A 68,730-nucleotide genomic window follows, 5' to 3' on the forward strand; every position below is an offset into this window, starting at 1 on the left:
AGGAATACTGTAAACAAATATTTATGTAATTCATTAAAAAAATGATTCAAGGAATACAACTATCTAATATATAAGAACAAAGAATAAACACAGTATGAAAGGATATTTGTAGATCAAGTTTAGTTTATTACAGTTCTTTGCTACTCAAGACACCACAAAAATAGTTTACTAATCTATGTGTATGTACAGCAGAAGAATTATAACCAGCTTAAATCCTGCACATCTGTTGCTTTATTTCCCAGTATCTAAAGGACATGAGCTTAAACTTTGCCACACAATCACAATATCCCCCTAGTTAGATTTTCCTTTATACATTATGTGTTGCTATTTTGTCAATAGCCAGAGCGCTGCATCTGGTCTAGGAAAATGGAACAGATAAAATCTCCTGTCACCTGCAGCTGAAAAGATTGGCAAAGGGATGTAGCGGGCCAGCATGTCCCACACTGTGGGCTGTGCTATCCCACAATTCTGTCACCCCAGCTCCTTCTATCAGCATGCCTAATAATTAAATACATAACATGCTTGTCACGTTATAGGTCATCCAAGCTGTAGCAATCAAATTTCCTGTTTGAAAAACCGAAACCATCATAATGCAACCTAAGGCCCTTCTCTACAATCACAGCACAAGCTGTCGTTCCACAGTGCTCAGATCCTGACCTCTGAGACTTCAGGCAGAGCTGACCGGCCACTGACAAGTTTGAAAATACGATGTGACAGTTTCAACCATAAACATACAACAAATAACCCTCCTGGTTTTATTACTTGTCATCTACTACACATATAAAAAAAAATAATATCCTAAGCAAATCTCTGGGAGGATTTGAAGAGCTGTGATTTAACAGACATTTCTCTACTTTCAGAAAAGAGAGGTATCTATGCTCTGCATCCCTTTATCCCATGCCAAAAGGGAGAACAAAGACAGCAGCTACTATTTCATGGTTTCAAGCAATACTTTATAACTGTTCCCCACAGAAAAACAGCTATCACTTCATCAGCAAAAAATTGATATGAAAAGCCAGGTTTCTACTCCTAATGAAGTCCATGAAAGTTTTAGTATAGCATTCAGTAGGTTCTAAATTGACTCCCATTGGGATACAAATCATTTTTGAAAGATCTTTTCCTTTAAAAAAAAAAAAGCAATATAACTATGTATGCATTTTTGAAATATTAATTATTATCAGCCACTGTCAATTACAACAGAACCTTGCTACTTCATAATAATGACAGAGATGTCCTTGGAGGATTATTGAATTCTGCAAATTAACAACTGACTGCAAAACACAATAAAAAAAGCAACTCTAATTTAATTTGTTTATGCCACCTCAGAACATAATAGTCAATGTGCTACGTTATACCCTAGTACTTCTTAGGACTTCTTAGAACCACAGAATCATCATCATACAATCATAGAATCCTTTGAGTTGGAAGGGATCTTTAAAGGTCATCTAGCCCAACTCCCCTGTAGTGCACACAGACACCTACAGCTTCATCAGGTTGCTCAGAGCCTGGTCAAACCTGACCTTGAATGTCTCCAAGGACGGGGCATCCACTACCTCTCTGGGCAATCTGTTCCAATGTTTCACCACCGTGACTGCAAAAAATGTTTTCCTTATGCCCAGTCTAAATCTCCCCTCTTTTAGTTTGAAACTATTTCCCTTTGCCCTATCACAACAGACCCTGATAAAGAGTCTGTCCCCTTCTTTCTTATACCCCCCTTCAGATACTGAAAGGCCACTATAAGATCCCCCTGGAGCCTTCTCTTCTCTAGGCTGAAGAGCCCCAGCTCTCTCAGCCTGTCCTCCTAGGAGAGGTGTTCCATCCCTTGAAGCATTTTTGAGGCTCTCCTCTGGACACGTTCCAACAGGTCCATGTCTCTCTTCTTCAGAACCTTCACCAACATTTCTATATGTATTAAATATCCTCCACTGTGGAATGGCAGGATAGCTGCAAAGGATGGCATACCAACCTCCTGAACTCAGTCATAACGTTTCTATTTCTTGTCTAAATCCAAATATTCATATTTCACTTCAGTCTCATTTTGCATTCAAGAAGAAACAAGCCTGAAGCACTCAAGGCTGAAACATAAGCTAAACTTTCACAAATGGAGACTGAGTTCAGATTTTCTAAATTTTAAGTATTATGACTCTACTCTGAAATATGATTAATTTTACTGTGTTTTTCACAATAATTTCTATAAGTTTAATACCACATAAAAATATGACATGAAAGTATTACATCTGAAATAGATCTGTGAGCATTATATCCCTTGCATTTACTTCTGGCGTTTACAGCGATTTGTATTTAAAGCCTCCAGTACTTTTCATTTTTATTTTCTGTATTCGCACACTTGTTTATATGCATTTGGATGGAACTTCCAAGTTGCTAAAGGCGACTGAGAAAAAAAAAAATTATGGTAACAAAACTCATAATATTTTTTTAAATTAGCAAAAAACTACATGGGAAGATATTATACCTATGACTCTTTCAGCTTACTTTTTTTTTTAAATACATTCTTTTTCATGCTGAATGTTTCTGTAAATCTAGACCATTTTAATCAAAAATACACTGATATCTGATTTCTTTAATTATGTAGAATGCTTTTCCCTCATTCTCACAATTCTTAGGAAGTCATTTACCAGCTTTGCAAATGCAAACAGACAGAAACTAAATGCCAGAATATGAGTACCTCTGTCATTGGTATACATTTAGACAGTCTGAAACTTTTTACCTTACTTTATTCAACACACAAGATGGATGTAGCTCACTTCATGTCATACCTGGTACTAAAAGTCTCCTCCATATCCTCAGCTTTTCTTTTCACCTAAGCTCCGCAGTGCCAGTCCATTCCTTCTCCCCCAGTGTCCTTTTCTCTTGACAGCCAGTCTTGCTCTGCATCAAAGCAGAGGTTCCTCCTTCACAGCAGAGAGAAATCTCCAACACCATACAGTAATCTGCAGGACATCAGTACCAGAAACATCTCTGATCCACATCAGACCAGAACTTAGAGAAACGTCAGTTCAGTTCTGCCCTGGGAAGGCACATTCCAAGCTGTAACAACACTTGAATGAGAATATTTGAATTGCAATTTTTCAGAGGTTTGGTCAACTGAACAAAGTTATAGTGAAAAACACTCCTTAGTATAGATACCTTGTTAAATGAAGTTCCTGATTCAAAACATGCAAAAATGACAGCTTTTCAAAGGAAAGGTCGACAAAATTACTTCTTTTTTAATGGGCAAAAGGATAGCAGTATTTTCTTCTATTCTCAAAACCAGCTAGGCAAGTTTAATTTTCTGTGAAAAATCAGTCTGAGATAAACCCAGAAAAAGTATTATTATTATTATTATTATTAGCCTCTGGTCAGGAGCTGGTCAAAGCTGGAAGCTGGAAATATGATCCCAAAAGGCAGTGCCCGCTTCAACAACAGCACTATCAACTTCTCTGTAAAACTTCTATCTTTTTAACAAGAATAACTCAAACATCTTGTTGGTAATTTTGACTGCATGACATCATAAAAGATTAGATAGATGTAAAATACTCTAAATTCTCCACAACTGAATGGAAAAATTGCAAAAACTTTTATAATTCTTTCCAGCTAATTGTAATTGACATAAATACGTATTTTCAAATAATGAGAAATGACAAAAATCCCTAACAGATGGAACGTGGTGTACACCAAACCAACAGCAACAGAAAACCATTTCCTAAAGACAGCTAACAAATGAAAGTCAAATTGTATCTCACACTTAACAGCCCATGACGCAAGCAGATGGCTTTAATCCCACTGCGGAAGATTTTCTTCTCCACTGAGAACACAGAGGTGACACGGCCATCCACTCTCATCAAAGTCCTCCATTCCATTAGGAAATCCACATCTCTGGGGCTATATGCACACAGAGGAAGATACAGGCTTGAGGAAAAACATATGCATTAGTAGACTTGCACTGAGAGGATTCCCACCCTGCCTAAACAAAACAAGATCCTTGAGATCACTGGCAATCTCCGCCAGTATCTACAGTGCACTGCACTTCCTTAGACCTAAAAGCAGAGCAATTCATTGCATAAAATAACAATTTCCCACTGCACCAAATCATCCAGCAATACTGTTATTAATCTGCTTGTAATGAAACTAATGTAAACTTAGCGCTTCCTAGATCCCATGCCTAATTAGTAGCAAGAGCTCAGCTTCAAGTGGGATGCTTTGCTGTTTGCCAATACCTCTAATCAACATTACTTAGTTTCCACTGACATTTTGCTCTTGTGTATTCAGTTCAGTTATTAACTCCATAGTTACTAGGTGTAAGCAGATAAACAGAAGAAAATAAAGCCAACCTTGTAACTACTCACTTTGAAAAAGCCCCAGAACTTACACTGGAGGGAGAAATAAAGGTCAGAATTTTGACGCAAGCTTATGCTCACAAGTATTGTGTACCACAGGTATCCACTTCGTCAATGGGGTTTTTGCTTTAGCAGCACATTCAACTTTATACATCAAAACTTTACCTAGAATTCAATTCAAATTCCAGTATTCTGCCTTCCCCTTGAAGAACTCCTATGATTCACAATTCCCAGTCCCCTTCCTCATTTCAGAAACAGTAAAGACTCCGTGGAGAGACTGCACCAATTCTTCATCGCATGGTAGTGAGAATTTAACTAATCTTTCTGCATTTATCTGTAAAGAAATTATTGAGGCATTGTGAATGTTCTGCTTTCAATTTTCAGGTCGAGTTCAAACTTCAGTACATAAACTCTCACACAAGAAAACCTGCATTTCATATAAACTAATAATTTTGTACTTTTGTACATGTGCTTGTTTAAAATCCCTGCAGCTCCTAACTAGCTTTTAAGCAAAATGAAACAGAACAACAAAAGCTTTGGGAAGGCGGCGGGCTGCAGAGTGAATTCCCCTCACCCTGGCTTTGAGGTAGACTCTGACAGTCCCTGTAGGTCTCTGGCTAGCAGAGATAACAGGCACTGTCAGAACAGGTTTCCTATAGCAGATTGCCGAACTATCTAGGAAGGGCAGAATCCAAGGGTTTCCCAAGGAGAACATTTTCACATCCAATCAGTCTTTCAGCTCTGCCCAGACTGCCCATAAAAGGGCTCATACTGAAGGCCAAGACTTGATGGGGGATTGAAGAAAATCAGTCTAGTAGAAATTAGATGAAGTCCAAATTTTTTTTGTAGTTTACTGAAGAAGAAATCTTATCATTAACCTCCCTTATCTTGTGTAACTTCCTATGTTTTTTTAATGATTGATGGGATACAGTTATATTACGATGGATATCATAAATAAATTAGGAGGTATTAGCATATGCCTCAATCAAAGGGGATGTGTTTGATTTCAAAACACAATAAAAATCATGAATGTTCAATCCAACCTACAGATATAATATTCAACCCCAAAGACAATGGGACTTGATACAACAATCTTCAAGCATCAAAGTCTGTCTCTACTGGCCAGATTCAAAAGATTGAAGTAAAACATATCATGAAGTTATATTTCAGCCAAACAACTTCTGGAAATCATGTAAATATTTTTTATAAAATCATTTCTGTGTCAAATATGTACCATAATTTAAATATTTACATATTTCTAATTTCAATACAAGGATGCTTCCACCTCTGCACTAACTGCTAATGACGAAATGTTTAACAGGACCAAATCAAGAAATTGGCAGACTTAGCTGACAAAGTTCTAATAAATACTGAAAAGAAATATATTCCATATGCTTTGAGATATCTTATAGTGGAATCTTCCATTATGGATGTGCTTGAATAACAAGATGACGGACTAAGTCTGGATAAATATCAGGCTTTTTTTATCTTTGGTAGGCAAATGAATAAGATTCATTCGCAGCAGTTCAAGGAGTAGGGCTAAATGAAGAAAAGAAATAGAATCAAATAAGGAAGTAAGTGAGGTTATATTTCATATTCAATATTACTCATTTTGAAATAAAGTAAAACTCTACAAAAAAAAAAGGCAGGTAAAGGAATATAATCCATTGTTATACATTACAAGAAAGCAAAAAGATACACTATTACAAGCAGCCTCTTTTCCTCAGTTTGTCACTACTGCATTGCTTCCATAAAATACAAAGAATTATAGCTACAAAATGTGAATCTAAAAAAAAAAAAAACCTCTGGAAATTAAAATTTATGGCTCTCCTAGCAACTGTATTTCACACACTTGCATACAGGCAGCATTCTGTATGGTGTTTGGTGTGGGCTTTTGTGCCTTCACAGCAGTGAGGTTGAATTATGGTTGCTGTGGGAACTGTATCTCTGAATTTCTTGACTTGTGCCATCATCTCAACTAAAATGTTACATTAACATACCTTAAGTATGTGCTGGGTATTTTTCCAGAAAAAGGAACCTACATGGATGGATACATATTTAACTGTTCTTACCAAAGAAAGAACACATGGCTGTGTCTGTCAAAGTAGAGCGCTCTAATGGTTCTCACACTGCATATACAAGAAGTAAAACAGGGCCACATAAAACCCATGAGTCAAATGCAGGAGGGTACCTACAGAAATAGCAGAAACACAATGATGTCACTGAAAACTTGTTTTTGCCATCTTCTTTTATTTGTTCCACTTTTTAATTTCAAGGTTTCAGTACATGCCTCCTTTCAGGGTTCTATGAGAGGGTAAGTACAATTGCCATCTTCTTCGCAAGTGAGTGCGCTTTCTGCGTGTGACAGGGCTGTCATAGCCAGTATTGCCTGGCCTCAGTCAGCAAGAGCATTACCCTGAGTACACTGTGAACATAGAGTAAACGGAAGTGATTTCTGCCATAAGAGTATTGAGGATAGACATTTGTCATGCAGTATAGGTCACAAGCTGCTACAGAGACACTTATCAGTGCAGGAGAGAGGCACAGCCTCTTGCTGCTGCTGGAGATGTTCTTTAGCTGACACTGATTTGTCTCATGGCTGAAACAAAAAATCCAAACTTCGAGGTCAGTTTCTTTGACCCCAAATACGCATTTTGCTCTTCCCCACTACTACATCTTGTCTTTTGGCATAATCAGGAAAAGGGAGGGGGTTTTCAACAAACTTCTGTATTTTGGAACCATCACTGAACAATTATGCCTCTAAAATCATCAGATTAGAAATCTTCAATACCAAGTTGATATTACAGAATTTTAAAATTAAAATAAAATCTGTTGCACAGTTGCTATGACCAAAAAAAAAGTCAACATAGATCTCACTTTTTTTAAGTGAGATTTTTAATTACTGTTGAGGAGCTTAGGGAGAAGGGGAAATCAAAAAGCAAGACAATGTCACAAAGTTGCTGAGACACAGTGGAACATTTCTGAAGAACACACAACAATGCACAGCTAGTCTGACCATGCACTTGGGACTAATTAGCTTCCATTTACAATAGAAAAGGTGGGTGTTCCACTAGGGCAAGTGGGATCAAAACCTCTATTAAATACAGAAAAAAAATAGCCAAAAGTAAAATACAACTGTGCTGTCCTGTCTCAGAATAGAGCAGACAGCATACTCGAAAATAATATCCTACCAAGCCTAAGAAATGAAGTTATCTGTTCACTTGAAAAACCTCAAGTTAAAAATAAATAAATAAATCAAGTTTTGAATTTTTCAACCTGTAAATGCATGAAAAATAAGAATTAAGCTTAAAATGTGAGCTCATAAGTATTTAAAACTGATTCTATCTACTTTGCATATCATTATGAAGGACTCCAAGTTAGAATCATAGAATAATCTACGGTGGAAAAAACCCTTAAGATCATCAAGCCCAACCATCGCCTCACACTAGCAAAGCCACCACTAAACTATGTCCTTAAGTGCCACATCAACACGCCTCTTAAATACCCTCAGTACGTTGACTCCAGCTCCTCCCTGGGCAGTCTGTTCCAATGCCTAACCATACGTAATGTAAATAAACTTTTCCTAATGTCCAAAACATAACTTGAGGCCATTGCCTCACAGCCTACCACTTGTCACCTTTTGTTCTAGTTCCTTCACCAGCTTCCTGCACTTCTCTGAACGCACTTGAGCAACTCAGTAAGAGTTAGGGCTTCTTTCGAACCAAATCCAAAGCACAAGGTATTTCCAGAGCAAGCACTCAATTTCAAAGCAGAGTTTATAGTATTAATGCAAGAGTTCATCAGAGAACCTTCTAAACTAAGAGTCACCTGATCAACAGAAACAGCCTTCATGTTAAAGCTTTCAGAGATCTAGAAGGTTACTCAGTAAGACAAACCTAAAAAGAAACCATTAAGTCTTGTAAGAATAACACTTCTACTATTAGACACGCATCTTTAAAGATGAAGCTATTTGAGCCTAGTTAAAAGAAATTATTCTGCATATAAAAAGAATGAAGATTACTACACTTTGTACCTGACAAAGAAATTGTGGATAATTTTAGTTTCAGGGTTCTGAGAAAATTCTATTAAATACAGCAATTACTTAAGATAGATCTTTGAAATGGAGAGGCACATCACTGACAAAGAAAATGTGCTAAATAACAATACACGTCTCTTTTGAATGACACATGCCTCCTCTGTAACTAAAAACTCAAGTCACTGGACCCTGTTAGTTTCTAGACTTAATTGTCTTTAAACTGAGTACACCATCTTTAACTGCAATATCATAATGATTCCAACTAAAATAATGGAACTGTCTCCTGCATCATACTTCTGAATATTTTCTGAAAATTACTTAACACGAAAGGTGGAGAAAGATTTATGAGGTTAAAGCTTTACATATTCCTGCAATCTTCCCAACTGTCAATGCTATTCATTGTGACATGAGCCTCTATAAAATGTGCTTGTAAATAAACATAGCCAAAACATCTGGGGAATATCCGTGTTCTGAAACAAAACTGTGTTTTATGAAAGACCTAAAAACACATAAATAGGTTGTTAGTTTTAAGAAAATAAAAACAGGTCAGTTTTTTTCATATTGTTGAATATTTCACATTTGAACTATTATAGCCATGTGTCACATGTAAAATGTTATATATTTAAAATAAATAGTATTTATTCTAAAAACTCCTGAAAGAGGAAAGAGTCAAATACATATTCATTGGTCTAATTTAACATTCTTTGATTTTTGTATAACTGTTGTATGAACATAAGAAAAAAGTATGCATGTGTGTGCATTTGCTGACATGTGTACATGCAAAAAAAGAAATTCAAAAGTGTTTTACAAGACAGCTAAAAATAAGCAAAAGAATTCTCCATTTTGGTACATTTAAATTTTAGAATGCTGTACACTAATACTTAATATAATGTCTAAACACCGTGGAGGAGCAGTCTGCATACATAACCTGAAGGGCATATGACAATACCACACAGGTTTGAATGGAATCCAGTGGGACTCACCATGAAGGCAGTCATATTTGAAGATTTTCTAAAAGCAAACCCAAAGTTAGTCAACAGTAGGATGTTACTGAATGCAATAACAAAAGAAATACTTCATTCTCACCATTCAGCGGCACTATGAGGACTTCTACTATGCTGTATTTATCTCCAGCAAAAGAAGGTTCCAGTGGGATTTCAAAATTCCCATGAAATTTATCAAGGTAACTGCCCACAAAGAAATATGAAGCACAGTGCTGTATCCACTCCTCTTGATGAAAAACAAAGACAAGTTTCAAAATACTAAGAGCATCCTCCTTTGCTCTCCAACACAGGGAACACAGCATTCAGTTGGAAGAAGACTCATCTGTTTCCCAGTACTCTAATTAACTTAAGAAATGAAGTCACAACACTGGATCAGTTCTTAACAGAAAATGACCACCAATGAACCTAGAGGTACGACAGCTTTGACAAATCTTGTCATTATTGCACGCAACAGCCTAGTGCTCCACCAACAAATACTGGGACCTTGGCAAGTCATGCACTTTAGAATATGTCTGGAAAAGTCAGTCCTAACCAGCACCGGAAGTGCATACTAAAATGCTTCTTCCTGGTACCTCAGTAGTCTTTTATAGCTCGTAAATGGCATATTTACTCACTATAACCAAGTTGCACTGCAGTTTAAAATAAAATTTGGGAAAAAAAAAAAAGTACATGGTAGCATGCATTAGTTTTGCTATTTTAGTTATAAATGCTGCTTTCAAAATACTATCTGTATCTTCTTTCTGAGACGAACAGAAGAAATGCTCTTCACACAGAAAACAAACCCTAGTACAGTGCCCCATAAGCAACATCCATCTCACATGGACCACCAAGTTCATCCTGCACACTGCAGAAAATCCTGTAAACATCCACGGCATCCTAGTCAGGAAACCTATGCTTAGAAAGAACTCATCACATTAAATACAAGAAACTGCAATAAGTATATCAATCAAAGGTTTTATGGAGCTCTACAAACGCTACATTTGAAGATGAACACAGTGACAGTTGAAAATTGAAGGAAATTAAAGTCTATAAGAAAAAATATATATACCTGCAAGTCTAGAACAAAAATCCTTAGAAATCAGCAAACTATGAACTGAGTGACAAAAAGGCATCACAAGAAGTTTCTGGATTCAGTCTTCCACCCTCCGCCCGACCCCAATAGAAAAGACCCAGGAGGGTTAAGAGACTTTGTTACGTTTAAAGCTGTTGGAAATTTATGAAGTAGCTCCCTCTTCTGGTCTAGAAAACAATTACAATTCATCTTCAATGGCAAGATGCAGAATTTGGCCAGTAAACAATAACTTTCGTTCTTTTGGGTTCTGTCCCATACCATCTAGAGATCACACAGAAACTTAGAGAAACGTGAGCTACATACCATGGTTTTGAATAAGGAGTCCATAGTTCAGGACAGAAAAGTTCTGTTTAGACATATGCTGGGACAGAAAGATGGTTGAATTCCCTGACAGCTCAGCAAAGATCTTTGGGTTTGTATTTGTAGAACTTAAACTTCTGGGTTGAAATTCTTCAAACAAAACAATCTTATTTTTTTGGAATTTCCTTCACGTTTAACAGCTTCATACAGATCAGCAAAAACTGCACAATGGTTTCTGACCTGACTGATAACATTAGAGGAGGATTTGTGAAGACTTGGCGATTTGTCTGCATCCTAGCCGGACCAACAGGCAATTCTATACCAATTTATATTCATGCTGAATGATAATATTTAATTTAAATATAAAAATTAGTTTAAATGGCAAAATTGTGGCACCACTGAAATCAGTTTCCTTCATCAGTGTTGTTATTTATAACAAAATCATGGCATAAATTAAATGATTGCGTATTTAATGAGAAAGAGGGAGCATAAAAGATGTTCCTGTTAAATTCTGGACCAGATAACTTGAAAGCATGATGTTTGACTTGCTAATACCTGCATAATCAGGCACACAACAGTGCGATTTCATCTTTCATGATGTGTATACCAAGCGCATCTTAGAGGATGCAGCCAACTGAAACACCCAAGGAAATTTTGATCATTCAACCACAAATAAACCTGAAATTGCCAGGAATTACTTGGATGGAACTGAAAAGATCCTATAAAATGGTAAGCCTTGGAGACCTGGAAATAGTGAGAGACAGAGGGAAAAGAGCTAAGATTTGCTGTGCAAGCACCTGCTGCAAATGGCAGACTTCCAGAGGCACAGAGGGGAGACCCCTTTGCCAGACTCTGCCACAGTCAGTGGACTGAGACCCCCCCATAACCAGCTTGGCAGAGAGAAGAGTTAAAGGGACAAAGAGAAAGTAAAACAAAACCAACTGAGACTAGAAAAAAAAAAGACTGACTATGTAAGTAAAGCTATTACAATGGGGCAGACTGGAAGGAAAGAAAAAGGATCAATAGGAGATTAGAGAGGAAAATGCGGCTGAAGACCACATCCTAGACACTGGGATTGTGAAGGCTACAACTTCAGACATCAAAGACACAGAGGATTACATAAACAAATACAGTATGTTAGAGGGAGTGAGTCCTTGAAAAGAACAGGAAAAAAAAATCTGAAAACATAGCAAAAAAATTTAAATAGCTTAGTATGTTTTTCAAGGTTCACCCAAACAGCAATAACACTTCAGATTACTGAAAAGGAGCTAAAATTTTCAGTCAGATATTTAAAGAAGAAAATAATTAACAAAGTGTTAACAAAATATTTTTCTTGGTCAAATGATACTTAATGATTCTTAGGAGAAAACATACTCTAGCACCCGTATGAAGTTCCAACAGAAACACCGTGGAAACAAAGACTTTACAAATCAGTCTGGTTCAATCTTCTCCATGTACTTCGTTGAATTAATTTATTCCATAAAAATTAAACCAACTTTGATTCAAAACACAAGATTAGGAAACAATAAACAAGAGGTCTAAAAAAGCCATTCACCTTTACGTTTTTGTAACAACTATATATTAGTATATTCAAGTATTTTGTTGTCACTCAAGAAGCATTTTGCATAGCAATCTACAGAAACATTTGAATGAAAGACTTTTACAAAACACAAGTCATACATATACGAAGACAAAAACTATACATAACCATATCGACAGTTATAATCTATTTTGTGGTAAGAATGATTAGAAGTAAGGCCATCCGATGAATTAACATAGTCTCAGTATACCTTAGTTTATAGTAACACAGAGCTTTTCATATTGAAAGTACACATCAGATTCTGCAGCAACAAATTGAAAACCCGTATTTTCTTGTGTAGAATCACCTGTTGGCTCTAATCTTCCGCAGCCACTCAAACCATCATAATGAGAGCAGTATGATGATAGCACTTTTCAGAGATCTTTTCCTCCACTGCAGCAGCTCCCAGACATCAGTGATAGTTAACCAACCAAACACCAACATAAGAGACTGTACAATGAAGAGAGATGAAAAACAAGGAGTTACTGAATGTATAATCACGGATGTATGAAATAGGATTGGAGTAATAATATCATCCACACAAATGGTATCAGGAGGTATATTAGGGTGCAGACAAGCCATGTGATGCACCTTGCAGTGCTGTACGCAACCTAATAGTATTCTCAGTGTACACTGGGGTGAGGCAATGGGTATACCAGTACCTCCCCGAACTGTGGGGCTCAGAAGAGGCATGGTTCATTTCAGTCTAACTCCAATTTGGACAACTGGAAGACCAGAAATGTGAAGCATGTCCCTTCAACTAAGGCCTCACAGAAATATATCCATTCATGGTGATCATACCTCAAAAGAAATGCCGACAAACTGCTAAGAGCTGCTACTATGTCTTTTTGTAAGAAACAAAGGACAATCAGTTGTTTGGTTCAGCCAAAAGAGGACTGAAGTGTCAACACATCTACAGATGGAGACTTCCTATTTAATTACACACGAGTAATGAAGACGTGGCCCACAAGGACGTCACTTCAGCTGGAAGCTTGTGCAATCAAATTGCTTTCCATGGAATTCATGTAATACTGGAAAAGACAGTACTGAACCAAAAGCAGACTTAGTGTCCCTAAAAACTACAGTAAGCAATAAACTATTGCACATAAACCTTACAATGATTGAATTCAAAATCATCAGTTCCCAAGTCTTCTGGCTCCTTCAAATAGTACATTCTTCAAATGTGTATTTACAATAAAAGCAGTGTTTGATCCGCCTTACCTACTCAATGACTCACTTTTCAAATTGCTCAGGAAGAAAAGAGAATGGTAGAGCAGTGCAAAGCAAGTATCAGGAAAGTTTACGTCACGTGATTCACAAGGCACTACTGTTGTGTTTTTCAGTCACTCAACAGCATAAATTTACAAAGTGGATGAAAATTTAAACTGTAAACCAATTTCAACTCATCAGTTTCTGAGGAGTTATCAAGACTGAAAACTAGCAATATGAATTTTGACTCAATCTTCTCTTAAGCATACAGTCATTAGTGAATGTAATCCTATTTATGTTCTGTACAAGATCTAACAGTTTTGAATTTACCTCTCAGAATATCTAAAACATAATTTTAAACTTGCACAACATTTACAAGAAGTAAATATGATTTGTAACTTAAAGCAAAGGGTCTTGTACAAGCAGTCCTGCTCACAGTTCACTAGACGTTTCTGGCAAATAGCATGAGATCTGACTTTTTGTAAGTTCAAAGTACTAACTGCTCAGACATTTAGCTCCTATATCTGCACCCAGGCCTGGGGCCCCCAGCACAAGAAAGACGCGGAGCTCTTGAAACGAGTGCAGAGGAGGGCCACCAAGATGATCAGAGGGCTGGAGCACCTCTCTTATGAAGAAAGGTTGAGGGAACTGGGCTTGTTTAGTTTGGAGAAGAGAAGGCTCCGGGGAGACCTCATTGTGGCCTTCAAATACTTGAAGGGAATGTACAAACAGGAGGGGGAACGATTGTTCACAAAGGTAGATAGTGATAGGACAAGAAGGAATGGTTTTAAACTGAGACGGGGAGATGTAGGTTAGATGTTAGGAGGAAGTTTTTCACTCAGAGGGTGATGACACACTGGAACACATTGCCCAAGGAGGTTGTGGATGCCCCGTCCCCAGAGGTATTCAAGGCCAAACTGGACGTGGCTCTGGGCAGCCTGGTCTAGTGGTAGGCGACCCTGCACTCAGCAGGGGGGTTGAAACTCGATGATCTTTGAGGTCCTTTTCAACCCACGCCATTCTATGATTCTATGATTCTATGATTCTATGATTCTATGATTCTATGATTCTATGATTCTATGATATGATTCTTCCAAGAAAAAAAAAAATCACATCCTTCTATATTTCATCTTGCTAGATCGTAGATGGGTACTCTAATAACATTCCTCATGCAGCTTTTGTGAGGCTGCACTTAATGTGAGCAAAGTGCTTTGAAATCTTTAGCATGAATAAAATATATTTTGCACTTAGACGTTAATTATAGAAGTAGAAATATTTTAAATAGGGTTTTGTTTCAAGAAAGCAAGACTAAATCAAACATGATTATCTAGGCTTTGATTGTTATGTTTCACTTACTATGCTCTATTTTTCTTTGCATTTGAAATATGCAGTTTTGCTTTTGTGTTATGTAAATGAATGTTTTTCATCTAACATGCCTATTTTTGGAAAAAGAATAATTTTCTTTCCTAGTCTAAAACAGAAATGTTGCTGAACACAGCTCTGAAGTCCTACTGACAGAGTACTGTAAGACCACTGCACACATTCAGTAACAAAAGCTGCGAGAGGTGCCCAGAAGAATCAGTGAATTTGAAATATTAGTATATAAATGGTTATCTACATAGATACATATATATACACAAACATAAAATTATATCTAATGTATATTAATTTGTTCTTCTGTTCACTGATTGGGTAGCCCCAACCAATGCATCTATAATCACAGTTGTTATGGCCTTTCTTGAAAGTAAAAGGATCTTGGATAAGAATGGAAGAAAAAATCTGCATTGAATGTCCTAGAAACAATCAATTTTAAACTAAAGGTTCTATTTGGTTCTGTGTAATTTAATTTTCAGAGGAAAACTTCAGAAAATAAGAAGTTTGGACTTTGTCCAAACCACTATCATGCAAGAGGTCAAGCCACCTGTTATTCTAGTACTTCCTTTTAAATGTTGTTCTTTACTTCTGCAAAGTGTGCTGGTTACATTGCTGTACGTGTCCCTAGATATCAGTGGCATTTAGTAGACAACATTTATTCTGGAAAACGGTAAAGAAGAAGGACAAAGTGCATGTCAGATACATAAGCCTATTAACCAAAATCGGGCGTACTGCCTGCAGATTATGATGATTCTATAGTCTGTGTGGTCAAATTATGGTTCTTCAGCCTGTTTTCAGTCCTCCGAAATTCACATATTGCCATGCTGAGTAAGAAAGAGAAAACATACAAGATTTCCATTTATGTTATGGTGTAAAATTGGGCATCCAGAAATTATCAGTGTTAAAGAAAACTGACATCAGGGTTAGCAAACTAATTTTAAAAGTCATGGTTGATTCTGTCACGTGACAAAAGATGTCCCAATAAATCAAAGGAACACAACACTTGCTTCGAGGAAAACATAATATTATCCAAGCAGTGCTGAAACACTGGTAGTTACCCATACAAGTAAGGTTAAGAAGCATATCCCACTCATCCAAATCTTCAAATAAAATTAAATGCCAACTTAAAGCTTGTTTTCAACTTTCTATGATGCTTGAGAAATGCTGTCACTCACTCATTACACTCCCTCACACGGATGTAATTTCCACCCCCAACTATCGTCATCACATCTGGTTTGGTATGCAGTTACACACAAAAAATAGAAAAAAAAGAAAGAACAAAATATTGCCTAGGCACCACATCACAGCACATTATAAGGAATTCTTTGGTATGCATGTGAGTGTAATTATGCACACTATTAAGTAAACCTTCAAATAGAAACCACCATGGAATAGTTTGAGGAAAAAATAAACTTAGCCCAAAGCCTTGATTGAGCTGTAGCTTACTATCAGTACTCTGGGGTTTAAATCACCGCTCCAAATAGAAAAACACAAGACATAGACATAACAGAAAACCTGGCTTCCCACAGAATCACACATAATAAAGCTGAAAGAGACCGCAAATCATTAATCCATCCACCTGCCCCATGGCAGGATCTGCAGCTTTCTCACTTCAACCTACATTTGCAAATCAAACTTTAAATATCTCAAGTGAGTGAGATTTCACTGTTTACCCACCTCATCTGCTCTAGGGCTTCAGCACTGGAAAGCTTTTCCTGATGTCTAACCTGAATCCAGTCTAGCACAGTATTTCACCTTCCTCACTACCAGAAAGTTTTTCAGTCTGGCCTGAACTTGTCATGTGTTTACCACCCAAACAGCAACACACTCTCCTCAGTAATACACATAACAACAGACACCTTCTAGATGAGGTCCTAGCTCCACTTAACCTACTGGAAACAAAATCAGCAGAGACACGGAAATACACTTGCTGACACTCACAACTCTACATGTAGGACGTATTGGAAAATAAACATTAACACTTAGGTTGAAATACAGTGCACATTCAAAAGCATACATGGTTCAGAAGCAGAGGGACTTCCTTGCCCGGGCACCAGGAGGCTGTTCCTTTTTTTGGAATATTCAAAAATGAGACTCTCCAGGTTACAACTCTCATCAAAGTTAAGAAAACACAACAAAGGCACAAGAACTCTCCACACACACTGCACAGCCTTACAAGCAACAGAAGTGCCAAGCCGCCAAGGGGACCGATGCCACCTAGGCCCATAGCACAAAAGCCAACACCTCCTCACAAAAGCCAACCAGCTGAGGTTCTCACATGAGGCCCCTGTGCAGAAGGGGCACACAGCCTCTCAGCAGTCCCGCCACGAGCCCCTCTCCCCTTCTGCCCTGGGCACAGCCAACCTCTCCACCACCCAAAGCCATCCCCACTAGGCCAAATGAGCTGCCACGTTTCGAGGTCATGGGCCTACAGCCAGCAAGCTGCCCACAGGACAGCAGGACGTGGCAATGGCCACCGGGCTGCACCCCACCTCGGCACCCGTTACTCACCTTCGGAGACCTCGAACTCGGCCGCTCCATTGAGCTGGTAGAGGCACCAGTCAACCGCGCTCTCGCCTGGGGGGGCGCCAACTGGAGGAGGAGGAAAGGCACCGTCAGTCGGGGGCACCCGGAGGGGAGAGGGAGCGGTGGAGGAGAGAGGATGAACCGCAGCCCTGGGGAGGAGGGCGAGGAGAGACGAAGGGGGCAGAGAAGGGAACGGAGGGATGCGAGAGGACTACAGAGAACCGGGAGAAAGGAGAGCATTTCCAAATACCCTGCTTTTGGGACATGTGTGCAGCCCTGCGAAAGGTGCCCCGCGCTCTGAACTGTGATTTGCTCTGCTCCCAGCGCCGCTAGCTCGGGCCGCCTCCTCCTTCTCCCAGCGGAGCGGGCGGCGCAGCAGCCGCGCCGCCTCGGGGCGCTGAGGGAGCCGGGGGAGGGCGGACGGGAAGGAGGGGCGGCTCCACCCGGAGCTCTCGGCGGAGGCGGCGCAGCCTCGGCTGGACGCGCCGGGACCCGCAGCGGCCACAACAGGTGCGAGGGGGAGCGGAGCGGGCCCGGTGCGACGCGGCGGTACCGCCTGCCCTTCCTCCCTGCGGGGCCCTGCGAGAGCTCGGCAACCTTTCGTGCTCTTGTTTCAACTGCAAGGCTAGAGAGTGTTTCTTGTCCTCGAGCCTGCGGATCTGCGAACTGTCCTCGTAGCTCTGTGATAGGTAGCTAAGAATGCAAACCTGTTGCAAAGCGAGCTTACATGCTGCGAGTAATGACCTTTGTCTTCACTGGAAATTTTTAAATTTTAGAGAACGAGAACAGTCAGCAAGAGCAAACTTAGTTATAAATGTATTTATTCTTACAGATGTCCACCCCAAAAGCACCACAGGAGGAAATCTGCAGGTATGTTTATTGCTCGGTGTACCACGTGGCTTTCTTGGCTCAACATAAAGATGTGGCTTTGTAGCTCACAGCCAGCAGTGCCATGCCCACCTCATCTGTCTTTTTGAGGTGACAGTGGCAGAGGCCCACACATACCATAGCTCACATCAGAGGAAGCAAACACCCTTTTCATGGGCAAATGAGGAAAGCTGAATTAGTACAGGAGGACTATAATCAAGCCACGCTGAGAGATCAGGAGAACAAGAATGAAATGTCAATATAGGCAGCTGTCATGGCACAATTGCACCGGATCTGCCATCTAGCTTCTTGCTATTTTTAAGCAGCATGTAAGCAGTGGGGAAACATTATCTTTGGCAGAAATTCTGTTTGATGTGCTGACATTCATTCCTCTTCATGGCAAGTGAAGGCCCTCCTGATGCCTTCAGATTCATTGTGCGCTTTCATAAACTGCTGGTGATTTGGTTCAGTTTTTACTAATGGAAGTATTCTGCTCAAATGTTTATGTTTTTATCTACTCCACACGAAACAGTGTAACACTGTATCCTTTGTGAAACAGTAAGGAGGACAATTGCATGTTCTGATGAAAATAGGTTTAAAATGGGAATAACATTCTCAGCTACTTTAGGAACAAAGCAAAATGCCAACACTTAAGCTTTCCTGGAAACTTCACCTAAATTACAAAGACCATAATGCCTTCTGAGGTAAAAGAACATCACTTCATTTAGACTGTGTGTGTATATATATATCTAAGCCATATGTTTGCTGGATGTGCAATAGCTTTCTTGGAACTGAAAAGGTTTAAGCTGGTGATTTGGGGGAAAACATGGTTTCATAGAGCTCTTTTAGTAAAGCTTCAACCAGCTGTTTACAGAGATAATAACTCCCTCTACAAAGTACCTACGGACCTTCACTGCTCTTCACAAAGCATTATTTTAAATAAAATTAACCCTAGGATTCCAGTTTTGCCTCTTAATTTTAGAGAAAATTATATTCTCCCATATCAATAAGTGAACAGGGGCTCTACTGTGGGAGAGTCCATTCATATTAGGCTTATTTTTTATGAAATACAGGAATCACATCTTCAAATCAATATTAGTGATTTATGTAGTATTTCTCATCTTGGACTTCAAGGATTTACAAACTTTGTGTCTTAAAAGAAAAAATACCCAGATTGGCATGTAATGCAGCAGTTATTTTTTTTCTGTCTAAAATGCAGGTCTTAAAGTTTGATCTGTTTCTACAGGTGTCTTGAATATTTAAATAGGTTAATTTGCAAGTTCTGTATGAATTATTCTTCTTATTGGTGTAAATCTGTAGAGGCACAATCATAAACTATTTGTTATTGTTTCCTTCAGAGATAATTGCTTCAACTAAAACTAGTTAAACTAGTAGTGCTAAATCAATAGACAAACTTGATGGTGGGAGCAAATATCAGTTTCAGCTGATCTCCTTTTGCACGGCTGAAAATAAAGAGTATGATACTTTTTATCATTGCAGGACTGTACGATTGTTAGAAGCATGTAATTTACTGACACTAGAATGTCAGTAAAGTAGTCAAACTATACTACTGTCTGTGGAAAGAGTTATCAGAGAAAGAACTGTTTTTGCCCAATATATCAGCGTCAACAGCCAAAACAGGTGCAACCGCAGGCAAAACTTCTGGGGAGGCTGGTTGGGCTACACTGCCTATATAACACTTCTGTAATAGTGGACTTCTATTTTTCCCTTTTCACAAGGGCTTTCTGCAGTCACAGGGGCCAGCTCCTGCTAACAGTGATAAAACAAGGGAGAAAACCAATTTAAATGGGATCAGAAGGTCAACCGCATAAAATAAAAATTTAATCTTACTACTTCAAAGCCCTCAAAGACAATAATCCATTTTGCAGCATTGTACCCTGAAATAAAGAACTCGTCTCATTCAAAATGGAATTTCCACCAAAAAAAAAAAAGAAGAAAGAAAAAAAAGAAGAAAATCCATTTCTATTTGTCGAATGCCCAACTCAACACCTTTCTGAGCAATCTTATTTAAAAAAAAAAAAAACAGTTCCAGAGTCACATACGAGGCATCTAGCAGGGGCAGGGATTCCACTGGGGCTGGCACCCTGCAGAGCACATCGGGGCTACCAGCACCCCCGCGGGGACAGCTCCCGCCCCAGGTCCTCTTATTGAAAGCCGAGCTGTTCACCGCGGTACGGCGAGCAGGCCTAGCTCTCGCTCGCCCAAGATGGAGCCGCCCTGGCCGGGAGGCGGGACTCGACCGCAGCGGGGCGGGACGCGGAAGCTCGGCCGGCCCTGAGTTGCTGCGGGCCGGGCCGTGCCGTGCCGGACCGCGGAGCTGCCATGGCTCTGCTGCTGCTGCTGCTCTTCTGCCTCGCCCTGCCGGCCACCAGCCGCGGGGAGCTGCGGGCCTTCGTGGTCGCCCACAGCCACATGGACGTCGGCTGGGTGTACACAGTGCAGGTGGGGCTGGGTGAGGGAGGCGGCGCGGTGCGCCGTGCTGCTGCCGGGGTACGGGGGTGGCGGGGCTGGGTGTCCCCTCTGCCCTTCTCGGCTCGGCCTGCAGCGAAACGCGAGCAGCCCCGAGGGCTTCCCTTGTCCCGTGCCGTCCTGGAGCTCGGATCGTTACCCGCTCGCTGTCTGGGGCCCCAGGTGCTGGCCTGGGAAGGCGAGGCCAGCTCAGGGGCTGCGCGAGTCTGGGCTTTGCTTGTATCTGTGTTCAGGTGCTCGTGATGTGCTGTATCTTGTGTTCCGTGTTTTTTTGTTTGTTTGTTTGTTTGTTTTTAAAGAAAAAATTTTTCAATCTAACAGACTGTGTGCTTTGGTTATTTGGCGTGCTTTCTTGGTCTTTTCGTTTATGCTGTGCCTAAGCCAAAACCCAAGAAAAACTGTAGGCGTCCCTGTTCATTGCAGGGGAGTTGAACTAGATGACCTTTAAAGGGTTCCTTCAAACTGAAACGATTTTATGGTTCTGTGATAAAACTTCAGTCAGACTCCTCTCCCTGTTGTCCAAGGTGGGTGTGTTGCCTATGGCAGCAGAAAGTAGCAGCAAAATATTCTTAGCTAAATAAGTAAGATAGTTGCATAGGAAAAAATAAATCAAGTGGGACAGAAGTACCTTTTAGATTTGTTGGGCTAAATCCTGCATCCTTTTTCATTGCTATGATTTTTTTTAGGTTATACAGAAGATGCTGTGGATAGTTGACTTGCTAGAGTGCTCTGGCTTCACATCTTTGAGAGTAACTAATGAAAAGATAATGGCTCACCAAGAAATCTGTTGTGCATGTGTTATGTCTTTTTAAGAAGCTCAATTAATTTCTCCTTTAGTATTCCAAACTCTGTAAGAGGACACAAAATTAATTTTTACTATTTATTAATTTTATTTATTTAGCTAGTGGTGGAAGAACTCCTCTAAGAGAAATGAAATGTTTGGGTTTTGTTTTGTTTTTGTTTTGAGAAGATTCAATTACCAGAAACTTCAGTTCCTCTGTTATTGAATCATGAATGTCAAAGATTGCTTTGGTCAAAAACTGTGACGGTTCCCTCTGCATCCCTTCACATGCTTCTGTAGTAAGATGAAGCCTGAAGGTAACTCCCTGGGGATGTGGTCCCAACCTGTTGTACAGGTTTGCTTAGTTATTAGGTTTCACTCGTACTACTTTTTTAGTGTTTCATTTCTGCATTTATAATGTGGAAAACAAACACTTATGGTATCAGAACATCAGTCTTCATTGTATGCTGGAAATTAGGGTATTGATGGATAATTCCAGTTTTGGATGTGTAATGAAACTTTATTTTTCCCCTTCAATGACAGCTGTCTGTTACAAGCTGCTAGTACAGTGGTATACTAACCTAAGTGAGATGTGGCACCTCAGTTACATATCTTACTGCAGATTTGAAGGGCACCTCAACGTTGTCTAGAATACAGTATGAAAAGCAAAGTGTAATTTTTACATCACTTTACAAGATTAAAATTATGTATAAATAAGTGTAATTTTGTCTTATCCCTGCTTACTGTTTCAGAGCATTTTCTTAGCTGATAGAGGATATGAATTAGAAAGAAAATAATCACTACTGCTTGCAGGTGGCCTGCCTTGTGAGAACAGTTTTTTTTTTTAATTCACTCCCAGACCACTGAGCTTTATAAGCTCTGTAGGAGTTCTTGATTAACTTGAGTTTGAGTCATAATATCTTACTCTTTCCGCTCTGAATATTTTAATACTGTGTTGCATTTGAAGAGTCCTTGATCAGCTCTTAAAATACAATGTATTTTGTTTAACTATTAAGAATTAAAATTAAGCTTAATGTCATAATCCTTGTAAATAAAGGTTTTAGAACATACTGTTTGCCAGTGACAAATGAAAATTTAGCGATCGTTTGAGTAATAGTAAAACTTGAAGGCTATTTCCTTAGTTAAAATTGGATAGAAATGAGTTTCTAATCATAATCTTGATTTTTTTTGTGTGTGTGAAGTCATTAAGAAATGATGAATAAATCATTGAACAAGCAATTAATTACATATGCTCTGATGTATTCTAGGCCCTTCCTCCTACATTCACATGACAACCTTTTCTAATGACTTCCTTTAACCAAGATAGCTAGATTTCAGTTGTGGAAAGGAAGGAGATGGGAAAAGTTAGTTTCTTATTTGAATCACATCATCTTGCTCTTATTTCAGAGCAGGCCTTTTTTTCTTAGAGGAAAATTGCACAAATTGAAACTATGGATTCACACTTTGTGTATCATGCCCATTAGTTTCAACTGTATGAGGGATGTCTGTGAATCACTTTCAGCTAGATGTATTGTGTGTATTCTTAAGCAAGACCAGTGGCTTTAAATAGAAAAGTGACATGGTTGATATTAAAATAACTCTGCTGTTACAGCTAGATGCTGAAACTGTCGCAACAGACATTACAGGTATTTCAAGGAGCTCTTCCATTGCCTTTAGGTGTTGAATATCACTTTGAAGTTAAGGGTAGAAGACTGGATCTGGACAAGCAGAAGTTTTTCTGATAACGGAAAGTGTACTCAAGAAACCTTAATGTGCATGATTTAAATTAACATGATGTTGTTAATATGATACCATTGTAACCATGTGATAGGTTATTTGATGAGTGAGTACAGTTGCTATCTTGCACTCCAATAAAGTTCACAGACGTCCTTCTGGAATCAAAGTTGCTTTAGGAACAGGAGAGGTATGGAGTAGATGCACAGATTCTCATGCCAGATGTTTCTACATCAACAGTTGAATTTGTTCTAAGAGACCTTTACCAATTTTGTTGTATTCTATCCTAAATTATGGAGCAGAACTCCATTCTGCTTGACAGCTGCTTAATGCTTCTCTCAAGAAGGAGCTTTCTTTCCAGTTAAATGTTGCTCAAAAAATTGCTGTTTCAGTCTTAAGAGTTTCATGATTGAAACCTCTAGGGCCATAATAGTAAAATTTTCTGATTATGTAGAATTCTATTATGCCAGAAACATACACACACAGCGGAGCATGCTTTCTCTACAAAAACAATTCTACTGATGTTCTAAATAATCAGAAGAGCAGAAAGGGTAAAGCCCAATGAGTGTTCAAAACAGCGCTTTTAATGTCAACAAAGCAATATGCAGTTTTTCTTTTATTTTTTTCAGGAGAGTATGCATGCTTATGCAGCAAATGTCTACACATCTGTTGTAGAAGAGCTAATGAAAGGAAAGCAGCGCAAATTTATTGCTGTGGAACAGGAATTCTTTCGGCTTTGGTGGGATGCAGTAGCCACAGATACACACAAGCAGCAGGTAAGTTGTACTGGAGCCAAACGTCCTTCTAACGAAACATCCCTGCTTTTTTTTCAAAGGGCAAGAAGGGGCAAAGTACTTCAGCATTTGATTTTTATCCAGATCTTGTGTAAGTTATCTCTGAATCCAGCACTTCTTGCAGAAGAACCTTAACTCTAAAGGCAGCTGCAAGAGGTTAAAACCCAAGCTGTAGATCAGAGTGGTAGGCAGTAGTAACCTGTGCACTGAAGACTCTTTACACTTCGCAATTCTTGTTTCATCAATGAGTTTCTTATTTGGCAGCACACTGGTGTAAGATCTGGATGATTCTGAAAGAGGCTGTGCCCAATACCTGTCAAACATTTGAGACTTATAGACAGCCGCCTAATGTTGCTCACAAGAAGGAACTTCTTTCTTTCCAGTTAAATGTTGCTCAAAAAATTGCTATTTCTAAACAAAGCTAGTGCAACAAAGGGAAAAATGTAGGATTCAGCAGCAAGAGCTTTTCCTTGGGTTCATTTACTGAAGAACTGTGTTCCATTTCAATCTTGAAAGTTTTAACTCAAGGATCTTTTTTTTCCTAGTAAATATTTTGTGAATTTTGGTTTGTTATGAATCAACTATGGTGAAATCAAAGGCTGGGGTGGCAGCCTAGTGAATGGTAACGTGTCTGATTGCAATGCACAATGTTTAAGCCTCTCTAGACCAGTGGGTACAAGTGCAGCTCCCCCTAGGTCCTCATTCAAAACTTCAGGCAACAGCAGCATGTTACATGCAGTACACTAAATCTCAGTTTGTTTCAAGACAGGTGGTTTGATTTTTGGCTGATCCAGTGTGGAGCCAGGGAGTGGATTCGACTATCATTGTAGGTCCCTTACAACTTGGGGTGTTCCATGATTCTATGAAGTGCTGTAGATGTAAAATGTCATGTAAGAAGCAATCCTCCTGTGGTTTTGTTTGTTTGTTTAAACACAGTCCACTAAATTCTGAAATTTCTGCAGTGTTTCTTATTTAAATAATAGCTTGCAACTTGTATGCAGCTTTGCTGTGCATGGGCTGCTCTTTGCCCACGGCTTGGAAGAAAGTTTTCTTGTTTTTAATTCAAAAATAGTGTTGTAAATCTAGAGTGGGAGCATTAAAGAAAAATAGCATAGTAACTGTTTTGTGCAGGGCAGGAAAGTACTCTTTCTAATGGAGGTTGTTCTTGTTTAAAGTGTGTTGTGTTGCAGTAACACAAACTGTAAGTAAAAGACCTATAATTCCCTATAGTTCCTAATATCTTTTCTTCTTAATATGTGGTATCCAAAGATTAAATATTTATCACATTTGACCTAAACAGCACAAAATTAGTAGATAGGATTCAGCCCTTACTTTCCTTGTCTTGATACTTGTGACTTTTCTGCATTTTAATCAGTTCTCTGGTTACTTTTTAGTTGTTGCTTTTATGAAAATTAAAATGATTAAAAACAAGTTTCTCTTGAACCTGTGTGTCAAACACTGAATCTGTAGGAGCTACGATGGTTGTTGATAACTGGCATGTTTTTAATACTTGCAAGCTGCAAATATTGGGCCTTGAAATGAGGTCACTCTGGTTATTGCCCTGCTTTTTCCACTTGAACTCCAACATTAACTATTTTCGGTGGTACAGCCCTTGGGTTTTAATTTTGCTGCTTTCTCCTAACTTCATGTTTTACTTGAAATGCAGGATTTAATTCTATTTTCTTTGGGCATGTCTGCTTTAGATTATTGGTAGTACTCAAATCAGTAAAAAGTACGTCCTGAATACTGAAGCTGGTTTTACAGTTTGGGCAAGAGAGTATGTAAGACTGAAATGCTTTGCAACAGCATGCAGCTGGATGTGAACCTCTTAATTCTCAGTGCATGCTGTTCATAGAATCATAGAATGTTTTAGGTTTGAAAGGACCTTAAAGATGATTGAGCTCTAATCCCCTGCCATGGGCAGGGCTGCCAGTCACTAGATCAGGCTGCCTAGGGCCCCGTCGGACCCGGCCTTGAATGCCTCAAGGGATGGGGCATCCACAACTTCTCTTGGCAGCCTGTTTTCACAGTATTTTATTTTGTGAACCATGGTATTTTATTTTGTGAACCATTCCTGTCTCCCTATCCTGGCTTGATGTCTCACAGTTCTAATTAGTGGGGGAAAAAAGATATTTAGCTGCTCATCTGGTATGTACGAGTGGGTTCATATAGGGAAGTACTGGTTGCTGCAAGGTCTGCAGGTATGTTCCACTGTTGCAACAGCCAGCTGCTTGTATGACTGTTATGTCTCTTTCCTAAGTTCCCCTTTCCTTTTTCCCAGTTCGAGTCAGTGAAGGATGTAGTGTGTATAGATATCCTTTTTTTTTCTTTTTTTTCCCCCTTCCTCAAGTTGGATATAATTCAATTTACTTGAACTATTCTTTTACTATTTTCAACCACCATGTGGTTCTGTGAAACTTCATTTAAGTTTCTATTGTCCAAAGTCTGGTTCAAAGATATCTTTTTTGGAATTCCATCCAAACAGGGAATAATAACCACAGATGCTTTTCATGTAGGTCAGGACCAGTTCTGTGCTGACACCAGATATCATTTATCTGGTCTCCCAGCATGCTAATCAGTCACCACAGTCAGCTGGAACTAATTTATGAATGCTGAGCCCTGAAGCATTTTCACAACATTGTGAATGAGAGAAATGATTATAATCAGAATTGACAATCTGGCATCGTATCTGAGCAGACACAGGGGCATTCACTGAATGTTCCTGGGGAAATAAACATAATAGGCCTGGATCAGGCATCCTACATGACAGATATTTAACAATAAACCAATAATGGTGGAGAATAAAATATGTATTTATACCTCAAACTTTCAGCAAGTCTGTATCTTCAGAGTTCCAGGTAGCAAAGTAGCTATAATGAAGACAGAAGCCTCACAAAGACTTTTTAAAAGGGGCAGAGATTATTATTGCCCTCCCTCCACACACACTCATGCAACTTTATCCAGCATGTTTGACAATTGCACTTGACCATATACTTGGGTTTCTAGTGTCTGGAGTTAACAAAAAAGTTCATGGTCATACTGAGATCATGAACTAAAGGAAACCTCAGGAGCCTGGCCATTGCTGCTCACATATGGTTTCATATTGCTCTCTCATCTAGCTGCCTAATGTCTTTTCTAAGCCAGGATGGCTGCAGCAGGAGGAAGACTTCAGGAGAAGCAATACTATCTTTTTTCAATCTAATCTAATCTTTTTCAACTCCAGTTTAGTCTTGAGATAGAGTCCTAGGCTGTGTGTGGGGACAAGAGCCTGATGTTTAGATTAGTAGGGCTGTCACCATGATTTTATTCTGAGAAGTAGTATCTACGTGGTGGTGCATCTTTGTGCCACTACCTGGTTTCAGTGTGAGCTGGGTAAATCAGTGCACTGTGCAGCCCATTAGCGTGCTTTCCCTCCCGACCCCCTGCTTTCCTACTTTTGATGGCATTCAGTACAGACAGCCCTTTATCCTACTTATGACCCGGATGCCCTCTTGACAACTGTTTTGTCTAGGTAATATGCTTGATTGAAATGAATTTGCAGCCTTTTTGGAGAAGACTGAAATGACATTTATGTTGTGTCTTAATTTCAATATCATAGGTCCATCAGTTACTTCAGGAAGGACGATTGGAATTTGTCATTGGTGGGCAAGTGATGCATGATGAAGCTGTGACACTAATTGATGATCAGATTTTACAGTTGACGGGTATGTGTATTTGCATTTAGTTTTTATTTTTCATTGTTATGACCTTGGGTGTTTTATGGTTTGTTTTTTTTTTTAATTTCTCAACCCAAAATTTGCTTTAAATATATGTATACTGTTCTTTAAGAACTGATTTAGGTATCTCATTTTTTTTTGTTTTCCACTGGTGAGTCACCTGCATAAAAAAATAAAATAAAAAAACCTTTGCCTTTTAAAAAAAACCAACAACTCAGCAGTAAACAAGGGAGTTACAAACTCCTTTGAGGCTGAGGCTTTTTTGATTTGTATCTACTTAGGTATACTAATATATACTTAGCTTAAGCTCCTGTGAAGATAGTTACAATGTAACTGAGGATTTGAAACACTCTGGAAGAAAATACCTCATAATAATTCAGGAATTTTGGGGCAGAGGGGTTATATTGTTTAGGTAAAGTCTTCCACAAAACGTGGACCACAGAATGTCACTGAGGATGTCTTAACCCGGTTGAAAGACTTGCTTGATGAAGAAGCTCCTATTTGTAATAATTAACAACAGTTTCTGTTAGAAATTGGCACTTATTTCCATGAGGCACACTATTTCTCATTTTAATTTTCTATCTTCCAGCCATTTGTATGTTACACCTCTCCATCGGATGATGTAAAGGTTCTCTCAGTGGTTAAGGTTATCTCCATCTGGTTGAAGGGGGTGGGGAGGTGGGGGGAAAGGCGGTTCATGCCACTGTTACCCTACAGAGGCCTAGAGTATGTTGTGAGGGAGTGGCATATGTGGGGGGAGGGATAAAAGAGCATATATTAGCACTAGCTGCCTATCACGGCTGATACGCCTTGCCCATTTTACAGCTACACTCTGGACAGCTTCCTACATCAAAGAATAATGGGTCAGAAAGCAGGTTTTTCGTTTGCTAAACCTGACTGCACAATAACACTGTCTGCGTTCCTTGCTTGTTGGTGTTTATCAGGAGTACAAGGACAGCTGCTGCGTTTCTATCTCAGTGAGTCACCGCATCACATTCAGGCGAAAAAGAAGGAGAGAGAGGGGATGGAATATTTTTTTTTCATCTGACTCCTGTGTTTATAACTGGTTGAGAGCTTAGTACACCCAAAAAATATGGTATTTACAGACAGTTTTTTCTTTAATTGGAGTTAGTTGTGCGAATTTTTGTTTGTATCTTAATATTTCACTTGGTGTATAAATGTAAATGTTCTTTAAAGGATTATTCAAATTTACTAGTTAATTTGGCAGAAATAAAATATTAACATAATAAAACATCCCCATTAATTTTTCCTAAAAGCTCTCTGCTCAGTATCCACTGAAGAAGTACATGCAAGAAAAGGATAAAAAAGATGTAGTATCATTGCACTGCGTACTATGTACACCTTGAAGAGACAAAGCCAATGCAGATGATTGGGATCTACATCTCATATCTTTTCCTATCTGTCTAGCTGTGCTTAGGGGAAGGGTCTAGCAAATGGTGCCTGCAATGTGCTTCACTCATTGTTTGCAAATGTTTTCACTAAAAGAGGCATTAACCATGGGAAGATAATGTGAAAAAAAAGGATGCCTTGCAACTTCAGTTATTTAAACATGATCTTTGGAATGAAGTTAGTCCAAAATGAGAAGATGTGTTTGTATATTCAATTAGTTATGTGCACAAGTCTAGAACTATAAAATCAAGATCTGCTTTTTTTTTTTTTTTGCTATGATAATCCATGTGCCATGTTCTGGAGCTCTTTGTGAAACCAGCTGCTTAGCTAGTTGGGTTATTTTCATTTAATTGGTTTATTTCATTTTTTTATTACTGAAAATAATTTCAATACTAAATAACATTGCTTATAAGTAACATCTTGTAACAATATTGCTGTTAACCTTTGTCTTTTTTCAATTTCCATGATCGTCAGTCATATTCATATTAGTTTTGTCTACTGGCTGCCTCCTTTGTTCTTTTATCATTGATATGAGACTAACATTTCCTGACAATAGGCTGAATGATTTTAGCAAACCCAAACTGAAACTCCAGCATCAACGTACTAGCCTTAACCTAATCTGTCTTTAAGTAGTGTTTCTGAGGCCTGTCTAGTTCCTGTTTATTATTCATCCTTTATGATGTTAATAAGGTATACTTAGCGTAGCAAAATAAATACTGTCATTGTGAGACTTTAAATGCTTTGGAAAACAGCAACAAAGAGGTATCCTGTAAGTGCTTATCTGTCATATTACATGCATATTACGTTTAGAGAATGAACTTGTAGGAGTGTGCCTAATATAAACAAATTTTGCTTTGCAGAGGGCCACGGGTTTTTATATGAAACTTTTGGGATCAGACCTCAGTTTTCTTGGCACGTTGATCCTTTTGGAGCTTCAGCTACAACACCAACTCTTTTTGCTCTTGCTGGCTTTAATGCTCATCTTATCTCTCGAATTGACTATGATCTGAAGGCTGATATGCAGAAAAACAAGGTAAAAATACTGGAGGACTGGAACCCATGACAGCATATCCATATAATAATCTAAACCATGACGTTATGAAAGACCTCTCTGATTTGTGCAAGAAAACATAGGTATTTCTTCTTTAAAAGTAACTGAAATTCTTCTCTAATATTGTATTTGGTACAGTGTGTCTGTACAGTACTGACAATAATATCTTCATGACTTTTGGTCAAGGACAAAATATAGTCTAGTTTGAGAAGGACACAAAATGTGGGCAGTTTGTCAAGGAATAAATGGTCATGGAATTAGGACTGTTAGAACTGTGGTCTTTTAGAATGGGTTTCAACTTCCAGTGAGAAAATCTTAGGTATCTTGTTTTTTATATACACAGCTTTAAAGTGTAGAGTGTGTGTTTGGGGCAGAGGCTGTCATGCTTGGAGCACTTATTTGTAACTGTAGAAGTGACAATACTCTGTCATTCAGGGTTGCAGCTAAACACTTTTCCTGAATTCAGTTTGTTTCAAATGCTACTCTCTCTTGCACAGAGTATCCCAGATGCAGTAAATATTTTTCTTTTCATGACATGATGTTATATCTTGGTCTGTCAACAATTTTATGTGCTAAATTATGTGCAGATAAAGGGCTTTGACTGGAATGAGCTGGGCATTAGGCAAAGCTGTTATGAATGTTGCGTAGAATTCAGGCATCTCTGGAGATCAGGATTCTTGTTGGATTTGATGAAACCAGGACCTACTGCCTCAAGCTTGCAGTCAATTCTGATTCTTCCTTTCTGCTTTTATGAGCTTTTGAGTATCTTTTCCCATCTAAACCTTTTCAGGCACCTAACACCCTAGAAGATTCCAAACTGGTAATCTGTGCTTGTCCTCAAGGATAATGGTTTCCTTTTTTTTTTCATTTGTTTTGTTTTTCAGAAGCTTCAATTTGTATGGCAGGGTTCTCCTTCCTTATCTGAAAGTCAGGAGATCTTCACCCATGTTATGGATCAGTACAGCTACTGTACCCCATCACAACTGCCTTTTTCAAACAGGTCTGAAGATTTCAAAAATATGCAGAAATATGCTTTGGAGTGTTTATATTGTCAGAGTTTAAGGGTTTCCTTTGACAATGCTCATAGAATCATAGAATGGCTTGTGTTGGGAACGACCTTAAAGATAAGTTCATCTAATTCCAACCCTCCTACCATGGGCAAGGATGACACCCACAACAATATTCTCCTGCTTTCCTTCATAAACCTGTGGTAGGTCAATGAGAAGTCTAGACTGTAGATCTGAGTCAGGGTTATTAAGCACCCCCAGCTACCCACCATGATGCATGAAATCTGCTCAGTACCTGACAACTGAATCCTCAAAAGTGACACTTTCTACTGACAGGCATTAAAAATACTTCAAAATATTGACAGACTTTAAAAATAATCTTTTATACCAGCAGGAGGCTTAGAACACAGGTACAGCTTTCATCTGCACACAAATAGTGTCAGTTCCTAACGAAACAATAAATATAGAATAAAAATGTGGAACAAATAAATTACTGTAAACAAGATATGTCCAAAACAGGACTGGGTTTTTGTTTCTCTGCCCAAAAATTTAAGAACTCCAGGAAGCTTAGTGTGGACTTGACTATTGCTAATTGATTTTCTGTGGGAGATTTTCAGCATTATATTGGAGTGAGATCGTGTACGTCATCTGTGCATAGAATAGACAAAATTTTTCCATTTACTTTGTGAAAAAAAATTTGAGAGCTGTGAACTGAAAACTTTGTTATCCAGGAATATGCACTGCATAGGCAAAGTTTTCTTGGGGGGATGTCCTCATTGTTTCAGAGCTTGCTGATTTGTTCCGTGGTTTCTTTGTTCTATGGAAGCAAGCAGCAAGGAACTGGAAAATTGATCTGAGCGTAAGAAAAACAGATAACCTGCCTCATAAACACTAAAATCTAAACATCGAGAACGAATGTTAGCTGTATTACTTGCATCTTATTCCTTGTGTCTGTGTTTTATCTTAGCACCTTTTGATGTGTTTCTCCCAGGTAGTTGAATAAGTCTTGTTCACAGTCTATTATTTTCTTCTTCTGCTTAGATCAGGATTTTATTGGAATGGATTTGCAGTTTTCCCAGATCCACCAAAAGATGGTGTTTATCCAAACATGAGCCTCCCTGTTACAGATACCAACATCCATATGTATGCACAGGCCATGGTGGCAAACATTAAGGAGAGAGCAGCCTGGTTCCGAACAAGTGATGTTTTGTGGCCATGGGTAAGTGCATTATCATAAGAGTTTGCCTGAAAACTGGCCAGTACACCTACAGTACGGGCAGTAGGTAAATGCTACTCTACTACAGTACATACTGCCCAAGTACAGAGCACAAACCATGTGACTGTAGAGTGTTTTTCTGATAAGTGGGGACCAAATGTCTGATTAGTAATTATTTCTAAAAACTAGAGCTTCTTCATACTGTCTGTGGACTGTCTACCAAATCTTCTAGCCTACTTAATGTAGAAAGAGATGTAACAGAGTTGTGAAGATAACCTCATGCCTAACTATGTACTATGATCCTGTTTCCTTACCTTGTATTGTCTATTTAGATGACCTCTTTGCGTAACTGCTTAGCACAACAAAATTCAGTGTTAAAAAAAAGGTTAGCATCACAGAAAATGTACTAGGCATTAGACAACATCTTCTCAAACTCATGTAGTCATCTTCTTATACAATCTTTATATTTTAGTTAGAAGCAGAGAGATATACTAGATGGGTCATACAAAAACTTTTTTTTTCAGCAAGCTATTGCGTTAATTGTGTCCTACATGCACAAATAGCACTGATATACTTTCACTAGTTTTAAGTTATTAGCAAATAATAACATTTCCTCAATTGAATGTACAGTCTGTTTTTGAAGTTTGATGGATGCTGTAGGTCTTGTAATTATAATTTCACCAGAATATCTGTTACTGCAAAGAGAACAAATATTTTCTAGTGGATGCAGTTTTGAGTAACTGCTTTGTTGCATGGTGCTATGGCTGAGTGTCTCATTTTCCTGTTCAGCTACTTTGGTTGAGCAAAGGCATTGCTGTATAAACAGGTAGTCTATAATGAGACATCTTCAACAGAAGTCAGAGGTTGTGCAAGCATGCTCAAAAAAAAAAAAAGAGGCTTTACTATACATTGTATCACCCCTCTTAGCAGTTAGGGTGAGCATCAGAAGTACTATAATCTACTGTCAAGAGAGGGAATCAGCAACATATTGTGTGACACTTGTACTACAAAATTCACTTTCCAGACAGTTTTGTTTCACACCACGTCTGCACTTCCTAAAGCTTATTTTCTGCTTTTAAGAATGCTCCTAGAACTTCCATATTTTCTGCTGTGAGAAATGCAGTGTGAAAAGAAACAAAGATCTTCTTTCTAGTCGTATATTCATATGCTTTCCAATTGCTTCCACATTTCGTGTTCTTACACAATATGGTCCATCAACATTCTTCTCTCTGTCTGTAATGCCAATGGGTTATCAGCTGATCTGTGCAAGTAATCCTATGTCTACCTGAGGCTTCTGTAACAAATAACTTCTTTATGGTCAGTCGAATGACCACTTTAATGTAGACTGTTGTTAAAAAGGTCCTTCTAAATTACATGACCAAAGTGATTTTACTGTTCTGTTTTTGGAATTTCAGGGCTGTGACAAACAGTTCTTCAATGCATCTGTTCAGTACTCCAACATGGACTTATTGTTGGACTATATTAACAAGCACTCTGATGAGTTTGGAGTGACTGTCCAGTATGCAACAGTTGGTGATTACTTCCAAGCAGTTTATAGCAGAAATCTTACATGGGAAATAAGGAATTCTCAAGACTTTCTTCCATATTCAACAGGTAATTAAGTTAACAACTGCATGACATCTGCCCCAATTGTACATATTTAGAATTTTAATAAAGGAAGTTGAGAAAATGAGAAATAAAAGAGCCAGCAGCGTGCCCTTGTGGCCAAGAAGACCAATGCATTAAAAAGAGCATGGCCAGCAAGGGAGGTTCTCCTCCCCTTCCTCACTTCCTTGGTGAGACCACATCTGGAGTACCATGTCTGGTTCTGGGCTCCCCAGTTCAAGAAAGACAGAAAGCTTCTTATCAATGCTTATAAATGTCTAACGAGCAGGAGTCAAGAGGTTGGGGACAGACTCTTCTCAGTGGTGCCCAGTGATAGAAGAAGGGGCAGTGGCCTCAAACTGGAACATAGGAAGCTCCATATGAACATGAAGAAAAACTTGTTTACTTTAAGCATTACAGAGCACTGGAATGGGCTGCCCAGAGAGGTTGTGGAGTCTCCATCTCTAGAGATGTTCAAAACCCATCTGGATGCATCCTTTGCAACCTACTGTAGGGATTCTGTTACTCTGTGAAAAATAGAATCACAGAATTGTAGAGTGGTTTGCATTGGAAGGGATCTTAAAGACCATCTAGTTCCAATTCCGCTGCTGTGGGCAGCGGAATCTACCTCCCTGTAGATGAGGCTGCCCAGGGCCCCATCCAGCTTGGCCTTAAACATTTCCAGTGATGGGGCATTTATTTACATTGCCAGATTCTATAAAATAAGACAAATTGGTCCAAACTTAGTGCAGTGGTTGGAATATTTAATAGGGACAGCTGGCAGCGATGGATGGAGGAGGAGACCATGAAAGAAAGAATATAAAAATAGGAAAACTCCTAGGACCCTATTTTGAAGTATAAGTTTCTGAGTAATTTGTTTTATGTTTAGACATAAAACTTGGAATTCATTCGTTTCTCTGCCTCCTACATATCAGCACAAATGCACAAATACCTGTGGTCTCCTACAGTATTGAATGTCGGTGTTATACCTCTCTACCTCTTCCTGTAAAATGTTCCATAGTAGGTACAAGGTGCTTCAGGATCCAGGGAACAGAAAGAAAACCAGTAAACCAAAAGATATCTTGAAACAACTGGCTGCGTGGCCAAGTTGAGCGATGTTCCACTGTTGCTATTAAAAAAAAATTGGATTATGCATAAATTAGAGCTGAGATAGGAAGAGTGACACTGACTAATCTGAAGGAGGAGTCAGGTAACCAAGGGAACAAGCAAGGGCACAAGGTGATCTTAAAGCTCTAAAATTACTTCTGTGTTAGTGCAGTAGAACAGGAGTGGAACAAAGTGAAACAGTTGCTGCTGAGAACTTAATTATCACATTGTATGTATTCTAGGTATATAGGTACAATCTGATCATGTGGTCTGAATGTCCACTAATACTTGGAACGTACCCTCAGGTTTATTACTACATGAAAAAAAAAATCAGTTTGCGGACTCTAAAGCCATTTTTTTTATGTTAAGTGAAACACAATAGGTAAGGATGACCAGTGGATTCACTTGACAACGTGGTACTGGTCCAGGGAAGACACTGTGGTAGGTGTACCCTTGCCCCGTCTCCTGTAGCTCTAGGAGAAAGTCTTGTTCTTTTCATTAAAGGAAACAGTTATAAGTTCTGGGAAAAAATTGTGTTATAAGTGAGGCCTCAGAAAGGAAAAATATCCCCTGTATTTCTGAATTTTCAAAGTATGATGTGGCACAAATTAATTGAGGTTGTTTGTTGCCTGCTTGTTACTTGCTGTGCTTTTCAGGTAGAATTAGGAAGATATTAAGGAAGGCATGCAACATCCTTTTAATCCCTTTCCCCAGTAAATTTACTCTTTAATCTTTCTTATATAAGGGCCAAAAAAAAATATGTACGCAGAGAGAAGACAATAGGTAACTTCTCAGTTTCAAAACTCATTAGTTTCTTTCATTGTGTGGATAAAATTATCATTGAAGTACCTTTTCTATATAATTGTAGCTACAACAGCTTCATCACATTCTTGGTGCTGTGGATTATATCTTGGACTATTATGACCCAAATATACCTTATACATCCAATACTCTGTAGCATGTCTGTTAACTTTTGAATGAATAAAAATAACCATTGCTTCCTGTGAATCATTGCATGGACTGATCCCTGACTCACTCACTTCCCCTGAGGGATCATGTCATATCTAATAACTTGCTGATAAATACATTGTGAGTTCTCACTGCTAATAGCAGTGAGAACCTTTTACATCTGAGCTCTTACCTGTATCTTTTGCAGTCACTTCTCACTAGCTTGCATAATAGCAGCGCCCTTAATGCTCCATGTGGGTTCCCACACACCGATGCAGTCTCTTCCCTAAACACCTTACTGTGCCTTGCAATTACACTATAGATTTGAGTGCACTTTCTCCCACGTACTGTTTTGCTTCATGATGATTAATCCTCTCCAATTCTTTCTATGTCATTTTGTTATGAGTCACTTACTGGGCTCAGTGTCACTTCTGACATATGCCTTGGAAACTCAAGTTTTAAGTCCCAGAAAATTATTTCCTTTTTCTGTTACGCATTTGTTGTACCGTGCCGCTGTGCATGTGCAACATTTGCTTGTAACCTTGAAGACTGAAATCGAATTCAACCAGAATTAATTCTTAGTATTTCTTCACTCCAAAAAAGAGTTCATCCTGCAGCTTTTGATCAAAATATTCCATTTTCTAATTGTTGCTTTCAATCCTAGAATGATAGCAGATTGTTACAGTTGCATATATATACTTTAGAAAGCACTGTCTGCAGCTTCTCTATGGAAAACTAATTCTTCAGTGGCTTATCTGTTTAAAAAAAAAAAAGCAACCAACAATTAAGTGAAGATTTGGAGGTTTTAAAAAAAATAACTTGTTTTCCTAGTTTGTGATACTGAAACACGTTAGCACAAAGGAACCACTGAAACGTTTTGCACTAAGCAATCGAGGGCACATTTTGGTGTAGTTTGAAGTATTAGAGTAGTATGGGGTCGTGTTGTCTTATTAATGTTTCTACTCCATTTTGAGGATTTAAAATTTAAAATAGGTTCTTTTATCTGACTGACAGTGGGGAATATGGAGAGTAATAACCAAATTATAATCTGACTTATTAATATAATGTCCTTTATTGAAACTTCTACGGTGTTTTGTGCAGGTCCACAAAAAAGTTTCTACAAACACAGGTTAATGCAGTGGGTAACAGCTTTGTATCAGTAATCGCATTGCTAGACTTGTACGAAAGACCACACTTTTCCAAAGGGTGTATTTATAGCTCTGTTTCTTTGTAGGATTTATAACTATTCCATTTGATGTATGGTGTGTAATGCACAGCAATTTTCATGTGGGAAGTTGTACAGTAATAGTCTATTAAATAGCAAATAAGCAGTAACTGAAGTGATATTTTGGCCTTGTTGGGATCTCTTCCACTCTTAACAGAGCCATTTCAAGCATGGACTGGATTTTATACTTCTCGGAGTGTGCTAAAAGGATTTGCAAGGAGAGCAAGTTCACTACTTTATGCTGGAGAGTCCTTTTTCACACAGTATGTCCGGAAACACCCAGCAGGTTCTATCTGCAAACATGGAGCCCTAAAGCAACTTCAGAGCCTTAGATGGGCAGTTTCAGAGGTAAAGACTGTTATATATTTTTTTTTAATTTTAAATAAAAATATTTATTGCCTAAAGGAAACACTTCATTTATAATGTCTCCATGTCACATGCATAGTTTTAGGAATAATTTTCATTTGTAGCAAGTCATAAGTAAGTGTAAAGCGAATTCAGTCACTTAGCCACACGTTCATCAGGTGGTTACTTCCAAATTTTAAACACGTAGAAGTCCTTTTCTCAGTTTTATTATTTAGTTACAATGATTACAACAAAAACCTGAACCAACTCAAAGTTCTGTGATAGTCTCTACTTGTGCAAGTTGGGAGAGGAAAGATAGATTTGTTCCATCAAAGTTAAGCAGCTAACCAATTGGCCTCATGCCATTAAGCATTTATAGACCTTAGTGCTTTTGCTGGTAATAAATATTTTGTCAACTAAGTTATTGAACAGAACTTAGTAGCAAATGAAGAACCCATCTTCCTATGATATTCTTGATTTTTGTAATTTGTATTTTTTCTTCTAATACATAACTTCAGAAATATCTAAATACTGAAGAAATGATAAAGTGTAGAGGCAAATCTGACTGCATCTTGTCTTTGACCATTTTGCTCTATATAAAGCAATTTGGAGCAGGCAAAATGCAAATCTGTGACTATAGCTGTAATACCTTATCATTTTAAATGAAATATCTGAGGGTTACTGGATTGTGGTTTTTTAAAATAAATAAATAAATCCTGAAGCTGTCATTCGTTTTCTTTGCAATGTGACCTTTCAAACTGCACTTAAATATAAGGTCCAGCACCACGATGGTATAACAGGCACAGAGTCTCCCAAAGTGACGAACATGTACATGGATAACTTGATGTATGGAATGTTCAATGTAAAGAAGCTAATGGCTTCCATAATCTTTGATATGAGCAATACTAAGAAGAGTGAAGCAGTCTACTATGTTTACAATAAAGACTCGGGAAAACCAGGTACTTTTTAAGACAGCTTTTCTAATTTTTGGCTAGCTTATGGAATTTACTGTGTTTCCTTCAGAGAAAGTCAACGTATTTCCACCTAAATTCTGTCAACCACCACTGGAAAATCACATTTGCCATATAAGACATGCTAAGCCTGAATTAATTAATGAGCTCTCAGATTTCAAGCACCTGAAAACAGGACTTTTTAGCTGTTAGGTAAAGCTCTAACCCGATATAAATGTCAAACCTGGCTCCTAAGTTCAGAACTCAGCTGTATAAGAGAGAGGAGGAAGAGGTGGTGTAATTGCTAAACTAAGCCTACTACACAATGTAATCCTATGCAGTAAGAATTTCTTGCTATGATATACTGCCAGCAAATATTAAAAAAAAAAAAAAGTAGAATAATTTTAAGGACTCTATTCTTAAGACTGCATTGCTTTTTGCCTTGACTTTGGAAACTTTTTAAACTGTCAAATATAAGCAGTGCCGTGGGCTGCACAACAGACTGATTTGGTTTTTTTACAGGGCTGTTTTTAGATTAGGCTTCTCATTTGATCTTCTGTATTACTCTCAAAGTTAATTCTGCATGACAGTGAGTTGTGGTAAGCTGCTTATTTTCGCTAGATGTATTTTCATTCAACTCAGGTGCCATTGGCTGAATACAGGGTCTCTTTACTGGGTAAATAATAGGAAAAATACAGCAGAAGAGGTTTTTATAAAGTACTGTAAAATGTGATACTACTTTCAATCATGAAGTTTTACTGCAGGGCTTTATGTAAAATTTTGTCATGTAGTTGTACCTAGACAGATCTCTTAACTACTTTTCAACATCACATTTTAAAAAACATAATTGTAGTAACTGATTGGTCTTTTTCGTGTACACAAAGGTACTACAGATATTGACCATTATGTTATCATCTATAATCCATTGGCCTGGAACATCACTACAATTGTCACGGTCCCTGTCAACATCTCATCAATGAGTGTGTATGACGAACTGGGACGTTCTGTACCAGCACAGGTACTTCAAAGTTGTTTCTTTCTGTAGCTTTTCTTTCATTTGCCAGTTCTCACTGACTTGATCCTACATGGTAATGTAGTATATTGCAGGGAAACCAAGGTTTACTTCAAGTTGGGATTTGCATAGTTATCCTTTAAGTGATTTTTTTTTTTTTTTACTTTTCCTTGCCTGTTCTCTCAATTAGAATTTTCTTTTAGCTTTAATGTCCAAAAGCCTTTCTACTCTTCTTGTGTGTTTGCTTTGTCCTTTGCATGTCTGCCACCTGGCAGGTTTTATGCTTGCTTTTATATTGTGTTTTAAAAATAAAAAATAATCAAACTCCGTTGTTTCCAATAAAACCCTATGAACATAAACCCTGCCCTCCAATTGATGGTCCTGTTTGTACAATTTACAGATTGCCTCAGAGAGGAAGAGAGATTTTAGAAATGTAGGATCTTAGTTACCAGCCTAAAGGGAATGAGGGACAATCAGCTGCCAAGGAAACCCAGCTCATTCTATGATGTAGTCAAGCTCCATGACAAGACCAGCTGTTTCCCGGGAGGGTAGAAGATGACCTTGCATGAAAGCTAGCACCAGACTTTCACAGGATAATCTGCTCTGTAGAGTGCATCACCCAGTGGCTTGATAAACCTGTAGGAATGCCTCCTGCAGAAAGGCCTGAAGAGGCTTGACACACTTCCAGATACTCCCCTCTGTCCCCAAGATGCCATATAACTCAGCAGCTTTTGCCCAGTGGACAGAGTTCCTCTTCCTAATGTGTCCGTGACTTATTACTACCACCATGCATCAAGGCAGCATGTTGTAGTCAAGTAGTGATGCACAACAGCTATGTGGGGTTTCAGCATATATGCATGATGGTGGCATAAGGTCTTATTGCCTTGATCTGGAAGCCATTAGCCTCTTGGGTTAGTGCATGGTCGTGCATACCTGTCAGCCACTTACCTCCTGGAAGTCCTGTTCTCTGAATTATTCTAGCTAAAAGTGGTAGACTGAAATGTTTTTAAAGCTTTTATTTCAGGATATAGAATGCCCTGAGGTCAAGCTGTCATTTTTTACTTAAAATTTCTCTGTTCCAGAGTTGTTCTGCAGTCTTTTTTGCTAGAAGTTATCCCCATGTGCACATGGATAGTCACTTAAGGCTAAATGAAATCCATTTATCAGTAATGTGCCATTAGTTCAGGATCTTTTCAATGTACATTTATATCACACATTCCTTCCCCTCGAGAGAGAAATCTTTAGCTCAGAGCCTTGATCTAAGTATATGGTTGAGAGGAAGTGGGGGTTGGCAAAAACTCTGCTGCCTTTGGTACCATATGCGAGAGTTGCATAGTAAAGGGAGAGAAATAGGATTAGGCCCTTTTGGTACCAAGGATAGGAGGTCTGTAGTATGAGTAAGTGAATGTATGCCAATCCAAAATGTGAAGGTTCAGACAGCTTGTTTAATTTCTGTTTAATGGTAATTAACCTCTCTGTCTATGTAATCTGTACAGTATTTATGTAATCCATTTTCTTTCCCCAAATAGGACGTAATAATAAATTACATAACATTAATGGGAAGAATACATGTAATTGAAAGATGATTAAAAAAAAATTTAAGGTATTTTGCTACTTAATAACACTGGTGTTCTCTTTACACAAAAATACACCACAAGATTCTACCTCCTTTCCTTGTCCCTTGCTTAAAGTGAGGGTATACCTGGTTGCGTCTTCCTCTTGCCACCAGTTTTCTCATATTCACACTAGTCGCTTCCTTTATGTTTCAGCCTCTTTTGCTATTTAACTGATTAGTTTTAGTTATGATTACTTCGATTACTTCTGCTCATTACCTTTTGCTATGTGATCTTAAGTCAAGATCTTTGACACTATATTCCCAACAAATTATGATACAGCTTTGCAAAGTGCTTAGCAACCTTCCCTTTGCTAGCGTGGCTAGGCTTAATCTGAGGTCACTAAACTCCTAATTAAAAGCAGCATGGATCTACATTATAATCAAGAAGTATAAGACTAGCATGTATAGAAATTTATTTTTATAGTATTAGTTAATTTTTGTAATTTAGAGCTTACGACACATGAGGACAGTTGCCTTGCTAATTCATTTTCTGTAATGGAGCAATGTTGTATATGTTAACTTACAGATTCAAAGTTCAGCTGAGTCCCATTCTGTCTATGATCTGTATATTCTAGTTGAAGTAAGTGGTCTGACCTACAAAAAATACAATGTTAAGCCCTCAACTGATAAGCAGTCTGTGTTTGTTGGAAGATCAATTAAATACAAACGAAAAGACATAATGCATTCAGTTCAGCAAAGTCAAAAGCTGCTTCCTGTGGTTAGCAACTGCTACGAGATTATGTTTGACCAAAACACTAACCTAATGCACAGCATTACAAACAGGTGAGATTGCTTGCTTTTTGTGCTTCAGATTCTGTAAAACCATTTTGTAAAAATAAGTCCTAGTACTATATTGTGTGCCTTAATTCTGAGACTTAACTAAATTTTATTCATAATTATTTATTTTTCTCTGCCATTCACATGTTGACATTTTCTGTGGAAAGGAGGACACGATGTTGAAGATAATTTCATACTGCTTCTGTAATGTTGTTGCCCCATTTAACCATGCAACCAGTAATAAGAGAACTTGACAGATCACAGTATTAATATATCAGAAGAATCTCATTGTACTTTTGAACTAAAGAGAGGTATGAATGTGCATATTAAAAAGACATAAGCACATATGCTATGGCTACACTAAGAGCTTTAAATAATAAAGTAAGGGCTTACTAGTTAGTAGTATTTGGAAGTTATTCTCTCTATGACAGGAAACTACAGAACATTTTGAGAGGAAACATTTAGGCAAATGAACTGGGCAAATTTAGTTAAGCACATGAAATGGAAGAACAATCAAGATCAATGAGAGGTTTGCAGCTTCTCTTTCTCGGCTGGTGTGAATTGGCCCAATTACTCGAGGTTTCAGTGGGGCTGTACTTTTTGCCTGATCAGGATTGCAGTAGCATCTTAAATTACCTTCATGTGACTTTGCAGAGCGTGTGAAATGGGTTCCTAACTATCTTAATCCTTAGGAGGAAACAAAGTAGGTACTGAGCAAGTGTGCATTTTGCTACCCTGTTGCCGTTATATTCTTGTTACCATTGTTAAATATGGAAACCTCTGCCACAGTGGTTTACTTAGCTACAAAATCAGATAAATTAACCAGATTGTTCATTATTATGTTGTGATGTTCCCCATTTTTGTGCAGCAGCTAGTTTTTGATCCTGTAGCAGCTCTCACTTGTACTTAAGAACACAACCTAACATAAGTACTGTTCTTGTTTTAAGATGCTCCTATTTTATGGAAGTATAAAATGCGTGAAAATCCTTTTATTTACACACTGACAGATGTCTTATGAGAGTATGCTTTAATTCTCTGTTGTCCTCATTTCCTAAGTCTTTTCAAATGAGTTCCTCGGTTTGAGAGAACAGATTTTTCTTATTTTCAAAACCTCGTTCCAGCTTTACTCGTTATGTACAAAACGTGTTCGTAGGTAATACAGGTTTTTTTCCCCTCTTTGGTTCACAGGGAGACTAACCAGACTGTCCAGGTGACCCAGGAGTTCCTTGAGTACCATGTGAATGGAGATGTTTCTAAAGGACCCATTTCAGACAACTACTTATTTGCCCCTAATGCTTCTGCTGTTCCAGTATCACAAGCGATTGGATTGGAAGTGGTCTCTGGACACTTAGTGACAGAGATACGGCAGTATTTCTTCAGGTGCAAGTCCTTTACAGCTTCACTTCACTCGAACGTGTAGTCCTCTGTAGATGTATGTGAGAGTCGTTCTGTGCAGCTCCTCCTGCACACAGTGGAGTTTGTGTACTGTGAAGGTTTCAGATGAGAACTAGCATGCATCTGCTAAGCATAATGCTAAGGAAGCACTTCCTTTAGATAAGTCGTATCACTAGGGGAGGGAGGGGAAGATTGTTCAGTTACCTTTGTAGTCTGCTTTATAATGTAATTTCTGCTGGGAACCTGTTTCCATGTAATTCAATTAAAATTGCAGCTGACATCTTCTATACATGGGTGGAATTTGTACATAATGGTTCATTTTCCTAAGTGTAGATATCTTTCTTACCAGTGAATTAATGACAGAAAGGAGAAGTGAATCCTGCACAAGGATTCTCAGACTTCTCATGAAATTTCCTGTGTTAAAATCATATCAGTATGTAACCTCCTCACCTTCTTTTAAATCTGGTTATTTGATTGACTCATTTTGCTGTAAATTGCATCATACAAGGATTGTATTTGAGAGAGACTGTGTGAAAACTCAGTGGAATCTTGGCATCAAAATTAATGTTGCCCAGATTGAAAAAAAAAAAAAAAAATACACACATGGGAACTACGTGTAGAATGTGTGCTGCTTAGGGAGTCATAATTATTTTTCTACTTCATGATTAATTTTGAGGAAATACAGAGCCTCTCTAGCCAAATGAACAGTCCCCTTTTCACTTGCAACCCTGAAAGAAAAATTGCTAAAGAAAATTGCTGAGTATTATTGATTCCAGCAGCATATCTGTACATTTGAAAACTAAGTAGAATTTGAAAATAATTTTACTGATTACATGTGTAGAATAGGACAAGAAAACTTTCTATGCACATAGTATGATTTGCAGGTCTTGACATAACTGATCTAGTACTGCACTTGATAAGCTCTGCATGTCCTTCTTATTTTTATAGCAATGTTACTGCTCAGTATTACACACATGCAGTATTTACAAGGATGTATTCAGTACCAGAAGGCTACGACGAGAAGTTGCTTTGTCATAGAATAGAGCAAGAATACAGTATTGGACCTTTGGAAGTAAATCGTGAGGCAGTTCTAAGAACAAGCACAAATTTGAACACTGGGCAGCTACTCTACACTGATGACAATGGTTATCAGATTCAGAAAAGACCATTTAAGGCATATGTGAATAATACGGCAGCACGGGTAGGTGCCAAAGCATAATCCAAACTCGATGATGTTTTATCTTCCTTCTCCATCGCTTTTATTTCGATTACTATTAATACTGCGTGATTGACTGTGTGTTTTCAGAACTATTATCCTATGGTCCAGACTGCCTACATTGAAGATGATACCACAAGGCTGGTGCTGCTTGCAGAAAGAGCTCATGGTGTCTCAAGTCAAGGGAATGGACAAGTGGAGGTAACAGATGCAGATGCGTGTGGGTTTCTTTATTAGGAGAGGATAGCTTTGTGGATGGTTACTGTTGTGACACTTCTTCTCAACACAGGTGATGCTTCACAGGAGACTATGGAACAATCTTCAGTGGGACCTAAATTACAATCTCACTTTGAATGACTCTTCAGTGGTCCGTCCTGTGTTTTGGCTAATTTTAGGAACAAAGTCTGCCACCAATGTTTTGTATCGGACAAGCAGCCTAGCTTTACAACACAGGCCAGTTGTAATGTTTGGAACATTTTCAGGTAACTCATTCTATCTCCTGTGCTATCTTTAGCATCTGAATAGTTTACTTATTTTGCTTTGACTTATGCTATTAAGTTTGTAAATGCAGACTTTAAGCCTCCTATGTGGTGAAGTTAGTATACAGTGAGTTAGAAGGCAGATTTAGAGACTGTTAATTACTTTGCATTAATTTCAGCTATGGATATTTTCCAAGTGTTTCCAAGAATGTTTCTCTTGTTATGTAATTATCTCTGCTTTTAGAGGAGAAAAAAATTGTAAAGCACATAATGAGAACAAAATGTCCATAGATGGAATTATTGCAAAGTAGCTGGTGTACTATACATCACCTTCTTGGATACTGAGTCTTTAGTGACCTTTTTTGAGTCATTCTTTTAAAAATATTTGACTTATTAACTAAAACTGAAGCCTGGTAGTGGAATAGTAGCACCAGACTGCGGTGAAATCTGCTTTATTGGAAGCGTTAATACATTTCTTCAGCACATAAATTCTTTCTGCTTTGTATCTCAGAAGACCTCAGAGGAGAAAGCATAGCATCTGCTTTAGATCAGCCTTGGCAGAAAATGCAAAAACCTCTTTACAGTACTCTAGCCAGGCTTATGTATGCGTGATGGATGTTTGATGTCCACTTTGTTTCCTTTTGCATGGAGGAGATAAACCAGAGCTACCCAGGCAACTTCAGCAGAGATCAGCCCGCAGTTCTTCTGTAACTGTCCCACCTAATCTTCATCTCCAGACTCTGAGCATTCCAGGGTGGAGATACAGCTCTAATCACGCAAAACAGATCCGCACCATTCACATGGGTAGGTGCTTTCAAAAGGGTTTCTGAAAGTTATACTTCAAAAAACTGTCTATTTTTCTGTGTTCTGTGAATCGTGCATTTATTTATTTAAAATGTTAAATCCTTCTATCAAGACAGTTAATTGTCTTGCCAGTTAACAATTACTCTACTCAAATAGTAAAATGTCTGCTGTATGAGTTAGTGTCATGTCCTGTTAACAGTGGGAACTGGGTACTTCTTGCTCTTAGCAGTCTACCTAATCTTCAGAAATAGAACATAAGTTCAAATCATGTGATTGTAAAGCACAAAAAAACTAAAACCAAAATAAAAATAAATAAAAATAAATTAAAAAATAAAATAAAAAAATAAAATAGGTTTCATTTTATAAGTAAGAAAATGTTTGTGTGTTGTTTTTTCTTAAAGGTAAACAGAAGCAAGATGATGCAGACTTCAGTCGTGTCCTCCTAAGAATTAGACACTTGTATGAAGTTGGAGAGGATCCTGTGCTGTCTCAACCTGTAATGGTGAATTTGAAGGTAAATCTAATCCTTGTGGATAAAACACCACTCAAGTTTGTTTTTTTTTCCAAAGAGAACTGGGTCTGGAACAAAATGTCCCGTGTGATACAGACTCCTCGAAAGGTGGATATGAAAATGCTACTGTAACTCTAGCCTCAGAGGAATGCAGGTCTTACTTATATTCAGACTTGTACCACAAAAGGTATTATTTCAGAAAAAGTTGTCATAGGCACAGTATGAAGACAATATGACGATAACAAGGTATAGGGCTATCTGTTTTCTTTTTAAAAGTTCAGTAAGAGTTTCAGTTCTTGAATGGCAAGATTAGTAGGCTAAGAAATCTGCTGCAATATAGAGGAAGCTCTCAGCACCTCAGCTTCTTAGTTCAGGTGAGTCTGTAGTTGTCCTTGTGTTGCATGACCTCATGGATTTTTGAAGTCTCTAGTGCTCTGCTTAGCAGGTCAGTGCTTTTGATTGAAGTTCTACTCTGGTTTAACTATGTATTAGATCAGTGGTTTTTAAGCTAGTCTCAATAAATTGTGATTCTTTACTCACAGTCTTTGCTGAAAGAATTGGGGTCAGTGAAGTTGGTGGAAGAGCGATCACTCACAGGCACCTGGGATGTAAACACTTTGAAGCGGTGGAAGTGGAAGACTGCGCAAAATCAAAGCAAAGGTAGGTGGAACAAGGTGGTTGGTGTCTTTATTCAAGTTGACTGTTGAAGCTCTAGGAGTTCTCTGATTAAAAATATTTCTGTATTTGCAAGATGAAAAATGGATTGTTCATCTTTATCACATACGTAATATCTAGCATAGTCAACAAGCAGTAGGATTTAGCAAAGATTCCCAGCAAGAACTATACTGCAGTATTTCTCTGATTGCTTATTTTGCCCAGAAGTGTTAAACTCAAAAAAGATTTCAAGTTTCTATCTTTGTCCACATTCAAGTGGCTACTCTATGAAATCACGCTTCATGAATTTTGTTGTATGGTGATGAGTTGTGTTAATCTGAGCTTAACCTTGTGCTCTAGAAAAACAGACAGCTGGAGTTAAAAATCCCCCACTGTAATCAGCTTAAAGGTCTGTGTGGATAGGATTCCAGTTAGGGCTCACACTCAAGCGCTGTAGGTGACCTCATTTCATTTCCCATTCCAGTTAGTTGCTTGGACATTGTCCTTACTCTCACAACCATATACGTGCCTTGTAAAATACTTGCCTGGGCAAGCCGTGAGTTTACAGCTGTGCTTGACCTGCAGCTAGGAACTTGCTTGCTCTTTACTCATAATGAATTAAAATGTGTGACTGGGAAGTAACCCACATTTTCTGGGATGTATGAAAAGTAGATAAACTGTTGTATATCTTAATATTAAAATGAGAGTGCACTATAGGTCCCATGCTACCTCTGGCTTTAAAAGAAGAGAACCTGCTCAAACTCTAGCTTTGAAGGGATGGATGAGTTACATCTGTTGAGCTAGAATAATATGTACATTTAAACAAAGCTCCTTCTTGAATAAATTAACAATGTTTTTGTGTCGTGTCTTACAGGATTCTCCAATAGCGCAAAGATTGCAGACAACTTTACTGTAACTGTTTACCCAAAGGAAATAAGGACTTTCTTTGTTTATTTTCAAGATCAATAAAGTTTGACTTTGTTTCAGGACTGAATATGTAATAGCTTTCCATTTTTGTTTGAAAACAGAAATGATGGTCTTGAAAAATATTCTACTGCTGTCAGTGAAAAGAATGTCATTTTGGAATAAACTCTAAATTTAATTAAACTGCTGACCTGTGTATATTTGTATTATTTAATTACTTAGAATTCATTTTTTTCTGAAATTTGTTCAATTTGAAAATACAAAAATGGCCTTAGTGTGGCAGTGCAAGTGTTTTGAACAATTACATGTTCTGTGGGTGGTTTTAAGGTGATTGCTTTTATGATGTTTCATTTTGCAATGCTGACAAAGTCAGATTAGTCCTCCAGTCTTGAACTTTCTTTCTTACTGTGGTAGTTTCTAGAGTTCTTTCTCAGGGTTTTTACTGTTAGTGTGACTTCTCAGTCACAGAATAATAATTTGCCCAAATCCATTCTGTTTCTATATGCCTATCATGTCTTTGAACTACTTTGTCTTTCAGGCAACTACCACAAATTTTCTGTTTTACTGTGAACTCAGGTTGAATGTAGTGTTGGTGTTCTCATGCAGCGAGTTCATTAAAACTGTGTTGTCTCTCTTAAGGTTTGGAGTTGACCTGATTTGCTTCACACTATCCCATTAGTCTTCTGTTCTGTTCCAGTTAGTTATGAAGGACAGTGTTTAGAGAGAAACTGACAGTAAGTGCAAGTTCTAAGCAGATCTGATTGAGCAGCAGCTGAAGGAAACAGACAGTGACTAGCTTTCCTAATAGCTGGTATGTTTTTGTGTTCAAAAGAAAAGTTGCACTGTTCTATTTTCTTTCTTAGCTGAAACTGTAGAATCTGATTCTGTTCAGATGCCCTTACTAATAAGTGAATGAAAATGCGTGTGGCTGAGATGAAAATCAAGTTGGTCACTTACTGCAGAGGTAATGATGAATTGTGCTTAGTAAAACATTGTACAAAACTGTGTTTCTGGCCATCAGAACTTGAAACATGGGATTTAAAGGGAAATATATGTGGCTTATGAGTTAATTAATAATTCCAGATCTAGATTCATCTAAAAAAGACATTTTGTTGTGGTAGTTGTTCTGATGTAGTTGGGCTGTTCAGCAACAATTTCCCCCATGTGGAGACACTGTTCCAGAACAAAGCAAACAGTGGAAAGAACTGTTGTGAAATAGCTATGCTGGAAGAGCTGGTGGTCTGCTTCTCTGTGAAGACAGCCTGTATATACTGACTGACTGCCTCACCTTAAGATGACCACAGAGACTGCTGCTTTTTACTAGGTGGACAACTGTTGTTACGTATTTGCTATTTTTCACACTTGGCTATAAACACTCAGCACACACAAACCAACCAGTGGAAGCTGTTTTCCCGCAGCATTAACCCCATAGGGAAAGCATATAGCACTGTAACTAGGCTGCAGTAAAGGATTATGGCAGCTATTTTCATTTTATTTTGTGTGTATTCAGAAAATGAAATGTGTTCAACTGAGTCACTTTGCTTAGTAACCTTTTTTCAATCCCTGCTTGGAGGTACCATGTACCTACTGTGTAGGTTACGCAGTGGTATGATTTCACTTTGTGTTTTTGTGGCTGAACTGGTTGTGTTGGCTGATACATGTGCTAATAACAGCAAGCCATGCTGGTAGATTATAAAACTGAACTGAATCTTCAATGAGAAGGGCAAATCCTGTCCAAGAAGTAGGCATGCAGTATTGGGCCCTTCAGCTGTTAATTCTGGGCGCTGCTCTTCCACATGCCGGGTTGATCTGATTCTTGCAGGATAAGTGAGAACAAATCCTGTGAAAACCTCTCTGCAGGAGACTGTAAACAGGAAGACCTCATTACCATCTGATTTATCTGTTGTTTGAGGTTTTTTGGTGGTGGTGATAGGGTTTTCTTTTTGTTTTTAACTTCAATTTCTACCAAGTTTCGGATTTAAAGGGGCGAAGGGGGTCAGGTATGGGATGACACCAGAATATTTTACCTGGAGTTATTTCAGAATGGTTGGCCATTCGGGAATAATTTATCAGAGAAGAACCTTGTACTCCACCGGAGGAATCCATGAAGACGGGCTGCGATGGTGTGGCATTCCTGCTAGAAGATGTCACTGCATATTTTGTTATTTTCCTGATAAATGTCAGCCCAAGCAAATGGAAGCCTGCAGGCATTCCAGTCTCTGTAGAGGGGCCATCACTTAGTTATCATTATTTTTGTCACGTGTATCAAGATGGTGAGAGGAGATACTGCACTGCTACATAATGACTTCATAGAAATTGCAGCATTCTGTACTCAAACTTTACTTCAAACCATACATAAGATAGGGCACATAAAATAGAAGAGGGTGAGTATAATATAAGCAGAGGAAAAAGTCCTGTGTGCAAGTAGCACGTTTGTGCCATGGTAAGCAATCTTTGCTTCCAGTTTTGGTTGGAATTAGGTGAGCAACCATTGAAGAGTGGAAGGGCTCAGTGGGAATGTGTTGGGAAAAGAAAGCAAACAAAGAGAGCATGTAAAACTGATACAAGAAGTTCAAAGCTTAGAATCTTTCGTTTTGGTCACAGCTACTTGCCAGCACAAGGTTGGGTTTGTTATATGGCCCTGTTCTTCCCATTGCCCTGTTCTACCTCAAATACTTGTGGTTACATCCACATTGCTGAAAAGTACATATTGGTTATTCATCATCACAAGGGAAGCATTCTCATTATTTTTTTCTAGGAAAAGTTCATTCACAACCCTTGTTTTCCATTACGCAGAGATGCAAACCCAAACTAAAGCCAAGGAAAATAGTTCCTCTTTCATGTTAGCATTCACTTAGTTCGAGAAGGTGCTTTTGATGAATGCACTCATACCACTACCATGGCTAATTTTTTTTTCATTGTGTAATAATTACTTTTTTTTTTAAGAGGAAATATTGCAGATCACTACTTTAATCACTAGATTGGGTGAAAGTATGACTTGCACTTGTATTTATTTGAAAATTAATTGTGGTAGGCACAGTTGGCCTATTTGTTGTGCTAAGGAGCTGTTTTTCTGCTGTAATTTATTATTCATTGTTGGAAAACAAATTGTGTGTGGTTTATTTCCATGCTAGTAAATGTTTTGAGAAAAGTCCAGAAGATAATACCAAACTAAGTTTTCAGCTTTTTGTTTGAGTTATAGCAGGACAAAATTAATAGTGTGGATGTATCACAGAAAGCAAGTAAAGCTCTTCTGACAGGAGTGAGATGTCACCAGATCTGTTACACGGAGTCGGGTAAAAGCCCAAGTGACAGCACGCTTTGCACCTGAAGGAGAGGGAGACTTATGAGTCTTTGGAGTGTACAGAGTCCAAATATGATGATGTTAATTGAAGATGAAGAAAGAAAACTGAAAAGAATCTTTCTATTGCGGATGCGTTCTGACCCACATAGTTGTTTTGTGTGATGCAAGCTGGCTTGAGAAATACTCACCATATTTTGCCTCCCACTCAGTAGTACCACAATGAGTTTGTGGGGTTATGCTGTAAACTGGTATAATGAAGTAACGTGGGCTAAAAATAAACCTTTTTCCTAACCCCTTTTTCTGTGCCAATTCATTTCATCTCTGGCAGTGGATGCTTTGGATTAGAACCAGAGCATCTTTCAGAGTGAATGTAGGCTGCTATCAGCACTATTGGAAAAGTTTTGCCCAGCCTCTAGGTATGGAGCTGCCAGCTGCATACCTCAGCACAAAGTGCACAAATACGCATATTTAAATACAAAAGAAGCTAATTTTCCCTTGGGTTTGCACATACATATTTCATTTATTCTGCATCAAAGATAACATGAATTTCAATAGTAGCATAGCTAATATAATATTTTTAAGTATTTAGTTCACCTCTTTCTTCAATTTAAAGATATTTTTTATGTTCCCACTAGCTCTAGCCAGCTGGCTACCATCAGAGATAGGGATCGCCTGCAACAATCCAAGAATTTACCGCTCTTGTGTTGGGGTGTATTTTGTGTTTAACCTGGCAATGCAAGTGATGCCATAACCAACCCCAGTAAGGCAGATGCTGAGAAGCAGGCACACTGATGCGTCACGGTTTTGTTGCTGACAGATGAGAACAGTGCTCTGGGCTCTAAATGTGGCTGTGCCTTCATTACCAATTGCAGCTCAGCTGTTCTGGACACATGCCTGATACTGCTGCCAACGAGATGTTGGCACTAGAATATTTTCTGGATATGACAAGCTCATATCAAGACTTTCAAATTAATTAATTCATGTTCTATTGGATTTTTAATTTCTTCTTTATTTTTAATTTCTGTCACTGCAATTTTTGATGTAATACAACTAAGCGTATTTGTGGAACAATTATGTGTGGCCTGTTACTTTTGCATTTGAAAGATCTTTGGTCAAGGGAATAAGGCTGATATATTTTGCCTTCTCTGTCTCTACCAGGGAATCTTAAATGATTCTGGGTTGGAGCCAAAAATCAGTGCTGGAAAACAGTAAGCGCTGTATGGTTGTCTGTGTTTCAGATTTTTTGTTAATAATTGAAGGGAGATTAGTTTCATCACGATGGCCATTAGCTTGATGACATACTGTAGCTCACTTCATGCAACCCATACTCATAATCTTCCTCAAGCAAATGCACGATAAAGAAATGTAGGAGTAGTGCTTGGTATCTGTCAAACCTATGTACAAGCATAGTCTCTTAGGCGTGGGCAAAATTACTCCATTTGGATGGAAAAGACAGCCTTAGGAACTGAGAAGTCTCATCTTCACAAAACGCTCCCACATGTGAGATTGCAGAAGTGGTAAACTTTGAAGTGAGTGCTGCAACTGTTGGAAAGTAGCCCTTTGTGTCCTACCAGAAGGGAGGCCTGTCTGCTCGTGAGGAAAGGCAACTGGTGGAAGTTCAGAGAAAAAACATTCTGATTTCAGAAGGCATAACTGAGCTCTGAAGCAGAGGCAGCTACTGAAGCAGAGGCAGCTACAATTGCAGTGTCATGAAGAGCATAGGGAAACACTGGGCTGCATTTGCGTTTCATGTCGTCACCACCACATGTGGGAAGAGGAAGTTGGGCTACAACTCTGACATGCTTTCATTTGTTGTTTTCCTCATCTTCAGCAAAGTCACCCCAATGTGAGTGCTTATAACCTGTGTGATGGTTGCCGCTTCACTGAGACTCCTCTGGGCAATGTGTGTTGGCTGCTTAGGTAAGTACTGCTTATTGCTTTGCTTTTTTTATAGTTAGCAACCTGTAGTTCTTGAGAATTTTATTTATTTTAAATCCAGCCCAAAGTATGCCAACCTCAGATAGACTTGTGTGTACGTGCGACAAATGTAAAGCGTGTTATTGTAATCCAGAAATCAAAATTAAAGCATGTGGGGGATTGAAAGGCATTTTCATCAAGAGATTGTTGTGGGAAAATGAATAGAGGAACAAATTTTAGACATTTAAGATATGTTTTAAATGTATTCTAAATGACAAAACAAGTGAGCAGAAGTGACATGAGCAATCAGCTCTTTGAACAGCTTCCAAGTTGTTGTTTAGCTGTTTATTACACCTATAGTGTTCTCTGCTTTTAATGTAGGCAGATACCCTGTTTTAGTCTATGTCTGAATGCAAAGTTAGAGCTGTTTGCACAAATTGACAGCAATAAATATGCTGTGTTCTTACTTAGAAGTATCCTAGAAGTATCCTCAATTGAGAGTACAAAATGTTTGGCTTCTAGCATAATGTGCCATAGCTCCTGCTAGAATTTCAGACTGCTTTTGTGAGCCTCTGCTGTTGCTGTTCCTCCCATACACATCCAGGAAGGGTCTGGGTAATTCACAGCGTGGCTGCAAATGCTGGGCTCGCTGAAATGGAGGTGCTGTTGAGTACTGCATTGTGAGGAAAAAAGTAGAGGTGCAGTTAGGTAGGATGGGGTTCTTCTAAGGGTTAAGGAAGGTAAAACATAGTTCATGTAATTCTAATAAAACTTGATCAGATGCCATCTTAGGACCAGTTAAAAGCCAACCTTATATATTGATGTAACATGAGTCTGAGTTGCAGGATAAGAATTGGAAAATATGCAGTTTACGCTCCTTTTGAGTAGTTCCTCAGTTTAACAGTTTACATGCTAGAAGAACAGTGACGATAATTCTTCACACAGCAAATGAAATCCATATTCTCAGCAGTCTAGGGATAGTTTTTTATAGGATTGGCATTTCTGTGATAAGCAAGCAAATCACTGAAATTGAAGAAAAACATTATCTGATGTCTACACGGTGATTTCATATCAGAAGAAAAAATGTTGTGCATTGTTGCACTGTGCTGCATGGGGATAATCTAGCTGTAAGTGGTGAAGAAACTGAAAGCAGGAAAGAGTAAGAAGTGTGATCTTCTCCAACACCGTCCAAGTCAGCCTTGCCTAAAAGCAAAATGAAAACCTGATGAAATAACTGTGGTGTGAGTGGAACATGTAATAAAATAAGGAGGTGAAATTCATGCTATGGATATAACCTTTTCAGCAATAACTTAAAAGGAAATTTCAAACAAAATTTCAGAACATGAGACAAAAATGCTGTACTTCTCGTCACTAATTACAAGCAGGGCAGGAAAAGAACTCCTACATGGGGACAAAAATTTCTAGTGAGTTTTTCTTTCTTTTTGACAAGTCTTTTTCATTATGGATGAGTCATTCTGGATAAATCCTTTGGGTCATTCCTTATCTGGCAGATAAAAACAAAGTGCTTAATGTGCTTTAAATTCAACATCTCTTATAAAAAAACCTACTTATTTAAAATAAAAAATAATCATATTGACAAGTACGAAGAAAAGCTTCATTTGTTATGCATAGCCAACGATGGAGTGATTTAACACACAAGACAAAATGTTTCCTTTAGCTACTATGTGTCTATATTCAAGAAAGAAGTGGGTAGTAACTAGTCTTTAAAATTAATGTCGTCATGATTTTACAGTATTAGCATTATTTAAAATAGTCTCACTGTAGGTATTAGAGGTGTTATGTGATCTAATTGCCTCTTTCTCTTTAAATCTATGTGTGTTTCTCCCAGTAGCCACAGATTCCAATAAGATAACAGTCACCCAAACACCAACGGAAATGCACCTATCTATTGGAGACTCCACTGAAATAGCCTGTATTTGGGAAAAATCAGTTAAGAGATATAGAATCATCTGGTATCTTGTTAATAAAGAGAATGTTACCAAAACTGTATCATCGAATCTTATCTATGTACACAACGTCACCCATGAAAACAAGGATGTCCTAGCGATTAAAGCTGCAACTGCAAATGACACTGGGTTTTACTACTGTGAGATAATTATTGAAATACCTTTCTGTAAAAAAGTGTATGGAAACGGAACAACGCTGGTCGTTGAAGAGCAAGGTAAGATTGCAGAGGTATGTTTATGCCGCTTAGCTTATCACTTCCTCCCTTTCCCACATCCCTCCCCCAATGCTGTAGATCTCAGACTGAGTAAAATGAACACAGGAGGACCTGAATGACTCCTGAATGATAATTACCTTAAGTACTCTGCCTTAACAATCCTGATGTAAAGTGTTTGCTTTCTTCTCTAAGGGTTTTACTAAGAAGAATTAGTAGTGTTAGGATCCAGGAAACCTGTGTATCAGCAGTGTGTTTCACAAAAGACCCAAACCCAATTCCTTCTTTAGAGGAATCCATTAGGGTGGATGTGAGACAATGAATGTATCTGTGAATGCATTTGATCCTTTTTTAATGTGTTCTTAATAAAGAATGGGAGATAAATATGAAATATATAGGAGTATGGTGTCTACATTTGTAAGAGCTTTTGTCCATAAACTTATGACAAGTTGTTTTCTAGAGGCTATATTGTCTTACTTTCTTATTGTCATGTACTAACCTTTAGCAAGAACAAGTTAAGGTTCCAGTTATGAATTAAACATTGATAAGCATTAATACGATGTGTATTTTCAAACACAGTTAAATTATTAGGCAGCAGGGATGAAATGTGCTTCACCTAGCTCCAGAGAAATAGTGTGTCATACCTAGAAAGCAATTTACCTCATTTCTGTTAACAGCTGTCTCAAGGTACCAGGCATCACTTCCTGCAAATGCCAATCTCTTTCTCTCTTTTTTTGCCTCTGAACTATAAAGAAAGACTAGGTGACCAGTTCTGACTAACTGATCTTAACATGATCACATACCTATTAGATGAATTGCTCAAGGCATGGAAACTTCTGCTCACCCAGCGCTATGCAGTTTGGGGCACTGCTTTACCCTTCTGACCAATTGGTAGTCCAAATGGAGACACAAAGATGACCAAAGATTTAGAGAACACCAAAGGAGGTTTGAAAGAAAGAGTGAATGAAGTAGTGTTCAAAGCAAGAGGAGGAAATATTCTCCTGAACTGAATTTAGTGATCTGATCCATCACTTGGTCAAGTAGCAGTAGTCTTGAAGTACAGTAGAAAAGATTCTGATTCACTTGTGGGAAAAGCTTTCATTCTTGTAGGAATGATAAGCTATAAGTGGGATTGATATTAATATTCATCAGGTAGCATTCATCAGGAATGATGCAGTATAGATGACTTGCATATGGATGGGAGAATGGATTGATTCACTCCTAAAGTGGTATTCAGGTCTGGCTTGTAATAATGTTCTTCAATTGTTTCTTTGAGTTGTGCGTAATTTAACTTTAAAAATGTAATTGCAGAAGCGCAGTCATTGGAGAAGAAAGTGTCAGCAGTTTGGGCCATCATTCCCATCATTCCTTTCTTAGTGGCAATGGGAAGCTTATATTTTTGCTACAAAAAGAAACAGAAGTCAACATTTTCTGGTGAGTGACAGTATTTCCATTAACACATACGTTCTAAACTAAATATTTATTTTGAAGTGGCTGAACCGATGAACTTGAGGCATCACCAAGAGGACTTCTTTACAAGGGTAGATAATGGCAGGACAAGGGGCAATGGTTTTAAGTTGAAGGAGGGAAAATTTAAGTTGGATATCAGGGGGAAGTTCTTTACTATGAGAGTGCTGAGGTGCTGGAACAGGCTGCCCAGAGAGGTTGTGGATGCCCAGTCCCTGGAGGTGTTCAAGGCCAGGTTGGATGGGGCCCTAGCAGCCTGGTCTAGTATTAGATGTGGAGGTTGGTGGCCCTGCCTGCGGCAGGGGGTTGGAGCTTAATGATCCTTCCAACCCAAGCCATTCTATGATTTTATGACTTCCAAGGTATAACTTCTGCTCACCTGCTCTTTACCTGCAATGGACACCTCAAGCTGAGCAACTTGAGAGGAAGGTCCAGAAGACACTGGTTGTAGCTCAGATGAGCATCTTACAGCCTCTCACCTCTATTATTTATCTTTTCAGAAGGAATGGTTACTTAAAAGACTGAGAATCTTGGCCTGGCTAGAATATCAAACAAATATCAGTTCTGATAATTTTTGGCAGACAAAAGCATTATTCCTGCTAGTGATACCTGGCTTAGATGGAAGAAATTATGAACAAAAATTGTGCATGGGAAGGGTACAGGACAAGTGCAGAAACAGGGCATCTGCAGGTGGTGGGTACAGACCAGTGACACAGAACCTAAGGCAGCCTCTTAAGTAACTGCATAACATGAGTATTATGGTGGCAATGTGAGGCTTACTCAGCTTTTGGGCTGTCAGGGGTATAGTGGAACATCAATGACTTGAGATCAATTCAACTCCCAGATCAAAAAAGAAACAGTGTGGAGCAGTTAAGTCAGGTGAAGTTCCTAAGCTCACTGAGTCCTCACAGCCCAAAAAGCCAACCATATCCTGGGCTGCATCAAAAGAAGCGTGGCCAGCAGGGCGAGGGAGGTGATCCTGCCCCTCTGCTCTGAGCTGGTGAGGCCTCACCTGGAGTACTGCGTCCAGATGTGGAGTCCTCAGTACAGAAGAGATATACTCTTGTTGGAGCATATCCAGAGGAGGGCCACAAAAATGCTCCAAGGGATGAAACACCTTTCCTATGAGGACAGGCTGAGAGAGCTGGGGCTGTCCAGCCTCGAGAAGAGACAGCTCCAGGGAGACGTGAAAGCATCCTTTCAGTAGCTACAGGGGCTGTAAGAAAGAAGAGGACAGACTCTTTATCAGGGTCTGTTGTGACAGAACGAGGGGAAATGGTTTCAGACTACAAGAGAGGAGATTTAGACTGGAGATAAGGAAGATGTTTTTTACAGTCAGGGTGGTGAGGCACTGGCATGGGTTGCCCAGAGAGGTGGTGGATTGCCCCATCCTTGGAGACATTCAAGGTCAGGCTGGAAGGGGCTCTGAGCAACCTGGTCAAGCTGTACGTGTCTCTGTTCATTGCAGGGGAGTTGGACTAGGTGATCTTTAAACAACTCAAACAATTCTATGAATATATGATTCTGTTTTGATAACTGGAGGCAACACAGACATGGACCTTGAGGTCTATGTGAGAACCGATAAGTAGTAGGTGTCTGCTCAGAAGTGAGCTGGTTGGTTCTCTAGACTAGTTTTCGTGACACATGCTGTTGATGTCTACCACATAAAAGGTATTGAGAAACCTGAAGGTAGCTGATATCATCTGCCAGCGGAATGCCACTCCAGCAGCTATCACTGACTGGCCATACATGAGCTCTGCACAATTCGTTTCAGCAGTTTTCTCTGGTGGAGTGTAAGTGTGGGCAACAAGAAACCGGTGACCATAACTCTTTTTCTGCTAAGGTTCTGCCCAGCTTCCTGCACCAGAAAGAGAGTATCAGGAGGAGCAGATACTTGAGGTGGCAGAAATTTATGGAAGAGCTGAATCCACCAGCGAAGAAGCTGGATGGGTAAGTGGTTTGTGAAAAGGCTTTCTCTTGCTGTGAGGAAAAAAATTTCAAAATGAGGCACTGGGGAGTATGTACTGAACTGAATGCATGCAGTGATAAGCTGCAGGTCCAAGAATGGCATCTTACTGCATATGAAGAAGTTCTGAAGCACAAAAGTGAAAAATAAGTGTTTTAAGAGCCAGCACTCTGAAATAAGGAAAAAGACACAGAATACTAGGAAAGTATTGGTTTCAGTTGTTAAATTTGTTATGTTCAATTACTCTGGAAAGAAAGGCAGCAAAAAGTGGAGAGCATCAATATAAATACTGGCTGAAAAAAGTGCAGGAGAAGTAAAAAATGGCAATAATGTTGTTTACATATATTTGCATTCCAAGTTCAGCTCAAGGGGCTTGGACCAGCTTCGGGGCAAAAGGCCACTACTGCGTGCAGCACTTGCTGAGAGCAGGTAGATCTGAGCATTCTTTATTAAAGCAAAAACAGACAACCTCCAGAGGGAAGTGCTGGCTTTTTGTCTTCACACTCTACAACACCTACCTTTTTACTGTTTTACAGTCAGAATTTTATTTGCTTTGTGTCTGTGAGCTCAGACCTTTGTGCATGTTTCAGGGGGAACATTAATTCTCAGGTTTTGCTGAAGAACTGACGTGAAGTTCCCAAAACCTACATGTGCTTAGGAATTGAAAATACATTGGTTTCTGCACAGCCCAGAAGAACAACTGAATACCGCTCGGTTTGCTGGTTTACTGCATCAGAAAGCATCCACCTGGAAGGAACAATGTGGCAGATTATTTTTTTAGAAATATCGAAGCTGAAAGATTAAGGGGATGAAAAAGCTTTTGTATTGCAGATTTCATAGAGCCTTGTTTACACCTGAGCTCACATCTTTGGTATCCTAAGTGAGTACTTTGAGTGTGCTTTGTTAACTAAGAACTGAATCCCAGCACAGGGAGACTTTGCCATTCAGTGTCAGTAATTTCCCTCTAAAATTATAACTCCACTCTTCTGTGATGTGTCCGGTGCTCCTCCCTCTTTTCACTTGGGCTATGCTATATATTGTGTCTTGGGTGTAAGGTTCATTTTAAGTAGACTTTAATGGTAAGAGTTTTGACTGGAATTTTCTTTGCTTTTTAAGGCTGTGTCTACGATTTATAACTCACTGGATTCTTTTTACAAAACATCAAACTAAAAGATGACAAATCCACTGTCGCTACTGGACCCAGTGCAGCAGATGAGCAAATCCCATAAACTGGAGCAGCTGCAAAGTCTGGAACAAGAGTGTGATGAGAACCTTCCATCTGCTTTGACATGCAGAACTAAAGGACCATGTAATAACTACAGTGTGGCTAAATATCTTATGGAACTGAAAACAATATTGTAATGTGCTGCTGAAATGTAGATTGCATGCATTTCCTGTGAGAAGCATGTCAGAAGAAAGGTTGGTTCAACACCATTTTCTGAATGTATTATCACTGACTTTATTGTGAGGAGTCTCAGAATTTTGAGAGCAATTTTAGAAAACTGCCTTCAGCTCAACTGTCTTGAGTTGGACTGAATGATCCTTGTGGGTCCCTTCCAACTCAGGATATTCTGATTCTAACTCTTCCCCCATATCCAGAGTGTGGAAATAATATAGGATGCATTACATTTTGAAAAATCTTCTGGACTGAACAACTTTCTCTGAACAGCAAAAGCATTTCTTCAGGTAGCCCCTCTGTGAATCTGTCTTTCAGGCTGAGAGAGCTTGGGCCGCCCAGCCTGGATAAGAGAAGGCTCCAGGGAGACCTGAGAGCGGCCTTTCAGTGCCTAAAGGGGGGCTGTAAGAAAGAAGGAGACAGACTCTTAAGCAGGGTCTGTTGTGAGAGGACTAGGGGAAATGGTTTCAGACTGGAAGAGAGGAGATTGCCATTGGATATAAGGAAGAGGTTTTTTACAATCAGGGTGGTGAGACACTGGCGCATGTTGTCCAGAGAGGTGGTGGATGTCCCAACCTTGGAGACATTCAAGGTCAGGCTGGCACCTGGTGGAGTTGTAGGTATCCCTGTTTAGTGCTGGGGAGTGGGGCTCGATGGCCTTTAAGGCTGTCTTCCAACTCAAATGATTCTGTGAAATAGCAGAAGATAAAGGAGAATGCACATCAGGGTAATCACTTGGCCAAGCAGACAGTACGTACAGGATGACGTCTGCTCTCTGAAAGGGTGATCTGTGCTGACCACGTCATAGCAAGAGTGGTGTGCCGGGAGGTGTTGTGTTCCTGCGGAAAGGGACAAGAATTTAATTCACAGTGCTATGGAAAGTCTTTCAGAGAAAGCAATCTCCTATGCGCAAAGAAATACTTGGTTTAAAAGAAGTTGTATGTAACATAATTACGTGTATTTATTGCCTAGTATCCACTATGCTAGAAACAGAGCAGCTTCCCCAAAGCCCTTTGAAGCAGTTGGCACCATCTCAGCGTGTCACTGCTGGCTGCTCAGCACCCTGTAATGAACTCTTTGCTTTACAGCACGCCTCATGCTCTGGCTCTGCTCACGCTGTGGTGGCTGCAGCTCACGGAGCTCCTTCCCAAACTGCTGCAGCATGCTGCCTGAAGTATGCTGTGATTGCTGAACTGTGAGCAGACAGAAATTATTTCTTACTCTACGATTTATGTAGAGGATTTTCTTTTCCTCCTTTTGAACTTCAGTCACTTTAAAGTCTTGGTCTTTTTTGTCCTGAAACTCATTATTACAGATGCTTCCTCTGCTGCATGGTGGAGCACTGCACTGCGCCTTATTCCTTTGAGGCTCGCAGACATGACTGTCCTTGATTTCTGCAAACCCTGCAGCTTTTTTCCCGACTCCAGGGAGTCAGAAGCAGTAACAGGAGTGGTGACCTTCAGAACAGGTCAAGGAAGCTCTCAGTTATGCATCATACATGTAAGTGGCTGTGGTAAATGTTGGCCATTTTATATGTTACTGGTTACTTCTATATTTAAACTCTGTGAGGAGGTGTGGGCAATATTCAGATAATAAGTAAAACCACTAAATGAAGATTGCCACCTAGCCATAGTTTAATGGTCTGTAAATCATGTTTTCATTACAACACCAGTAACAAATTGTTGATTAAATGTAGTTTCTAGCAGCAGAGCTCCACCTTACTGACAGCTGCTTGTATTTTGAGTGCTGACATGGTCGTGTCCAACATCTGGCACTTGGAGATTGACCTCCACTTATTATGTCTTGTTCTTGTCTGACTGCAGCCCTGAGGTACAGCTGAGGTCCCCTCCCTGTTTCTGTCCCTCTGATGGCACTAGCTTGGAGTGGTGCACTTCACCCTGTTTCATTTCACCTGAGAGTGCAGACCTCAGCTTGTTCTCTTTCTTGCTTCATTGCACAAAGCTCCTATGGAGCTCAGCTTCATTCACCTACCTGGCATGTGGGCAGCTCCTCTTGGCAACTTGGCTGCTGGGTGCTTTGGTCTGGCTCGAACCTTACTGACTTGCCATGGAATCTGTTGAAGAGGAGCCTGGAGCAGCATCCCTGGCTCTGTAGCATCAGGCATCCCTGGCAGCAGAAAGGAGCAGGAGGAGCCCCCACCAACCCACTGGCCAAACAGTCGTGTTTCTGTGTGTGATGCTGTGACTCATGTTTTTTTTCCTGATAACGGCACTTTCTGAACAACAGTAACATAAGCTTGGTTGAACTAAAACTCATCTGCAATCTGATTTTATCTAAAGTTGTTTCTCTGTACCACTGACATCAAGAACTGCTGGTGTTCACAAAAACAGAACACCTACGGCCCAGGCTTTAACTGACTTCAGGCTGCCTGCATGCAATTAGTTGAGAACGCTGTCAGTGTAGAAGCACAGCTCCGTGAGGCAGCTGTACAGCTGAATCCAGTCTGTAGAGAAGGCAGATGTACGCAGGCAGGAAGGGCCGTGTTTGGATGGTGATACTTGCCTAACTCTAGTGCTGGTTGGGAGATTGAAGTTAAGTCAATGCTTGACCTGAGATAAGGTGTTTTTGCCTGCTCCTCTATTAAAGACTACCATCTTCAAGTAGGTCTTCTATTTAAGGAAAATACTGCTCTCTGAGGAGGAACTGACGCATATGATGTGGGGCCCATCTTTCCACCCACCTAAGGGAGATGTTGTCTTTGCTTTTATTCTGCCTTGCAGACTGGGCCTTCCTACCTCAGTGCAGTTTTGTGTGCTGCATCAATTTCAGTCAGACTCCAAACCAATGCATATTGCCACATCCTCTGTAAACAACTGCAGAAACAATCCGGAATAAATATGTGACGGTCAGAATTTATTTTTGCTATCGTGCTTGTCTTGGGTAGGTACAGTGAAGGCAGCTGTAATGAGCTGTTTGGTTTGGTGGTGTTTTTATTTTTTTTTAATATGTCGTCCTATATCACTCTTGTAGGAACAGGAAACTGCAAATACAAGTGAAAAAACGGATGTGCAGACCAAAAGAACATTCACTGACTTCTCTGAATATGAGAAAGGGTGGATGATAATGTATGGGGTGCAACACCATATGAAGGCAGAGCTGCTCTCAGCAGTCATCTGAGATCTTTGTCTCCGTGAAGTGAAATGCTCTCCGCTCTATTACCTGCTCTTGTGTTTGTCTTGTCCCAGTCCCGAATTCCAGGCTCTGTGAGCCGGGAGGAAGTTACCTGCACCCCTGCATAGCAGGATGGCAGCCCATGGTTAGGGCTGTGAAAGCAAATCTTGAACATGAGTAATAAGTATTTCTCCCTTGTTACTTATAGCTTTTAATTCTGAAGAGTGGAAGGTAAACATCACCAATGAATGCAGCAGAAAAGGTCAGCTGGTAAAGTGATGGCCACCACAAAAACACCTCTGGTCTGATGGAGCTGGCTCAGAGTAACCCTCCTTTCTCTTGTTAGCAGCTCTACAACGTTAAATATAGTTTTTCCTTATAAGTTTCTTTTTAAAATGGAAACTTAACATAAACAGTCTAGCTCTAAATGGGGCTGCTACTGAGCAAGAAAGGAAATGGAAAAAGCAGCTGACATGTTATTGAGGCTCCACGGCGGGAAACCGATAGCCTCTAGGCAGAAAGACCAAGAGCTGGTTTCTCACCCTTCCTGTCTGCAATGCTGTAGCAGAGCTATGGGGCTGGTGAGCGTCCCACGTTATTTCTGCTCTGAAGCCACGTAATATTTTAGAAGAGAACTAGCGTGCCGAGCATGTTGGCATTCCATTTTGGTCATTGTGCTGGGGGTCAGCCTCATGACCACTGCTTGAAATGACTCCTTTGGGAGTTGTTTTGCTGTTCTTTCTGACCACAGCATGGGACTTTTCCCCATGCTGACCGCAGCTCAGCAGGACGTGCCTGCAGAATTATATAAGCACAAAGGTAGCACAAATGACAGCTGGACTGCCTGTGTGAGAGTGGCCGAGATATCATGGTTCTTGGAAACATAACAATGAAAAACTTCTTTCTGTCACTACAATAAAAAACAAAAGAGCCTTGGAAGCCTTAATATCATGAAAATTAACACTGAAGTATATAAATCCCATGCAGAGCAGCATCCAGGAAATGATTCAGTTTCAAGGGCTGAAAACTATACAGGGGTATTTACACTGTAAATTTTAATTTATTGTTAGTTGGCTTTGGTCTGCTTGACTTTACCTGTCTTTAAACTTTATTTATAGAGTATGTGAGCTTATTAATTGGATGTGTGAAATCAGTTTAAAGGGTATTTTGAGAAGAAAATAATAATAAAATGATGAAGACCCACAGATTTGAACCCTGAAAAATTGCCAAAAAACCCACGGTCGCTGCATCATTTACTCCCCAGATGCACACATGTGCACTGTGGAAGTGAGATAACCTTTCAAACCACTACCCAGACGTAGAGTAAGTTTTCAGAATCGGTGCAGAGGAAAACCTTGCTCTTTAGTAGATGAAGTGTGTTGGTGCTCTAACTTCAACAAAAAAAATTGGGACACTGGAAAAGATGAGATTTTTTATAATTATGTCTCAGTGTGGAACATGCACCGCTTGTTTTTGCATAAAATGCAAACTGAAAAAGGAATATTATAAACACTAATTGAAAAGGGAAGGGATGTTTAGTACTGCTGCAAGAAAAACAGTGAATTCATCATTTCAAATTGTGTTTTCTTCCTCCTGTGCTTCCTACGTTCTGCTACTTAACAAATGGTGAAAATTGCCAAAAGGTTGTTCTCATGCAGTTTCCTGAACCTTTTGGAGTAAATGTGAGGGAATGATAAGCTTTAAGAGGAGTTTAACCTTTCAGCTCTCCCAGCAGTGACGGTGACACAAATAGCTCGTTAGAGCTGATGAAGGTATTTAGTCAGACTTTTCCAAAACAGAAGGTGCTGCAAAGAGCATGGGATGAAATTTATTCTCTGAGAGAAAATCAGCGCAAGGTCGAACAAATCACGTGTAAGCCTGAGCGTGTGGCCAAGTGCCATGGAACTGAAGTATGAGAATGGTTTCTGGAAACAGCATGACTCTGCACATCAGCATCATATTAATAAATTCAACTTCTGGCCCAAGTCAGGGCAGCAGGACCTAATTCTGTGTGAATTTTCTGTAATGCCTCATCCAAGCTGTTGTCTGCAACATTCCTCCAAGAAAGAAAGTTGAAGGAAGCAACTGGTAGCTATTGTTTGTGTGGAGATTATAAAATTTAACCCATCCCCAACTCCCAGCTTATCTCCCTGGGCGCTGCTCAGATGGGTTGGCGTCAAAGCACTTCTTGCTCTCCTGCATGGGCCTCCTATTCGTACTCTGCTTTGTTTTGCAAGCAGTTGGGGATAGCCTTTTCTGTGCCTTGTGCGCCAAGCTGCTATTTTTAATGAAAAGCAAACTAGAAGAAAATATTTAAACAATACAAAGCATGTGAATTGAAAGTCTGAGCAGTTCTGGTGCGTGTGCGTGCACATGAATGCAAATACATAACATTTAAAAAAAAAAAAAAGAAAAAAAGAAAGCAGACGTTGCCACCATGGTGACCTTTCCATTTCTAGAAATTCAAGTCCTGTGGTTTATTTTGTGTTTTAGCACTTTTGAGGCACCTTCTGAAAACCTCATATCACCTTTGTTTGCGTAGAAAAACAGGTCAGGGATGAGGGATGACATTTTCTACCGAGTTACATGGCAAAGGTGTGGCTGCAGTGATGCATCCTGTTGACTGAAGATAATGATCTCCCCTTCTGTCTTTCTGGGGTGCTTTTTTCTTCCTCCTATATGGTCACTAATACAGATGAACATGAGCCAAAGTCCGGAGAATGTGTGAAGTAGACACTTCATTTTGTTCAGGTTTCCTCTAGTGAGAGGAACTGGTTTCTCTTTAATTGCCATGTTTTATGTTCATGCTATGGTTACGGGTCAGAAAAGGACAAGAACATTCCTGGCACTTGCAGCACCAGTGACTGCTGTGGTGCGTGTGGGCAGACACCAGATGATGCTCATTACTAGCAAGGGCTGGTTGGTTGTTCTCTTCTTGTTCCTTCTTCTGAAGAAAACAACATGTCTCAACATGCAGTTTAACATAAAAACTTCAAACTTTACTGAAAACCATAATCCATTTAATGCAGATCTGTTGCAGCTACATCATAAGGTTGAATCCATGGGAACAGACAGCTCTTGTGACTGTTTGAATAAAGCACAAAGTTTGAGCCATTGCAGTGATTTTGCAGGAGGTATGAATCAGTTAGTGGAGAATCTAAGAAGAAAAATGTTGCTTTTTGTTGGTTCTTTTTTTTTTTTTTGCAAGAAAGTACTAGATTTTCATGTACTTGTGTCTTGCTCTGAGGCATTGTGGATGTCATAGAACAGCTTTTACCTGGTGAAAAGGTGGCTATGGATGTCTGTCAGAAAAGACTTAATTATTTTTTTTCCTCAATTAAAACTGACTCTGGCTAACTTTTCTGCAGCGTGATACAACTGGAAACTTACTTTCAAGCATGTGGAGGTAAGCCCAAAGACATCCAAACAGCCGTAGCTGGTCAGCTTCCATCCCCTGAGCTGGTGCTTCCAGGTAACGCTCAGCTCCCAGTGCTGACACCGAACCATCTCTGTGGTGTGTAGGCAGCAGCTGGAGCTTGAACAATGTGGCTCCAGTGCATTTGGCATTTTAATGGTGGGGACCAAGATTTCCAAGTGAATCACGAGGTTGATCAGAAGCCACATCTGACCACAGGGTTTCAGAGTGACTTTGTTTTTAGGGCAGTCAATTTTGTTGTGAGATCTGATGCTCCGCTGGATCAATAACAATAACTACTTCACTACAGCTCAGGATGGATTTTGGTACTGATCCTGTGCTTAAGAGTCAGATTTTTTTCCTTCAGATATCCTCATCTGAGCAAGCAACTTTGTAAAGCAACTCCAGAAAGCTGCCCTTATTGGTCCTGAAGAGCTGCTGATTCATCAGAGCTGCTTTAGACGTCTACTTTGGATGTAAGCCCAGGGAACGCTCGGGTGTCTGCTTGGCAGACTCTACTTCTGATCTGGTGAATCCCACCCATGGTGTGTGTTCTCCAGTCTGCAACAAACTCCTCTGCATGGCGGCATGGGCCACCCATGCCTGCTGGTAGATCAGGACAGGCAGCATTCACGGAGCCCCTGACTACAGCAGCAAGGGAGAAGTGAGATGCTCCTGAGCATGCTAGCCTCTACTCTGCCAAAACTGACCCACTGACCATCCACCTATCTGATTTCCATTTGTTAGTCACACCATCTATCTTGAAGGAGAAGCCAGTTTCTACTGGCAAGCAACTGGTGCCAGCCACACCAGCGCGATAATGCTGGAGTTTCGAATAGCTGTCCATACAGAGCTGCCTTCAGAATTCGACTTATTCCTGGGTTTACAGTCTTGCATGATGTCACAGCTTCTAGGAAGGTAGCTATGTTGACAACAAATGAAGATCTTGACTGTAGGTGGGGAATCTATGTATTTCTACATTTATTTTCCCTATATTTACATACTCAGTGTGTACATCAAAATGATGCATAAACACAAAGAACAGTGTGTGAACTCAGAGTGTTTAGAGACTATCTTTAATACTAAAAGTAAGATCTGCAAAAGTGCTTTACATCATAGATTTGTATGTGAACATCATGTGCTACCATTCAACAAGACCTGGACAGACTGGAGAGCTGAGCAGGGAGGAACCTGATAAGATTTAACAAGAGCAAGTGCAGAGTCTTGCACCTGGGGAGGAATAACCACATGCATTAGTATGGGTTAGGGGATGACCTGCTGGAGAGGAGCTCTGCAGAAAAGGATCTGGTTGTTCTGGTGGACAACAGGTTGGCCATGAGCCAGCAGTGTGCCCTGGTGGCCAAGAAGGCCAAGGGGATCCTGGGGTGCTTTAAAAGAGCATGGGCAGCAGGTCAAGGGAGGTGATCCTTCCCTCTGCTCTGCCCTGGTGAGGTCACATTTAGAATACTGTGTCCAGTTCTGGGCTCCCCAGTTCAAAAAAACAGGGATCTCCTAGAAGGAGTCCAGTGGAGGGCTACAAAGATGATAAAGGGCCTGGAGCACCTCCCATAGGAAGAATGACTGAGTAACCTGGGTCTGATCAGCCTGAGGAAAAGAAGATTGACAGAGGATCTGATTAATGGTTATAAATATCTGAAGGGAGGTGGGAGGCAAATGGATGAGGCCAGGCTCTTCTCAGTGGTGTGTAGCGATAGGACAAGAAGCAATGGATTAAAACTTGAACATAGGAAGTTCCATAGAAACATGCAGAAGAACTTCTTTACAGTAAGGGTGATGGAGCACTGGAACAGGTTGCCCAGAGAGGCTGTGGAGTCTACTTCCACATAGATATTCAAGACCCTTCTGGACACTTACCTGTGCGAC

General features: G+C 39.4%; 3 protein-coding genes across 13 annotated transcripts in view; 2 read left to right on the forward strand and 1 right to left on the reverse strand.

Annotated features, from left to right (window-relative positions):
- PPP2R2C (protein phosphatase 2 regulatory subunit Bgamma) overlaps positions 1–17,840 on the reverse strand; it is a 187,711-nt gene extending 169,871 nt beyond the window's left edge. For 6 of the 7 annotated variants that reach the window (XR_002438068.1, XR_002438066.1, XR_002438065.1 and 3 more), the window contains exons 1-2: positions 17,688–17,840; positions 17,423–17,503 (exon numbers count right to left, since the gene is read on the reverse strand). Coding sequence is in view for 1 of the 7 variants with exons in the window: in XM_021394905.1 (XP_021250580.1) it covers positions 17,423–17,503; positions 17,688–17,703 (97 nt within the window). In the remaining 6 variants the exon portion in view is untranslated. Of the gene's footprint in view, positions 1–17,422; positions 17,504–17,687 lie in introns of those variants that run through there. The other variant, XR_002438071.1, reaches the window with a different exon arrangement.
- On the forward strand, positions 20,517–48,257 carry MAN2B2 (mannosidase alpha class 2B member 2). 2 transcript variants are annotated; one of them, XM_021395841.1, is made up of 19 exons: positions 20,517–20,767; positions 23,939–24,085; positions 27,702–27,807; positions 30,090–30,262; positions 31,165–31,280; positions 32,329–32,506; positions 33,919–34,117; positions 37,546–37,736; positions 38,509–38,692; positions 39,568–39,701; positions 41,837–42,093; positions 43,276–43,467; positions 44,431–44,683; positions 44,789–44,899; positions 44,988–45,180; positions 45,829–45,981; positions 46,383–46,495; positions 47,035–47,152; positions 48,021–48,257. In XM_021395841.1, the coding sequence occupies exons 1-19, from the start codon at positions 20,648–20,650 to the stop codon at positions 48,113–48,115; spliced, it is 3,033 nt and encodes a 1,010-aa protein (XP_021251516.1). In that variant the 5' UTR covers positions 20,517–20,647; the 3' UTR covers positions 48,116–48,257. The 2 variants fall into 2 exon arrangements, with proteins under 2 accessions (XP_021251516.1, XP_021251515.1); XM_021395840.1 differs by having other exon boundaries at positions 20,578–20,767; positions 45,832–45,981.
- Positions 53,093–60,699, forward strand: LOC110399016. Of its 4 annotated transcripts, none has more exons than XR_002438822.1 (5): positions 53,101–53,294; positions 55,141–55,473; positions 56,782–56,904; positions 58,781–59,783; positions 60,020–60,699. XR_002438822.1 is itself a non-coding variant. In XM_021397134.1 (5 exons), exons 1-5 carry the CDS (start codon positions 53,243–53,245, stop codon positions 60,071–60,073), a joined length of 669 nt encoding a protein of 222 aa, XP_021252809.1. In that variant the 5' UTR covers positions 53,102–53,242; the 3' UTR covers positions 60,074–60,699. The 4 variants fall into 4 exon arrangements, 2 of the variants coding, with proteins under 2 accessions (XP_021252809.1, XP_021252810.1); XM_021397134.1 differs by having other exon boundaries at positions 53,102–53,294; positions 58,781–58,887; XM_021397135.1 differs by having other exon boundaries at positions 53,107–53,294; positions 55,144–55,473; positions 58,781–58,887.

Source organism: Numida meleagris, chromosome 4 (genome assembly GCF_002078875.1).
Source record: "Numida meleagris isolate 19003 breed g44 Domestic line chromosome 4, NumMel1.0, whole genome shotgun sequence".
Taxonomy (NCBI): domain Eukaryota; kingdom Metazoa; phylum Chordata; class Aves; order Galliformes; family Numididae; genus Numida; species Numida meleagris.

Excerpts from the sequence above, each read along its gene's own strand:
- MAN2B2 (XM_021395841.1), top strand. The coding sequence starts at position 20,648 with ATGGCTCTGCTGCTGCTGCTGCTCTTCTGCCTCGCCCTGCCGGCCACC. Across the intron at positions 20,768-23,938 it reads GCTGGGTGTACACAGTGCAG|GAGAGTATGCATGCTTATGC; the intron begins GTGGGGCTGGGT and ends TATTTTTTTCAG. Across the intron at positions 39,702-41,836 it reads GACGTTCTGTACCAGCACAG|ATTCAAAGTTCAGCTGAGTC; the intron begins GTACTTCAAAGT and ends GTTAACTTACAG.
- LOC110399016 (XM_021397134.1), top strand. The coding sequence starts at position 53,243 with ATGGTTGCCGCTTCACTGAGACTCCTCTGGGCAATGTGTGTTGGCTGC. Across the intron at positions 53,295-55,140 it reads AATGTGTGTTGGCTGCTTAG|TAGCCACAGATTCCAATAAG; the intron begins GTAAGTACTGCT and ends TGTTTCTCCCAG. Across the intron at positions 56,905-58,780 it reads ACAGAAGTCAACATTTTCTG|GTTCTGCCCAGCTTCCTGCA; the intron begins GTGAGTGACAGT and ends TTTTCTGCTAAG.